The sequence below is a fragment of the Siniperca chuatsi genome, linkage group LG8 (assembly GCF_020085105.1).
Source record: "Siniperca chuatsi isolate FFG_IHB_CAS linkage group LG8, ASM2008510v1, whole genome shotgun sequence".
Taxonomy (NCBI): domain Eukaryota; kingdom Metazoa; phylum Chordata; class Actinopteri; order Centrarchiformes; family Sinipercidae; genus Siniperca; species Siniperca chuatsi.
Window position 1 is genome coordinate 29991930 of NC_058049.1, and position 72089 is coordinate 30064018.

The following is a 72089-nucleotide window of genomic DNA, read 5'->3' on the forward strand; positions in this document are numbered from 1 at the left end:
ACCTACATGCTCTTACTCATTTTTATAGTATCTAGTACTGACCCCAAATCTGAACATTTCTTTTTTTGTTTGTTTGTTAGTTTTGTTGCTGTTGTTAGCCACAAGACTAAGTGGCTCTTAAATTATTGTTAAATAAAAAATGTATCCTATGATTTAATGAACAATGGGCAATAACAGGACAATCATGCACAAACCACTTATATGAAGAGATATATGAAGTGGTACATACCAGTGATTTAAGAGAACTAGTATTCAGAATTTTCTTTTATTTAGAATTTTCTCTAGTTACGAATGAAAATGATGAGTGGTGCAGGTTGCTGATCAGTGGAATAATGTGAAACTGGCAGGAATGTAAACAGTAAAATTCCTTTAATTTGTGTTTTTAGCCTGAAACTGTCAATTTTAAACATTTTGATTGTAAAAATATCAGAATCTCACCATGTGTAATTTGTGTGTAATTGTAGAATGTAAACTCCTTCTGAGATCATTCAATCCTTCAAATTCTCAGAAACAACACTGAGGACCATGCCGATCCTCGGTGCATGTGGTAAGGTATTCAGATTATCACAGATTACAAAAGCTCCAAAACCTGTTCCACTGCCTCCCTCCTGGACATACTAAATATTTTCTATGCCTGGACAATATTGACCCAGCCACCAATACCCCCACCTATTCAGGAGACCAGGTGCTCACCCTGACCATCGCTGAGGTCAGAGGATCACTACGCAGAGTGAGCACACACAAAGCTGCTGGTCCGGACGGCATACCAGGACGGGTCTTCCTGGAATGCTGGCTGAGGCCTTCACTACTATGTTTAATCTCTCACTGCCCCTCTCACTGTCCATAGTCCCCACATGCTTCAAGACCACCTAAGAAATTGTCACCCATGTTTCTAAATGACTCATAGCACTCACCCCCATTGCCAAAGTTGTTCAAAGTGTAGTGTCCCCAGTTTTAAGTTTCTTGAAGTCCTGAGGAGCTGGACTCTGAAGAGCGCCCGCCTATCTCCCAAAACCCTATCCCCTTCATGAGGAGACGAACAGCCTTAGAAGCATCTTCAGTAACCATCTCATCCTACTGAGGTGTTCGAAGGAGCGCTTCAAGTGCTCCTTTGTACCAACAGCCATTCAACTACACAATGACACCTGCCTTACTGACTTCAGTCTCAGCCAACCCTGTGGTTTCTGAGGCCTTGCACGATGGTCATCCCTCATGGACTGTACTATACCGTACTGACTATACATGTGGACTCTTTTTGCACTGTTTTATACATGTTTACATATACATATTTGTATTCTTTTCTATTGTATTGTATTCCTTACCTTTTCATTATTTATTATTTATTTTCTATTCCCTACATATCTCTACTGTTGTGAGACTCAAATTTCTCCTTGGGGATAAATAAAGCGTTACCCTACCTTAAATTTTCTCCACGTTCTACTGCTGCTTAATTGAGAGCATCCTGACCAGCTGCATCTCAGTGTGGTACGGTAATAGCACATCTGCAGACCATAAAGTGCTGCAGCGGGTCATCAAGGCGGCCCAGCATATAACCGGTACCCAGCTCCAAGCCATAAACTTGCACAGCTCTTTATATACTACCTCATTCAATACAAGTTTTTACATATGATGATATTTTTGTTTTTATTTGTATTTATTTTATACCATTTATGTCCCTATGTGCCCCCCTGCATCGTCTTGGTGAAGCCACAGCCCTCCTTTCGTTTACATATGTGTATCTCTTTCTGCCGTTCTCTCTCTCTTGTCACTGTTATCATCTTTGAATTAAAAAGAATCCATCTAAAAAAAAAACCTCAATAATATCTCTTCTTGGTGTGTTTGTGTATTCTTTGTGGAGTTTGAGGTGGTGATTATGATTGTTTAGTATTGTTCTGTGCTTTAAAATGGAAATGTCCAGCAGTGTTATAAAGCGCTGCAGCACCCCCATGTGCCTGCCCAGGGAACTGCAACTCAACATGTGTTTTCTCAGGCAAATGGGAGAAACAGTGTATATATGTGTGTGTGTGTGTGTGTGTGTGTGTTTGTGGGGACAAATGTAAGGGGACATGTATTTCTTATGTTGTGGGGACATAAATCTGTTTATATAATAATAATAAAATAATAAAACTTTATTTATAGAGCACTTATCAAAACAAAGTTCAAAGTGCACAACAAGAGAAATAAAATACCACAGTGAATGACGAAATATAAAGAAATAAAATACATAAAATACACAAAAGCAATAAAATAAACAGTAAAATAAACAACCAGTTCAGGTAAAATCAGGATATGCTTTCAGATAAAAATGTGTTTTGAGAAGAAGAATTTCTTCAGGCAGGTTGTTCCAGAGCCTCGGGGCCCTGATAGCAAAAGCTCTGTCCCTCTTAGTTTTCATCCTGGACTCAGGAACAGACAGGAGACCCCTGCCCGAGGATCTCAAACTACGTGAAGGTTCATAAGGGATTACAAGGTCTAAAATATTATCTGGAAGAGCCTTAAAAGTAATCAACAAGATCATAAAATCAATCCTAAAACCAACAGGGAGCCAATGTAAAGAGGATAAAACAGGAGTGATGTGGTCGTACTTCTTGGTCCTGGTTAACAGCCTAGCAGCTGAGTTTTGTACAGTCTGCAGTCGTGTCAAAGTTTTTTGATTAAGACAAGTGAACAGGCTGTTACAATAATCAAGGTGTGAGGAGATTAAAGCATGTACAACAGTTTCTGCATCACTAAGATATAAAATAGATTGGATTTTTGCAATATTTCTGAGGTGATAAAAACATGATTGGACAAGCTTAGTGATATGTTGCTCAAAACATAAACTGCTATCAAACAGGACACCAAGATTTCTTGCAACAGGCTTGATATGTTGTGACAGGTTACCAGTAGATGGCAGTATTTCTTTAGTGATGTGTTGGGGCCCAATTGCAAGGATTTCAGTTTTATTTGAGTTGAGCTGAAGAAAATTTATCGACATCCAATTTTTTATGTCAGAGAGGCAAGTCCTGCAGAGAACTCAGTGTACTAAGGTCAGTGGGATTGACAGGGAGGTACAACTGTGTCATCCGCATAACAATGAAAAGAAATACCATGTCTGTGGATGACATCACCCAGGGAAGCATGTATAAGGAGAACAGTATTGGTCCCAGAATTGAACCTTGAGGCACACCGTACTTGATATGGTAAAAGGATGACATGAAGTTATTAATGCTGACACAGAATTTCCTATTGGACAGATAAGACCAGTCTAGTGCAGTGCCAGATATGCCCACCCAGTGCCTCAGTCTATCTAAAAGAATGCCATGATCAATTGTATCAAAGGCAGCACTTAAGTCCAACAGCATAAGAATTGAACACATGCCTGCGTGTGCATTCATTAAAAGGTCATTGGTGACTTTGAGAAGGGCTGTCTCAGTGCTGTGGTGTTGACGAAAGCCAGATTGGAACTTTTCAAAGGTATTATTGTTTTCCACAGCAGCAAGAAGCTGCTTAGATACAAGTTTTTCAAGAATCTTCTAAATAAAAGGCAATTTGGAGATTGGGCGATAGTTATCCAGGAGGGTGGGATCAAGCCCAGGTTTTTTTAGGACTGGCTGGACACAAGCTGTTTTAAAGAAATCAGGGACGCAGCCAGTACACAGCGAGCTGTTAAAAATAATTTGTAAAAGGGGTGCAATACAATCCATAACTTCCAATAAAAACCTAGTTGGGATTTTGTCCAGAGGGCTGGAGGACACTCTCATAAGAGACATGATGTCTCAAAGAATCCCTGAGCGGGTGATCCACATCTAAAAAGGCAGGATTGGGGGTGATATCAGATCTTATTAACTCCACCTTTCCAGCAAAGTGCAAAAGAAACTTTTCACAATCAGCATCACACTCAGCAGGGGCACAAGGAGAGGCAGGGTTAACTAACTGATCCACAGTCTTAAATAGGAATCTGGGGTTGTGCTGATGGGCAGAAATAAGTGCAGAGAAATGACATGTTCTTGCATCTTTCACCATCCTATTATAAAGGCGTAATAATTCTTTCATTGCCACAAAGTGGACCTGGAGACCTGATTTCTTCCATCTGCGTTCTGCTCTTCTGCATTTCTTTTTACAGCTTTGAATACTGTCATTTAACCATGGCTGTTTTCTAGTCTTTGAGTTTGGTCTATTTTTCAGAGGAGCTATGAGATCTAAGGTTGATGAACACAGGTAGTTAAAATAATCAACCAAATCGTTGGTGTTGGAGGAATCGGGAAACACATTGCCAGGAGAATTGAACAGTGTACAGAATTTTGAGGCACTATGCTCATTAAGGACGCGTGTGTACTTAGAGCGGGATAAGACAGTACTAGCAGCCTCTAATTCAGTTAAAAACAATGCATAGGTGATCAGATACAAACATGTCCCTGGTTTCCACAGATGGGGTTATCAGGCCCAAAGTAAAGACTAGGTCTAAGGTGTGGCCACGGGAATGAGTTTGACACATGTTGTTGAAAGTTAAAAGAGTTAGTGATATTTAAAAAATCAGCAGCAAGGGCATTAGAGGAGTCATCAACATGAATATTAAAATCACCACAAAGAAGAACTCTATCATAATTTAACACAAGACTGGATAAAAACTCAGGGAGTTCCAACAAGAAGGAGTGAGTTGGTTTAGGGGGGCGATAAATAATAGCAAATATGACCAGGAGGGGGCCGCTAAGTTTAAACATGAGCACTTCAAAGGAGGAAAAATCATTGCAAGCTATGAGGTTACACTATAAATGCTCCCTATAGACAAGTAACAAGGCCCCTACCTTGACTACAGACCCTAGGGCGACTAAAGCAGTCATAATCAGGAGGGCACAATTCAGCCAGCTGACTGTGATCACAAGGACATAACCAGGATTCAGTTAAAAACAAAGTCTAAATCCGTAGAATAGATTAAATCATTTAAAATAAACATTTTATTAGAGAGGGATCTTACATTGAGAAGAGCCATCTTAAAAAGTCTGTGCTGCTTCAGATCTGAGGTTGAGACTGGAGGTAGTGTTCTGGCCCGGATCTTTATTAAGTTATTATTATTGCTGTGTCGGCTCTGTCTGTTTCGCACTAAGGACCTATCCGAAATTACCACAGGAATGTTAAAAGTGGTACTAGAGGGATCCAGGAAAGCAGTGTGTGACCGCATTAACAAAGCGGATATTCCTTACTATGGAATCTCCAACGATCAGCGTGGTTGGGGGGATGAGAGGAGGTAGAGTCGGTGATCGTGGAGACTGCCAAGTTCCATCAGCTGTCCCTGGGATAGCTGTGGCCGGGGACTGCTGCGGTGAGGGGACGGCGTCCTCCTTAGCAGAGGACTTTTCTGCTGTCTCAGGACGAATGAGACCTCCAGAGCTTCTCCTGATCACGGCCTCTTTCAGTAACTTGCGGCGAGAGGAGGAGGAAGACTTGACCGCTGGAAAAAGGGAGCGTCCCTCCAGTGGAGGAAAGTCCAGCGTGTCCAGGATGTCAAACCTGTTGGCCAGCGGGAGGTCCCAATGTGAAGGTGGAGGAGGCAGGCGCTTTGCACCATGTCCTTACAGGCTACAGTCCAGTGCTCCGGTTGACGTGGAGTCGAACTCACCGGAGCCATCTCACCTCCCCCGCCGGCGAGTGACTGTGCATCCACTGGGGCTCGGCATGGAGTAGAAATGGCAATTGCTTTGGGCTTCGCACCCATGAGGAGCCATGGATCCTCAGGCTTAGCTGAAATGGCTTCATGCTCCGGGCCGCCAGTGATGATGGAGCCAAGCCACAGAAGAGTGGGATCATTGCCCAGTGCTGGAGTGGAGCAGTCAGGGGAGTGACATGGGATGGTCGCATTCTGGTTGCCGCAGCCAGAGGAGCTGAGGACTGCCGGGTGTTTTGCCTGGGCTGAGGCGACAGTGGAGAACTCCAGGATGAGCTTGTCTTTTTCCTTGAGCTCGGCTTCTAGACAGACGATAATTTTCCTCAGCTTTGAGACGGTAAGGTGACAAGATCCACACTCAGCCATCAGGCTATCATTTAGTCCGTGAGAGTGCTTCGAAGCTTAAAGTCCACAGTTAAGTCCATAAAAGTGCTACAAGCTGAAAATCCTTGGTAAAAGGCTAGCCTAGCCGCTGGGCTAAAAACAAACCTAGCTAAGCTAGCAGCAATGGAGGCAGTCCGGTAAACCACGTGGAGTTGCAGCCAGCTTAAAATCAGTTAAGATCCACAAGTCTGATGAATGAAAACTTTTTCCAAGTTAAAACATATAGATAAAGCAGGGGCCAGGAAAGCAGTGTAGCGTAGAAAACTTGCCCTAAAAACTCGATAAAATATCAATTTATGATGGTTTAAGATGAAGTTTCTAGCAACGCTTCTGCTGGGTATACAAAAACGCAGACACATGCGCAGTAACCACACACAGTCACATTGCGGGGACTCCATTATATTGTCCCCATAACCTTTAGCATTAAATTTTTGGGGGAAGACTTGGTTTAAGGTTAGGTTTAGGGTTAGGGTTAGGAAAATAGTGGTTACGGTTTGGGTGAGTCTCCAGGAAATTAATGTAAGTCAATGCAATGTCGTCTGAAGTGATGGAAGCCTGACTTTGTGTGTGTGCGTGTGTGTGTGTTGTTGGATAATACAATGAAAGGTCAGGCAGTCCTGGGGGTGGATGCGCATCCTGAGCAAGAAGAAAAGAAAACAATGCAGGAGGAGAGGAAAAGAGGAGAGGAGAGGAGAAGAGAGGAAGAGAGGAGAGAAAATGAGAGGGAAGAAGAGAGGAAGAGAAGAGAAGAGGAGGAAACAGTATGGCAGATTCCTGAGTGAATGAATGCAATAAAAAAAGACAATGCAAATACACAAATACAGTATGTTACATGAAGCAAATAGTATACTATAAATCATATGTGAAAGTGAAATTTGCTGCAAAATCCAGAGATTTTGGAGGTAACTCATGGATGGGACAGTTTTGGTGATCACTTATACATTTCCTTGACATTTCCCACAATCAGCAGATGGATTTAACATTAGTTTAGCTTTTGAAATCATATTACAATCACATATCTATTACCACAAAATCCTATGGTTGGTCTGCTTTGCCTTCACACTACCAATGATCACTTGGAACCTGACCGAGACCCACCTTTTCAAGCTTTTTCGATATGGTTGTCTAGTCCGAGACGACACGAGACGTTAATTGACAGTTTTCACACCAACCTAAACAAACTGAACCAAATAGGTAAATGGACATGGACGCAAGACATTTTCAAGCAGTAGCATAGCCAGAAAAAATGTGATGGGTGGGCCTTGCACATAATTGGGTGGCACATGTATAACTTTAAACTAAAAGTCTAAAATAAGCCACAAAGAGTCAAAGCATCAGTTCTATCCGATTTAACCCTATTAAGATACTATATTATTGTATAATAAAACTGTTGCAGGTTTTATTGTTTGCAAATGTTTTATACCAGACAGACAGTATAGCAAAGGTAGTTTTTTATGTGTGCTCTTTATATGTGTGTCTAGTAGTGCTTCATAAACATAAACACCAGAACAGTGCTGGCAAAAACTGAGAGTGCCAAGCCTTGGGCAGATACATTCTCAAACAGGAGCTTACGAAACAAATGATGGCCAGCCAATGGCTATTGACCTACTGTATATGTACTATACAGTAAGAGCTTTGATTGCAAAATATAGAAACATAGATATCTTTCCTTTTCAAAGACTCATTCTGCAGTGGGGAATTACTTCAGTTTGGGCTGACAGGCTGGTTTATTTACCGCCGAGAGGGCCATTTCTCAAATAGACCTCAGAGGCAACAGAATCGGGGGCTTGGGAAGCAGGTGAGCCACGCTCAATGTACTAAGAGTGGGGCTGGGGAGGGGCTTCTACTTCTGCATAGTCTGATCAGTTTGGAGATTGGGGGCACAACAAATGTATCCAACAAATTTACACATTTAGATTAAATGACTTTTTTTTTTTCAATTTTTGCGATTTGGGAACATGGCGGCATCACTACATCAAAGTCAGACGTGGCAAGAAACACGAGCAGTCAGACAATCAGGTTTTATCAAGATGATCTAAACCATTTTTTTTGGAGTGAAGTTTCGCTAATAATGTCTCTCAATTTGTCACAGGCAAATTGGAGACTTTCCTCCCGAGCAAAATGTTTGTTCAGTTGTTTGTTCAAATGCCTACAAATAACAAATGTTTACTTTTAACTGACACAGACCTCTAGCCGTTTAGTGAATTATAATTCTTATCTGTCGAACAAAGGCATCAAACATTGTTTTTTGTCTTCTAAAAACAAACACTGGTTTCTTTTAACCATAATAGAAAAGTACCCATACAACATGATGTTTTGGTATCCAGCACCTATCTGGCCGAAGTTTTGTGGATGTGTGCATGACTATTCTTTTAGCCATGATGATGAGGGTTCCCGAACCTTAACAAAGTAGTTATTTAAACCCAAACCACCAAACCAAACCCTCTAACCTTAGTCATTATTGTGCCTAAACCTAACCAAACCTTAACCATAGACATGGCAGACTTTTAACTAACCTGGGGTTTTGTTTACAACCTGTTTAATTGTGTGACTGCTTGTGTTTCCAGACCCACCTGATTTTTAGTGATGTTATCATGTTCACAGATTTCTTCAGTTTGAGTGCAATGTTACATCACAGATAAGAATGAGGGCCAAAATTATGAAAATAAGCTCCAAGTTATATGAAAGCAGAATTTTCCTTTAAACAGTTTATTGAAATGGTGATCAAATGCTTTTTTGTCCTGCTCTTTTGAGTTGTCTCAGTTGGATACCTCAGTCACACTACACACTGTATACTGGCTCATTTTCACTGTGAATGCTGCTTGGTGTGCTTCCTCAGATGCCTCCTCAGAATGCAATCCAGCTCTTTCTTTCCTCTCTCGGCCTGCAGCCAGGACTCTGGCACACTATTCACGTGTGTGTGTGTGTGTGAGAGAGAGAGAGAGAGAGAGAGAGCCTTAGCCTTTGGTACTGCGCCATGTCCTGCCATATTCTCTGTATTAATGCTGGTGTGTATGTGTGTTATCTCTTAGCTAGCAGCATGAATGTTTGTCGAGCTGACACAGTGTGGTAATGCAGCTATTTCATCACACACACATACACACATTTACATGAGAGGACACATGGGTAACACCTTATATAGTCAAATCCTTGGGTAGATTGACTTTTTTTATCTTGCACCTGGAACCTAAATTCTTTGGTGTGTTAAAGGGGGGTATGCGATTCTGGAGAAATCCAATACCATGACAAATACCGTGATATAGAGCGAACAACGACACAGCAAGTAATGTAACTAACGTTAGCTAGGTTGTGGGTTAGCAAACTGTTGCTACAGTTGCTGCTGCGACAACAACAGCTTCCCAGAGCCAGCAAACCAGCTCCAGACAGTGATACAACTCTCCTAACATCATAACAACAGCATATGTTGGCAAATTAGAAAGTAAGCTGAGTGTCCGTGGGCAAGTCATTTAACGTTACCTGACACACAAATCATGGCTGGAATAGTGTTGTGTGGCTCAGTCCTAGCCACTTTGTTTATTTCCCATTTATAGAGCCAGGGCTGTATACAAACACAGGAGTTTTTTTCAGTGCTTGAAGCTTGACATGAGTACAATGACAATCTGACAAAGGGACAAGGGAAGCACACAGACTAAATACACTGAAGGGAGATAACGAGACACAGGTGAAACTAATAAGGGCGGAGCAAACAATCAAAACTGGTGGGAAAAGCAAACAAAGACACATGAGGGGAAAAGAGCATTTCAAAATAAAACAGGAAATACTATACATAAACCCTCAAACCATGACAATCATGACATTAAAATGTCTCGTGGGACACGGAAGCACGCGTGAAAGAATTAGGACTGAGGAGACGGGGCAGCTAGCCTACTCTTTAACATCAGAGCGTGGACCTGCCGCAATTCAATTCACTAAGCCTCGCCTCCAAAGCTACAAATAAACTACATTTATTACATGTACCATTATCACTAAAGGAGGCAAAGCAATAGCTAAACATTTGACACACTGAGCAAGAGAGAGCAGGAGAGTGAGAGGGAGAGAGATAAGCCATTGCTAGCTGCTAAAGCTAAAGAACGCTAGCTAGCTAAACTTAATAGTGTGTAAACTGTGGGATTAGCGAAAAAGTCGTTAAAAGGAGAGCTATGAGTGCTTGAGCAGAACTAGAGTACGTTTAAATGTAAATGTTAAATTAACTGTGATGAGCTAGAGCAGCAAAAATATGCTACTAGTAACACACAAACACCGGTGACCGGAAATGAGACAATACGCTTACAGCAGCACATCAGCACGTCGCAGATATCACAATGGAAACGCAAAAATAACCGTTCTAACGTGTAATGATCTGAACTGAACTGGACTGGACTGCTTGGTGGAAACAAGGCTTAAGTGGCCTAGTGTAGCTATCACTTTGATTGGAGTTTGATGCCTGTTTCTCAAACTATTAAAGCTTTAAAAGGCTGATAGTAGTATTAATGCTTTGGGTTGTAGTTCCAATAGACAATATTTAATGCATAAATTGGTTTTGAGGTTATGATTGTATTCAATGGATAAAACTTTCAACATTCCTGTAAAAACATACTTTTTGGTCTCATATTTGAACTGTATGCATAAGGTCACCCTAATATCTGCATGCACCACAATCACTGTAATCTTTAGATTAGTATTAGATTTTTAGTATTATTATTTTTATACAATATAAATCCTACAGGATGTGCCAGTGTCAAAATTTCAGGCAACAATTACCACGGCCAAAAATGGCACATTAAACTCTCCTGAAATACTACTTTTTAAAGCCGAAATTAAATCAAATTACCTCACACCACCTTTGCCTTGGATTTGATCAAACCTAACAAACACTTAAGTGAACTGTATATGTCTCCTTTGATGGCCCGTGTAAAAGCATTAATATAAGACACACTTAAAAACATCATAAACACAAGCAAGTTGCTTGTTAAAAGTTTAGGATCGCAGACTGGGAATTACTTTGAATGCAGCGTCTGTGTGTCTTAAATATAATGACTCAATTCTGGTTGTTTCACATGACCTAATTTCTTTTGGGTGTTAATGATTAAAATCATTTTTAAAAGAGCACTCCACTGATTTATCATTGCTGTCCTATAACATTGTCTGACTCACAATGGACAGTTTAACAAAAAGGATCAAAATTGATGCAGCACAACCAGAGATATCATCTTTTTTATTCCACACATTCTTCTTCCTTGTCAAAACCTGGTGCCACAATGCAATCACAGTTTTATTTGGTTCAATATTAGCTTGGGTCATTTTTGTCCAGGATGGTAGAAGAGTCGCTATCTTCGGGCTTTTTGGTTTTGTTTTTCTCGACATTATTTTATTTATCGCAACACTTTACTTTAACCCCCCTATTTAGTATTTATAAGTTGTATATTCAATTCAATTCAATTTTATTTATATAGCGCCAATTCATAACAGATGTTATCTCATATACAGTGGTTTACACTATAATATTGTTGTAAGCAGCTAAAAGGACAATTTCAAGTGTTAATGTACAGTTAATATATATATATATATATATATATATATATATATATATATATATATATATATATATATATATATATATATATATATATATATATATATATATATATATATATAACATAATATATTTCCTTTAAAGTTTAAGTTTTGATGTGATGTTTTTATTGACACACACTCACACCCCTCGAAGTAACACTATAACCACACCAGGCCACATAGGGCCAAGCCACTTCATGAGGGAAGAGGGTGGTGCTGATGCAGTCTGACTGGCTAATGCGAAATGTGAGTGGACTACCAGGGGAGCAGCAGAGAATCCACATAAGGTCAGAGAGGTGATGGAAAGTCATAATGATTGAATCATTTGGCCCTAATGCTAACATTAGGCTGGACCATCTGCATGCTAAAACCTGGTTGGAAGAGGGACACAACAATCTGATTTAAAACCTGGGTTTTTCTAACTGAACTAAGAAAGAACTCTGAAATATTTTTCATGCCAGGGTAATTATTACTCTAATGTTCAAGTTACATCACAAAACATGTTAAAGGTGCACTGATCAATATATTAAAATGGATCAAATGACTATGTGTAATGTGAAAGATGTTGCTAGTGACAAACCCACAGAGCATTATCACCATCTTTGCAGTTTCTCCCAGTTTAATGAAGTATTTTAGCATCTTTCAGCTCATTTTTGTGGTTTTATGGCTTGCAACCCAATTAAAAACAGCTTTAACTTTACTCACAGTGTTAACATTACCTTTAGCTGATATACTATATAGTGCCAGCAACAGCATTTGTTCAGGGAAGTAATTGTTCAGCTACATCTAAAAATTAGAAGCCTGTTAACATTACCTGAATAAGACAGTGTAGTCCCTCATTTACCTGAATGTTTTGCACATTGCTAATAAAAAAAAGTAAGGAGACAAAGGTTTAGATTTTTTAACCAACATTTAAGGTGTGCTCACTTTCAGTTTTACCTGAAAACAAAGTGCTTTCGATCAACTGCTGGTTTGTTTCCACTTGCCTGATCGTATTTCTTGTGCCATCGGACTTATTTTTAGTGATCTTCAGCATCCATTTCAGCCCCTCTTGTTCAGATCGTCCTCTTACACAAGCATCATAAGTTTCTTGTTCACTGTTTCCCCTGTATTTCTGTGTTCCCAGATCTCAGTAATTAATTTGGTAAACACAATGTTATCATAACTGATACAACTGATGGCCAAATCTATGTAACTAAAACCCATGTTAAATGTGTTAAAACTGGACTGAAGGTAAATGTCTCAACACATACATCACCCTGACCTCCACATCCTCCACCCATCCTTCTAGGCATGTGTCCTATAGTTAAGCCTTTCATTGCAGAGAAACCCTTTTGGCTTTCAGTTATTGATCACAATGGATGTTGTTTGAATTTTAAGACATGATGCTCCTTTCGTAATGTTTGATATTTGAACCACCAAAAAAATAAGTAAGCTACATAAGTAAGTATCATGTGCAGTGACTTGCTCTGTACGGACAGTTAGTGTGGGTTGTTGAGAAGAAAATGCTGATCAGGGCATTTACTGTTACATAAATCACATTTTCACAAAAACAATGATATGTAGATATCAAATGATTTTCACTTCTTTCCACATTTTTATCCTTTAATAAAAACACATTATATAAGCTCACATTCAGCAGAGACATTTATAACGGTCAATCTTTGTACTAAATGGGAGAGTTCAACTCAGTGTATATGTGCGATTTGAAGGCACCAAAGAGGTGATGTAGTGTTTGTGTGCTGTTATTGCTCAGCAGGGACGACCTGAAGGATGATCTGCAAGGTTCTGTTGAAGGAATCTGAGGACACAAAGAAAACCATACAATGACGTCAGATAGATAGATAAGAAAAGATAGATAAGATAGATAGAAATGTTTGACACATATTAACTTAATGAGGGGTGTTTTAAATTCACAAAGAACATTTGCAAGGTTGTAACAACCTGGGAATGTGCACATTTTTCAGCTTATACAACAGAAATGAGGTACTATTAGCAAAAATGTGCAATTAGCACTTTAGCAAGAGCTTATTAGCATTGCAAAATGGACATGCTTTGTTAGGGATATTGCTGCTACCTGAGGGTTGGCCTCACTTCCTTTCCATGATTGTCTTTGACTTCTAGGGCAAATGGAACTATTTAACAAGTCCATCAAATAGGACAACATTCAGTATAATCTGGTTTGTAAGTGACTTCACACAGACTGAGGAACTGGGTGGGCATATCTGGCACTGCACTAGACTGGTTCTCATCTTATCTGTCCAATAGGAAATTCTGTGTCAGCATTAATAACTTCATGTCATCCTTTTCCCATATCAAGTACAGTGTGCCTCAAGGTTCAATTCTGGGACCAATACTGTTCTCCTTATACATGCTTCCCTTGGGTGATGTCATCCGCAGACATGGTATTTCTTTTCATTGTTATGCGGATGACACAGTTGTACCTCCCTGTCAATCCCACTGACCTTAGTACGCTGAGTTCTCTGCCGGACTTGCCTCTCTGACATAAAAAATTGGATGTTGATAAATTTTCTTCAGCTCAACTCAAATAAAACTGAAATCCTTGTTATTGGGCCCCAACACATCACTAAACAAATACTGTCATCTTACTGGTAACCTGTCACAACATATCAAGCCTGTTGCAAGAAATCTTGGTGTCCTGTTTGATAGCAGTTTATGTTTTGAGCAACATATCACTAAGCTTGTCCAATCATGTTTTTATCACCTCAGAAATATTGCAAAAATCCAATCTATTTTATATCTTAGTGATGCAGAAACTGTACATGCTTTTATCTCCTCACACCTTGATTATTGTAACAGCCTGTTCACTTGTCTTAAAAAACTTTGACACGACTGCAGACTGTACAAAACTCAGCTGCTAGGCTTCTAACCAGGACCAAGAAGTACGACCACATCACACCTGTTTTAGCCTCTTTACAGTGGCTCCCTGTTTGTTTTAGGATTGATCTTGTTGATTACTTTTAAGGCTCTTCATGGCCTGGCCCCAGACTATATTTTAGACCTTGTAATCCCTTATGAACCTTCACGTAGTTTGAGATCCTCGGGCAGGGGTCTCCTGTCTGTTCCTGAGTCCAGGATGAAAACTAAGGGGGACAGAGCTTTTGCTATCAGGGCCCAGAGGCTCTGGAACAACCTGCCTGAAGAAATTAGGTTTTCTGAGTCGTTTTCGTTTAAGTCTCTTCTCAAAACACATTAACATTTTATCTGAAAGCATATGCTGATTTTACCTGAACTGGCTGTTTATTTTATTGCTTTTGTGTATTTAATGTATTTTATTTCTTTATATTTCACCATTCACTGTGGTATTTTGTTTCTCTTGTTGTGAAGCACTTTGTACTTTGTTTTGATAAGTGCTCTATAAATAAAGTTTTTTTTAACAACAACAATAACAACAACAACTACTACTACTACAAAAGGGTTCTCCATGGGTAGAGTGCTACCTAAAAGCCAACCAGCTTTTGGAAATGTTTTAAAAGCAAACATCAGGACCCTGTAAAGAACCTGTTTTGTGAGAAAACACTCCAGTCATTGGAACCTTAAGAAGGTGAGAACATAGGATTTCTACAAATATTTTTGTGGAATTTTTTAAGTTTTAATTTTGGCTCTTGGCTAATGTGGGTAGCTAACTGGATCTGACCCTTACCCTTCTACAATGACAGCCTCTAGCAAATCGAGGGGATATCACCCTGAAGGGACCCACGTTGACCACCTGAATAATGGTTCTTTGTAACTCAGTAACCCTTTATACCCGATATTCTACATAGAACCCGTTTAGTAAGAGCTCTAGGTAGAAGCCTTTGATTTAAAAAAAAAAAAAGTCAAAATTGATGCAGCAGAGGTCAAGATATCCTGACTTTTAGTCCCTAGTATCAATCAAATTTCAAAAACACTAGATCCTATAATTCCCATAATGCAACACACTAGCATCATGCATTAGACTTTCCTTGCCTGTTAAATGCCTTCACTTTTTAAAGTATATGCCCCCAGTTTAGAACACAGGTTTTCTATCAAATATTTAAAGTCTCAACCCTAATTCAAGATAACTGATGGAATCATCAGGGTTATCTTGTTATCTGTTTTACTCTCTATGACAGTAAACTGTCATATGTATCCCAAAAATTATCCATCTATGCTCATGTCATATGTGCAGTTGAATGTGAAGATCCACTGTCAGTTATGATTTACCTAAAGCCATCTGAAGCCACTTTGGTCTGCGGTTGAAGTAAATGAAGATATAGTAGGCGGGGATGCCAGTGAGGGAAATGGCAAATCCAATCCCTGTGTTGACTGGGTCCGAGTACAAAGACAAGAAGACCATGAAGAAACATGTGATGCAGAACACCACTGGAATGAAGAGCGGGACCTGCAGACAAGTCAGGAGTGATGTCTGTTATTACTTTCTTAATATTGTATAAAAAGGTGATATGCATGCATGTTTAAGGAGTAGTCAACATTTTGTGCAATTAACTTAATTCACGATCCTTTTAAACATTACTAAAGATTTTCTCAGAAAAATGAAACATGGCTATAAGAACAAGGTGAGATACTGTGGAATACAATGAAGGTGAGTGACATGTATTTTGGCACAGATCCAGGTAGGATTCAGTACAGCTGTGTACAGGTACGGAAACACTAACCTTAAATGGGCGGGGGAGGTCAGGTTTTGTATATCGGAGGTAGATTAAACCCAGCACCACCACACCGATGAACAGCCACCGCAAGAAGCTCATGAAGTTCAACAGGCTGTAGATGTCTCCCACAAACAGCTGGAGTATGGTCATTGGGTACTGTACACACACACACACATTTAAGAAGTAAAAAAAAAAAAAAAAAAAAAGAAGCTTTGTAGCAATATGATTTTGTTGTTGCAAGTTGTTGTGGTTTGTACCATAGCCACAGAAAATATTCAATTGTTAACCATATGTCAGCGTGCAAGATATATGCAGGTAACCATAGCAACAATATTATGCTTCACAACATATTACCAGTGAAATATCTTGGCTTTCAGAGCAAACAATTATTAACATGTAATATGGTGAGTATTATTTGTTTCAGCATTAGTATTAGTGTTATAGATTTTTGTTAATTGCTATTGTCAATTGTTATTTCAAATGAGGGAATTAGTGATATTTAGTGTTGTCAGTATTGTCTAATTACAGAATCAACAATTATTGATTGTTGCACTAAACTGACCAGTATGAGAACAGCAGCCAGTGGAGTGTGTCTGCGGACATGGATCATAGACAAAACTTCAGGGAGCTGTCCTTCACGTGATGCCACGAAGAACATTCTGGTGAACACACACAGAAATTTGAACAAGAATGACAATAAAAACTGTTAATATTGAATTCATTGATTGTATGACAAACAAGTTCATTTTAATCTTGGATCACATTTACTCTGCTGTATAAATAGAGAATGAATTTTGTTTTCCAGTAATGTCATGTGATGCAAAGAGCATCATCCACACTGGGAACTTTGATATCAAATAAAGGTGTCAGGAGGTCTGCGCTTTGTTTTCTAATTTTCAAAAAGAGTTTCAGGGACATGCACACTATAAGCGTACAAACTCCAAATAGAGGCAGTGAACTAGTGCACACTGCAAATTGTCAAGTAGTGGCTTTATTTGCCTCAACTGCAGGGAAACAAGCCTATATTAGATATATATTTTATTAAGAAGCTTCCTTGTTTCACTTCCAATTTGCTGTTTTTGGATCGCTGTCAGACTACTGTCAATGAAGCTCAACACCTCCTGCACAGATATTTCACATTAACAGCCTTCCTGTGGCTCAAAAGGCTTAATCCCTGTCGTATGTGCCGTGTAGTGGTATGTGGACCCAAAAGCAGATAAACAGGAAGCGGTATCAGGGTGAAGTAGTCGGATGACTACAGTGTTTATTGTGTGGTGGTATGCAGGCAAGTACAGGCAGATCAGTAGACAGGTAATGAACAGACAAAAGGCAGATAGGTTACCGACTGGCAGTGGTGAAAGCAGAGGAGTGAGTCCAAGGTGGCAAACAGTTCACAAGGGAGCAGGCAAAATACAAAAACTCCAGGATCCAGCCAAGGTCCGAGCGAGACAAATAATCCAACAAACAGAACTCACAGTAAAACTGCCAGGGAATTGGGCACAGGAACCAGGTACCACAAAAGGTGCACCAAAATGGTGACACACACACACACACACACACACACACACACACACACACACACACACACACACACACACACACACACACACACACACACACACACACACACACACACACACACACACAGGACAGGAGCAAAACTCAAGACAGGTATCACACCATGTGTAACAACAATGATCCAACACTGAACAAAGAAGAGACCCAGACTAAATACCCTAGGGGAGGTGAGACAACGAGACACAGGTGCAAATAATCAAGGACCAACAATCAAAACTGAAGGGAAAACAAAGACAGGAAGTATAAACCACAAGATACACCAGGGAAGGAACACACTAGAAAATAAAACAGGAAGTGACAACACCTAAACTACCACAATCCCTCCATTTCATGGAAGGTTTTTTAAATGAAAAAGCTGCAGGAAGTGTTAATTTTCATTGACAGTTGCTTAACAGCATTCGGAAAAAGTGGCACGTAAAAGTGACTTCAGGCCCGGCTCTAGACAACAGCGGGCCCTAGGCAAGATTTTCTTTGGGGGCCCTCCTAACTTTTCCTGGAGCCGAGAACTATGAAATAAAACTTGGGAGCTTGAGGGTTCTGCGCAGTATCTTTGCTGTTTCTAGTACTGCACTTCTGGACCGAGATGTCTGGTGTTCTTCCAGGGATCTGCTGTAGCCACTCCTCCAGTTTGGGGGTCACTGCCCCGAGTGCTCCGATGACCACAGGCACCACTATCGCCTTCACCTTCCAAGCCTTCTCCAGCTCTTCTCTGAACCCTTGGTATTTCTCTAGTTTCTCATGTTCCTTTTTCCTGATGTTGCCATCACTTGGTATTGCCACATCAACCACAACGGCTTTCCTCTGCTGTTTGTCCACCACCACAATGTCTGGTTGGTTCGCCGTTATCATTCAGTCAGTCTGAATCTGGAAGTCCCACAGGATCTTGGCTCGGTCATTCTCTACCACCTTTGGAGGTGTTTCCCACTTTAACCTTTAACCTTTCAAGTCCATACTCAGTGCAGATGTTCCTGTACACTATGCCAGCCACTTGGTTATGGTGCCCCATGTATGCTTTTCCTGCCAGCATCTTACACCCTGCAGTTATGTGCTGGATTGTCTCAGGGGCCTCTTTGCACAGCCTACACCGTGGGTTATGTCTGGTGTGGTAGATCTGGACCTCTATTGCTCTGGTGCTCAGGGCCTGCTCCTGTGCAGCCATGATGAGTGCCTCTGTCTTGTCCTTCAGCCCGGCCCGCTCTAGCCATTGGTAGGACTTCTTGATATCAGCCACTTCAGTTATGTTCCGGTGGTACATCCCATGTAGGGGTTTGTCCTCCCATGATGGTCCCTCCTCTAGCACCCCTTCATTTGTTCCCCTTTGCCTGAGACATTCCCTGAGCACGTCATCTGTTGGGGCCTTATCTTTGATGTTCTTGTGGATTTTGGATGTTTCATCCTGGATAGTGGCCCTCACACTCACTAGTCCACGGCCACCTTCCTTACGGCTAGCGTACAGTCTCAGGGTGATGGATTTGGGATGGAACCCTCCACGCATGGTGAGTGGCCACCTTATTATTCCCACAGGGTATCTGATCACTGGCAGGGCGTAGCTGTTTATTGCCTGGGCCTTGTTCTTGCCACTGAGTTGACTTCTTAGGACTTGCCTTACTCGTTGGAGGTATTTGGCAGTTGCTGTTTTCCTTGTTACCTCTTCGAGGTTGCCATTTTCTTGTGGTATTCCAAGGTACTTGTAACCATCGTCAATGTCTGCTATTGTTCCTTCTGGGAGTGAGACCCCTTCTGTGTGGACTACCTTCCCTCTCTTCGTCACCATTCAACTGCACTTCTCAAGCCCGAATGACATCCCAATGTCAGAGCTGTAGATCCTGGTGGTGTGGATCAGTGAGTCGATGTCCCGCTCGCTCTTAGCGTATAGCTTGATGTCATCCATGTAGAGGAGGTGACTGATGGTGGCCCCGTTCCGAGTCGGTATCCATAACCAGTCTTGTTGATTATTTGGCTGAGGGGGTTCAGACCTATGCAGAACAGCAGTGGGGACAGAGCATCTCCTTGGTATATGCCACATTTGATGGATACTTGTGCAAGTGGCTTGCCATTGGCCTCAAGGGTGGTTTTCCACAGCCTCATCGAGTTTGCAATGAAGTCTCTTAGAGTTCTGTTGATGTTGTACATCTCTAAGCATTCAGTGATCCATGTGTGCGGCATTGAGTCATATGCTTTCTTGTAATCAACCCGGCCCCCCCCATGTGAAAGTCCTGTGACTTACCAATTGAGCTATCCAGCCGCTATATATCCATATGTATATATATATATATATATATATATATATATATATATATATATATATATATATATATACTGTATATATAAACTATATATATAAAACTATTATTTGTTTAATGAGGACAACATGACAATCCTTGATGTTGTACTGGCAAGAACATTCCTGCAATCTATAAAGTGGGCATAATCCTTGCATGACATTAATACACAAAACACACATTTGTAGTAAACATGCCCTCATTCAATAAATGTTCATTAAGAATTATGCCCTCAGATACTAAATCAGAGGTCTCAGCAACATCCTCAAGGCGCAAAGTCTTACTAAACTGTCAATTAAACATGAGGGTGATACAACTCTTGATAACAGGCATGTTGGCAGAATAACAATAAACCCAGCCAACACTAAACAGCAGTCATACAGTTATTGTAGAAAAGGTTTCAGTCGTAGTCATCTGGACACTGTTTTCAGAATCATTCAGTCATTTCAGTCATACAATTCAAAATAATCTCGAAAAAATATGAGATCATTCTTGCACTAATGTAAGTGTTTCAAATATATTTAATTCAGTACTCTCTCTCTCTCTCTCTCTCTCTCTCTCTCTCTCTCTCTCTCTCTCTCTCTGCCATCCTTGATAGTTCTCCTGTGCGTAAGCTGTTATGCTGGCACTCTATGCAGACACTTGCACGCTTCTCTGTCCTCGCTTTGGGTGATGCAGTCAGAGATTCCAGCACTCACACTGTCACCAACAAAGATGTTGATCGGCTTGACATGATCTATCCATTGAGGAGGGGGCCCCCTGCTCTTGGTCAGAGCCATTGATTGGTTTTATTTCTCCCAGCAACTTTTTATATATATAAAAAAAAAGATTTGTGGGGCCCTACACAATTGCGTATTCAACGTATAGGGTGGGCCTGTGCTGAGCGACTTGAAATAATTAGTCAATGAAAACAGTATTTTCTCAGTGCAGTAGGTTGATAAATATAACATGTTATTAGATAAAACTCTGGTGTTGTACTAATGGAATTAGTGTTGTGGAAATGTACATTATACTTAATTTACCATGTGAGCTATCAGAATGCAGGTAATTTTTCCCCCCTTCAAGGATTTTTACCTGGCCTTTATTAGTGACTCGCCTTTTTTTGTTCCTTCAGGCCACAGGCACAACTATTATTTGAGACTCAGCAATTATTTGAATGCCAACTTTTATTTGAGAATTTATAGTATACTAAATACCATAAACTGTCATTACTCTTTCTATAGCTCTATACAACTGGACAAATCATCATTGCTATTTGGTCTTTTGCCATTGTTATTTGAATGATGAAGGCCAGCAAAGAGGAAAAATCTGTACCTTGACAAGGCAAAGAGACCGCCATTCATGGAGCCATAGCAGGACAAGGCCACAAACACCGGCACCACTCTTGAGAAGTTCCCCATCAGCTTCTCTGCAAAAGTCTGTGACAGGTAGAAACAGAGGGAGACACAGTGGGAGCAAAGTGAGCAAGAGTATTTGTTGCTTCAAGGATGTAATAAGTGACCAGCATATATCAGCAGTGTATCTGCTCACAAACTACAAAACACAAACTAATGACAAGGTTTATTATTCAATTATTTCACCTGAGGGTTTCTAACATTATTCACTAGTTCTTTCCTTTGGGTATCAAGATAGCTAGCATATCAATTGAGAAACTCTGACTTTATTGTTTTTGTCACTTAGAGGCCTCCATAGAATTAGAGTGAAGAATGTAACACAGACAATTTTTTTAATTAGTGGTAGTTCAACACTTATTATACGCTTTTTGCTTTCTTTGCAGATATAAAGTAACTAGCTTGCTAGTTCGTCAAGAAATACTGTAGCTCCAACATGATACTCCCACTAAAACCACAAATTGTCATTTTCACATTTGTGGATCAAACAAACAAGATACGACATATTAGATAAGTTTATTAGTGAGCTTTAGACGAGTTGGTAGGAGTATTTTTATCTGTTTCTCTCTTTATGTTAAGCTAGGCTTTATCGTGTCCTGACTCCAGATGTGTACTTAATGCACAGACACTTTTGGAAAGAAAGCAAACAAATGCATTTCCCATTCCTGCTGTGAATGTATCAAAGTCTCCAGCTATCATTATATTGAATGTGGTTTGTCTTATTTTATTAACTGTAGATGGAATTAGAGCAGTTGACAGGGCTGCTGGCAGTAATTGTCATAAATGGGTCATGCAGAAGTGGGAGCAAAAGCTGCTTATTATTCATGAAGCCATTCAGTGCTGATTAGTCACAGTCCACGCTTGTATGGACAAGCACAGATATAATGGAAAAATAGGAATTTATCTTGTACATTGTATGCATGTGAATTTGTTGTTTTATACAAATGGACACTGAAATGATGTTGTCACTTAAGATAATTTCTAGGCAACCACTCTAATGATGCAATACTAATAAGTATGCTTAACTTCTATTTAAAATGTTTCTTAACTGAGCAATGAAGTATTGAAATCATTAAAGGAAATGGTCAGAAGACATTTGTCATTAACCTAAGTTTCATGCATTCTACTTACTTACTTAAAACGGGATTACTACTGAAGAATATGTATTTTACTATGTACAGAAAACAAATATCACAATGTGTGCAGTTATGATTATGGATTTATTCACTTAAAGAGGTCTCCACCATGAGATTGAGGAAGGCTATTGTTTTTGTGCTGTTGTCTTGGTGAGGTTAGTTTTCTTTTATAATGTGCCTTTTACCATGACCTGCATATGAAATCGTGAAAATGTCTAAATGATCTGGATCAGTGATGTAAAAGGCTAAAGTGGTTATTATTTTTTTATTAAACATACAGGCAGTATGTAATCCCCCCTGATATCAACAGAGGTCAACAGGCTCAGGTCAATAGGCTCCTTTAGGGTCCCCAGAATTCAAGTACATCACTTCCTTTGTAGCCACAAAAGTATAAAAGCAAATAGGTTTACTTTCACAGTGTTTTTGTCTCCTTTTTGCTCAGGTTGAAAAGATAACAGTAGCCTACTGTTTGTCAGTTTGCGAGGATGCACTTTAGAATCTGTGACACCAATCGCACTCTGCCCTGTGATTGGTGGTTGAACTTGAATCTGCTGTTTAATGAGTCTTGCGTGCTAAAATGGTAGATATGTTGGCTGTAGCTGAACCAAGGGTATAATTTGTCACCTGCCGAGGCAACAATTGTAGCCTGCTGAGGCAACAAGTGTAGCCTCGCCCATGTGACGATTGTAGCCTGCCTAGGTGACAATTGTAGCCTGCTGAGGCAACAAGTGTAGCCTCGCCCATGTGACGATTGTAGCCTGCTGAGGCGACAATTGCGTTCAATTCCCAATAGCAGTGCTTCAAGTTTGGCCCTATCAAACACAACTGGCAGTGTTGGTGGAAGCTAGTGAGAGATCACGTCCTTGATGCAGCACAGCTCCTACTGGTTAGCCAACCAGTCTTACAAATTTTATATTAACTTTGAAGCAATTTTTAAAATGTAACTATTGTAGCATTGTAGCAGTCAACTAAAAGGTTGCAACAGCACCAACATTTATAAAAACACTGGAGCAGAACCTGCTACTCTCAAAGTAAATGAGTGTAATACACAGACTAGCACAAAAGAACTAGCTTTAAGTAAATATTGTTGTCTGAAGCTGTCAAATATTGTTGAGCTCAGTAATGTGTCAACATTGTATTAGAACAGGTCTATAATTTTAATTCTAATTAATGGAGAAACACAAACTACTCATTTTACATTCATATGTCAAAGGCTTCAATATACCTGAAACTTATGTGATGACTACCTTATGATGACTTGAGATACACACAAAATGAATTATCTGTATGCAATTCTTCAAATTCTTCAACTCTTTCCATCTATTACCCTTTACACTCTTACATTATGTGAACGCACATCTAATTTATGTGGTCTAAAATTACTAATTGTGCCTTGAGGCCAGCCTCCTCGAGACAAGATCTCTGTAATTAAGTTTGAGGTATAAACTTTTGCCAGCTGTCTGTGTGAAAGGAAGAACAGAGTGTAATTCTTTTATCCCCTCACAGACTTCTAAGAACAGATAAATGCTCTTAACACCTTTCTTAAGGCGCTCCTATCACTCATCGTACACAGGGCCATAAAACTAAATGCATTAGGAAAGATCAGAGACCTCTTGGTGAATGAGTCTTCCCCAGCTATAAGCTTACAGTAGAACTGATAGCAGTCCTCAGTCTAATAACCAATGGTGACTGTTATTAGGGGATGTCCATGATGTGATTAACATTAACAGGGCTGGGCTGGAACAATCACATTAACAGCTGCTGGGAAGCCGAGCTGTCAGAGACACTTCGCTAATAATGACATGTAAAGTGCAGGAAGGCAACCGTGGTGCTCACATTAGGAGTAAACATAACTAACAGCAGAAAGGTGAGACCTCAACTAAATGCTTTCAAATGGCACACACTGTAAGGCTGGCTCAAAATGTGAACAACTCAACATAAAAAAATTGACAGCTAGTTGGTGGTTAGTTTTATTAGTGGGAAACAGGTGAAAACCACACTTACTGTTTTTCCTGTGAGACATTTAGTTTACATGTACATGAAGCATTTTTGGATTTTATTCAGGAAAATTCCACTTACCTAAGATCTGTGACTTACTGTAATAGTTTTGGCCAATATATGTAATAGACCAGGGGTCTGTTGCCATGGTGTCAGTCAGTTAGCTGTGGGCTACAACTTGAGCCCTGTTTTTTTAGTCTATATAAATTTAGTCTATATACATTTTGGCAAATTGGCACCATCAAAGGTATGCTGAATTAGCTATTAGCAGTTCCTATTTGCAGTGTACCCATGGATGTACAGACAACTATTACTGGATTACTTTGATACTGAAGAAAACTTAACTTCTCAGGCAAGTTCTGGAGTTATAAGAAGCATGCGTCTTTTTCTCTATAATTTCTCATTTATGGATGTTTATTTGCGATGGACATCAGACATCATGATATCCTCGGTAAGTGTAAGTCACACAGAACTTAAAAATATGTGTATCATGTCATGGCCATTAAAGGTTTTTGCCACAGTAATCTGTGTCTATTATGACTCTCTATTGCATTGTAGAGCTACTTTCAACCTGCAGGTCTGCCAGGGGCGTGGCTAGAGAAATATGCATGGGGCGGCAAGAGGGTGGAACTTTAAGGGGTGGCAGAAATATATATATATATATATATATATATATATATATATATATATATATATATATATGCTGATTTAATCGGAAACAATCACATATATCAACATTTGCTTGGGAAAGCCCCCAAATGAAGATATTTTACCTCAAAAACATTACATTATTGTGGCAGTTCAAAGAACTGAACAGAAATATCTAACAGGTGGCATTAGAAATCAAAAAATTGTTTCATTTTCAAATCTTCAGACATTTTTCCAAATACATTTCTTTTTTCATTTCATTCACATAGCGTAAATTGTTAAATTATATGCGTTAAATTTGACAGCCTTAATATATACAATTACAATATATTTCAACCTCCGGCATGCCCCTCAATGTTTCCCAGCAGATGTCAGAAATACAATTCAGAGATAAGTAATTATGTCAATTGGCTCCTAGGTAGAGACCTACATATAAAGACGATATTAACCAATTGTGTCACTTATACTCTGTGAAGCCACACATTTAGTGTTGGCAACGATCCAAGATATCCAGTAATGCTGATTAATCGGCCAAAGTCCTTTTCACTGAGCTTCAATTTGAAAATGTGGTGAAAGTGCAAACTCTTTAGTCTGGCACACTCAGTTAATTTTCAATTTCCAAGGGGCATTATCAAATGGGCGCAGACCAAAATGCCTCTGGAAGCAATTGGAAAGACCTACAACCAGTCAGAGCAACGAAATGTGTGACATAGTGCTGACAAAAAATGCAAGCTGGGGCTGAGTATTTGGTCCATTTTTAAGCAGGAAAAAAATGGCGCCCTGGCATTCCCTGCTTCCTGGCTTGACTAATCTTAACAGTATGATCTGACCATAATGGACCCAGCAGACACAATGTCTGACGAACTGTTAGAGCTAATTAGTGACCTGGAGTGCCTTGGGGATATGTGGAGAAAGGCGGTTGGCGATTATCATAGAGAAGCAATCTGTGCCCTGGCCCATGGGAAATTGTCCTCTCAGCCTTGGCTGAGGGACTCTGTTGTCCTTGCCGCCGGCCTCCGGCACATGTTCACATACTGTTGTCAAAACTGTTAAATTTACATTCCAAACCTAACATAACTAAAAGAATAAAACATATTTAAAATGCATAAACTCCTAATTGGGACACTGAGCGCCTATTTTTATTCCTTGATGACCTCTATGAAAGACTTGTGCCAGGTGAGGAAAGTCATGGTTTTGGGTTTGTGTTATTTCCTGTTTCAGTTTTGTATTGTTCTACCTCATGTGTCTTGTTTAGTTTTACTTCCTGTCTTTTGATTGCCTTTCCCACCAGTTCTGATTGTTTGCCCTGCCCTAATTAGTTTCACCTATGTCTAGTTATCCTGCCCTCACATGTGTATATAGTCTCTGTGATTCCTTTATTCTTTGTCAGTTCGTCTTGGTTTCGTTGCCTTGCATACTAGGCCTTTTTCCCCAGTATTTCTCGTGTTTGGACTTCCTACCTCGGTTTTTGGACAATCTGCCTGTTATTTGGACTTTCGATTTTTGCCTGCTCCCTGTTGGATTTATTTGCCTGTTTCTGACTGTTTTCTGGCTTTGACCTGTAATTGAATCAATGGTTAATGCTACATAAATAAACAAAATATATTTTTACAAAGACAACAGTGACACTAATTGTAATGCTACCTGTTGTTGGTGATTTTTATGATCAATATATAATGAGTGACAAAGTGTTACTATTGGCAGACAAATGTTGTCAGCGTTTGGGTACACATTAGTGCATTTTGGATGTGAGATGAACTGTTGTGCTGAGCTGCATGTTGGTAAAGAGAACTGTGTGAAGAGTTTTGAAAAAGTTAACTCGTATAGAGAAATGTGACTTAGTAATTGTATAAAACTGTAAAAGACAAGGTTTAAAGCTTATATTTGATGGTAACATTGGACTGTGTTTTAAACTGTTCATTCTATCAACTTTACACTTGGCGGGTGTATTTCAGGAGACCCAATGGAGTGCAGTGTTGAAATTGGTACAATTTGGTCAAATGGTACGGGACATTATTAGTATTGCGTTACAACCACCAGAAGTACACATTGTGTAGTGCATTGAGAGGGGACCCCTATTAACTGCTACACCCAAACGGCATGCTGGGTACAGCTTGCTCTCGCTTGCTTCAGTTCATTCAACAACAGATGAAGAAAGAGGGACCAGAGCTGTTACATTGTATCACCATCTTGTAAGTATGCCATTTTGTTTCGCTAAACTCAAACATTTCAAGCATCAGCAATATAACTTTCAGAATGAATGTTTTTGCCCCGTAAAAAAAAGCCTGGTGCCAAATAGCTAGCTGTTAGCAATGACAGCAGCCAGTTGATAATCTCATGTGCACTATTAAGTTAAATGCTATTTTTGTTTGAAATGCCCATCCCTAATTGTGTTCTGGGCATCACCATTCACTAGCCCTGACTCTGCTGAATCTGGGAATGACACAAAAAAACAGCCAAAAAAGGCTAGACTTTCGTAATGAACACTTTTGTGCACGGAAATAGCCTGGTCCCAAATAACTAGCTGTTAGCCATAGATATATACAGTAGATGCTGCATTCCGGCTTGTGAGATGCATCTCTGCCACCGCATTCTTGCAGTGGTGTTTTGACCCGTTCAAACAGTACAAAATGTCAGACTTTTGTGCTGCTTTTGGATGTTCTAACGAAAGAAATGCCAAAACCAAGCAGCAGGGAATAACATTTCACAGATGAAGTTGTTTTACAATGTTTTACTGTTACAAACGTGTAGAATTTACTAATGTCAGGTAAAGGGAAAAAAAGATTAACATTTTTATTAAAGTAATATAAAGTGATCATCATCAATTTTTTTATACATTTATATGAGATTAGAGCTAAATTTGTATTGGTCATCTCTCGTCTAACTATAAGGGAAGGAGTCTGTCTGTATCTATGTATGTCTGTCCTTAGATCTTCTCAACAACCATTCATCCAATCGACTTTACACTTGGTGGGTGTATTGCTGAGGATTCAAGGAAGTGCAGTGTCGAGTGTGAAGTAGTTTGGATGAGCGGTTCTCAAGAAAGCTGAGAAACATCGCCCTGCAGAGTCAGAGAGCCCTTGCAGTTATAGACACAGCAGTTTGTTCTAGACGTACGCATATGTGAGTTTAAACGACAGTTGGTGACTACGTTATTCCCAGAGCCATCTCTCAACTGCTGGTTTTATGAGGCGTCAATTGATTTGAGTTTCAATGTTAACGTTTTGATAACCCTAGACAGTGGTTAACTTAATGTTATTCAGCTAAAGTTAACTAGCTAACTTAAAGCCTATCATTTGTAACGCCCTGGAAACCAGCTATAACTTGGGGTAGCTGGCTAGATTCAGCATGAATTCAGGAATTGTATCAATAGTAATGATAAAGCGTAAGATTTAATTCATTCACTGTTATGTCTGGATGAAAAACTTCTTAGAGTTAGATTTCAATGGTGGGGCATTTCTTTCAGCATCTCCCACAAATGCTGATAAGTCTATAATCCATTTTTTGTATTGTATTTTGACATTTTTAATACATAAAATTATTGTACTTTTTTTTCATGTGTGTAGTGTGTCTTTGGCCTACATTCAGTCAATTAAATTTAATTTAACAAAGAAACAGAAATAACAATAATGATTATTATTATTATTATTATTATTATTATTATTATTATTATTAATAATAATTTAGATGTGGCTCATGTTTTGGGAACACCTCAATAAACTGGTCTGGTCTAAAACTGGTGGCATATTGTAATATTACTGTGTTTTAATCATTTTAAAAAGGAAAAAAAAACTAGATCTGGAACTGCTGCGTCTAGAACCTCTGGAGCTCTCCAGCTCTGCAGGTCAATGATATTGAGAAAGCTGCAAGCAGCAATACTGGGGACCAGTATCAGCCCGTTCCGAACAGGCATGTTTTGAACGGACACGGCACTAGTAAAAACTACTGATAGTGCTGTACATTTAGTATTGGGAGGTCTATGCTGCTCTCTGCTCGACAATACTGAAATGCAGTTTTTTTCTGTGTTGTGATTTGATTTTAATGTGGCATGGAAAATTTAGGGCCTTTCCATTTTGGTTAAAAAGTATTAGGATTACGTACCACAGCGACAGCCTCCGAGGCTAGGAGCTCCTCTGCTGACATCACAGTGTAGTACGCCACGTTGGTCAGCACATAGCAGAAAGTCACAATCGCCATGGAGATACAGATAGCTAATGGCACAGTCCTGAGGGCAGGAGGGATAATAACAGAAACAGTACAGTGTCATTCACTTGTGTGTCTCACTTAACTTCATTTCACCTTTATTATCACCTCTCCTTTACTTTACTTTACTTTACTTTGGAAATAAAAACAGTGGGAAGGGAGTTAACAGATTTCAGGAGGATATACCGTACATTGTCAAATAAAAGCTGCTATTGAAATAACAGCGGCCAGCACAAACAAGTAAAGGCTGGGAATTACGTGTACTATAATGTCTCACGTGGTAAATTCAGTATACTGTACATTTCCACAGCACTAATTCCATCAGTACAACAAAGTCTTGTCATATTCACCACTCTGAGCGCTCACTTTATTTTTTTAACACAAATACATTTTTCATTCACTAATTATTTTGCTGTTTTTGGATCACTGTTAAGCCACCATCAATGAAACTCAACACTTCCAGTATATTTTTAATTTTTCACAATAAAATCCTACTAGGAAAGGGAGAAATTACACCCACTGAGCTGCTGCAAAACGTTTAACGTGAAATATATGTGTAGGACGTACTGAATTTCATTAGAGCTAGATCCAAAGATCCAACAAGGGCAAAATGGAGGCGAATGGAAATAGTGAATAAAAACAGTATTTCTGATAGAGAACAGAAACTAAGAGCAGCAGCATGGTGAATATGACATGTCTTTGTTGCTGTACTGATGGAATTAATGCTTACATTATACTGAATTTATCAAGTCAACAGGTAAACATGGAGGAAATGTTGAGGTTGTATTAAATAGCTATAGAATAATGACACCATCCGCATTTAGATTCCCTATAAGGATAGCTTTCACCGTGCTATTTTGTCTGCTACCGGGCAGGATTTTTCCTGGAAAAATTTATGCTCGATTTATGGCATAAAGTGCGCCGTCAACCATTGTGCAACCAAAAGAGGAAACGGATAGGTTTTCCCCAAGAATGTATAATAAATACTGGATACAGCACCACCACTCAGCTTTGCTTCCAATTTTTTGCAGTGGCCACTGACTTCTGGAAGCTCGGAGTAAGCAGGGAAGTCTTTGTGTTTGTTTAAAATGCTAGCACATGAACTTTGGAACACCGGGAGGAGGAAGTTTCCTGGCCAGGGGCGGGGGACCCAGCGAGGGATGCTGTTGGGGAGAGGGGCTGGAATGAGCACCAGAACAGGAGCCGGGCAGGCAGGCAACGGAACACATTCAGAATCATTACCACAGCTCGCTTTGTGCTCCTTGTAAAATTTGTATATTTTAAAGGCTCATTATTATGGTTTTGTTTTTCTCTATAATGTAGCACAGTGTTAACAATGTTACTTATAACATTCTTTCTCAGCCCTGGAACTCAAACAATTTTCTGATGCCCCAAAATATTAAATAATTAATATAATGTTATAAACATTTGACGACTAGTCGACAAATGGCTTGAACTAACAACTACTAGTTGACTAGGAAAATCATGGACACACATGATGTAGACTAAAGGAAGGCACATGGAGCAGGAGTTTTAAAGTCCCTCTCCACCGTGTGTGGTTATGTTTAAGGCCAAATTAAGGTGTATGTGTGTGATCTGTCTAGGATAATAATGCCAAGTTAAAAGAGTTAGCACCATTTTGTAAATATCAATTGATGTCTCACACATGATATAATTTGAGATTTGTTTTAAAATGTCAACTGTGCACATAGCAAAAAAACACCACAATGGGGCTGAACATTAACAAATGTACACTACCAGTCAAAGACGGTGTAGTCCCTCATTCGTCCAGGAGTGTTCCATCATAGCAAAGGTTTCAGTCGTAGTCATCTGGACACTGTTTTCAGAATCAAGACGTTTTAGCTCTTAGACCATTTTCACAATTAAGAATGACTTCCGGATGGGAGCCGAAACGTCTTGATTCTGAAAACAGTGTCCAGATGACTACGACTGAAACCTTTGTTACGATGAAACTACCAGTCAAAGTTTGGGTACATCTGCTTGATACCTGGTTATTCATTGGAGCTTAGCCTCTCCAGAAGCGCTGTAGCGATGGTGTCGACGGTTGTGTTCTGGATGGTAATGAACTCGAAAAACCACTGTTGTGGATGTTGGATGTTACTGTTGGCGTCGATGTAGCATAGCACAAGCACCAGCTGGCAGTGGGTGGAAATGTTAGTCATCACATCTGCTTGAATGGCGATAAAATCAGCACTCTTTACGTCCTCCAGAATGTAATCTTTTAGCACTGGCAGCACGCAGTCCAACAGCTCGTTTTGTACAGTCTTTGACGTGCCTTTAAAAATGGTACATTAGCTGTTTTAGATGCTCCTCCAGCACACTGTTTAAGGAGGCAACAAAATCCACCAATCCCCTGAAAATTCGAGGGTTGTCCGAGGAGTCAGTCTCGTCATGCACTCGCAAGTGCAAGAACTCAAAAGCCCCACAAAACTAAACACAATCAATAATTTTGGATCAAATGTTCCTGTTTTTATCCACCTCCTCACTGTGTTTCCTCACCGTAATCCTCCGTCTAGCTGCGTAGCGATGTTTACTCTGCCTAATATTACAAATGACCTTCTAATTGCATTGACCATCACATCCTATTACAGAGACTGCAGCATTTAATTGCCATTAAATTAACCACACTAAGCTGGTTTAAATCCTATCTGTCAGATCCATCTCAGTTTGGATGCTCCATGCAATGAAGATGAATCCTCCAAGCACGCCAAAGTTAGTAATGGAGTTCTGCAAGGTTTTGTGCTTGGACCAATTCTATTCACCTCATATATGGTTCCTTTAGGCAATATTATTAGGAAACACTCCATGAACTTTCATTGTTATGCAGATGAAACCCAATTATATCTACGGATCAAGCCAGATGAAACAAAGTTAGCTAAACTTCAAGCATGCCTTAAAACGTGGATGACCTGCAGATTTCTGACAAAACTGAAGTTACTGTACTTGGTCCCAAACACCTCCAAGACACGTTATTTAAAGATATAGTTACTCTAGATGACATAGTTCTGGGCTCCAGCACTACCGTAAGTAAACTTGGAGTTATCTTTGTTCAGGATTTGTCCTTTAACTCCCACATAAAACAAACTTCAAGGACTGCCTTTTTTCACCTATGTAACATTGCAAAAATCCGGCACATCCTGTCTCAAAATGATGCCAATAAACTAGTGCATGCATTTGTTACTTCTAGGCTGGACTATTGCAATTCCTTATTATCAGGCTTCCCGAATAAGTCCCTTAAGACTCTCCAGTTGATCCAGAATGCTGTGGCACGTGTACTGACAAGAACTAGGAAAAGAGATCATATTTCTCCAATATTAGCTTCTCTGCACTGGCTCCCTATAAAATCCAGAATAGAATTTAAAATGTTTCTCCTCACCTACAAAGCTCTTAATGGTCTGACACCATCGTATCTTAAAGATCTTATAATACCTTATTATCCAACTAGACCACTGCGCTCTCAGAATACAGGGTTACTTGTGGTTCCTAGAGTCTCCAAAAGTAGAATGGGAGCCAGAGCCTTCAGTTATCAAGCTCCTCTCCTGTGGAATCAGATCCCAGTTTGGGTTCGGGAAGCAGACACCATCTCCACATTTAAGAGTAGGCTTAAGACTTTCCTCTTTGATAAAGTTTATAGTTAGGGCTGGCTTGGGTGAGTCCTGAACCATCCCTTAGTTATGCTGCTATAGGCCTAGACTGCCGGGAGACTTCACATGATGCACCTCTTTCCTCTCTCCTTCTCTCCCTCTCCATCTGTATGCATTTTTATCCCATTACTGCATGATACTAACTCAACATCTTCTCTCTCCCGTAGTTTTGTGCTTTCTCGTTTCTCTCCTCTCTCCTTCTGTCGCTTTCAGCAGATATTTCTGCTTCCAGAGCTGCAGAGACTGCATCTGTGGTTGTGGGCCGCCCACCATTGAGTCTGGTTCTGTCCAAGGTTTCTGCCTCTTAAAGGAAGTTTTTTCTTGCCACTGTCACCAAATGCTTGCTCATGGTGGGATTTGTTGGGTCTCTGTAATTAATATTATAAAGAGTACGATCTAGTCCTGCTCTATAGGAAAAGAGCAATGAGATAACTTCTGTTATGAATTGGAACTATATAAATAAAATTGAATTGAATTGAATATATTACTGGGTGCGTTTCATATTTCAAACACACAAATATTGACAATTTGTTTTATAATAATAATAATAATAATAATAATAATAATAATTATTATTATTATTATTATTATAATGGGGATTTTGTGGCTCAAGGGCTCAGGGAAGGGCGTCGTCCTAGTGCCCTCTATTGGCCAGCCGCCACTGCCAAGTACACTGTTAAGCTATGTGTGCTCCCTGTTAGCAGGCGATTTTGTTGTGGATGGGCCAAGCTGGAAAGAATTGTGGTACTGATTTGGAAAAATCTTTGCTGTGCAGTGTCTACTTGTAGAGATCGGAGGAAGCCGGTCGCGGCATCTTTTGTTCTCCTTACAGAGTTAACAGTTCGGTGTTAACTTCCTTCATGCTCCTGTTAGCATGTGAAGTTAGCTGACAGGCTTTGTGTGGTAGCTGCTGGCGCAAACTAAACTTGGTTGCAGGAATCTCACACCAGCGCTTGCTGCAGTAGGAGAAAGAGATTGGTTCTTTGTTTCTGCTCCGAGCAGATTACACTACGGAGGCAGCTGCTGCAGTGAAAGAGAGGAGAAAGAGAGCGCTAACAAAGGGCAGCTGACCCTTTTATTGACCTGATGACATCACGGCTCATAGCTGAAAGCTGGGTCCATGGGCTGAGTCCATAGTTAGGTGTGAATACCAGGAGGATTGTGGGAGACTGAGTTCAATGGCTCAGTTTCATAACAAAAGTTCAGTTTAAGTCACACAAATGAACAAATTCATCTGTGGAGTCCCAGTGGTCCCACAGGTTCCTACTGAAGACTTAATCTTTAAAAACAGCTCACAAATATATAGTTTCGTTTTTTTATTTTTGAAGGCTCAGCACTTTACTAAAACAGCTGGTAGCAAATGCTTCTTAAACATGAGGAAATATTGCATTTATTGGGGACTATTTTCAGCGGTGGATTAATACACATTTGGTGCTCTAATGAGTATTTGGGGCAGCAGGACAGTGTATGTGGGACTGAGTCAGAATAAACTACAGTGTGTGTGTTCACGGTAATGAAGGAACATGTCACCCAGTGCAACAGGGTGGCTAAATAATGTGTTTTTAATCATCTTTGGACAACAATGGAGCTCTATGGCACAGAGGAATGAGGGAAAACAGGCTTTGGATATACACACAATACTTATTAGTATATTCAGTGTTGGTTTGTCTCTGCACATGGGATTTGTTGACAGTAGGAAACTCTCCTTTTAGCTCTGGTTTGGTCTCCACCAACTCCTGAGAAAACTATCTAGCTCTAGGTTCTAAATGCTCCACTATGTTTACCAGCTAGTCACTAATCGTGTCTGTCTGCTGTTTCTGAGCAGTGTACAATGGGTTTATCAGAGATGTTTCACTAAAAATAGCTGCCTACTGCTGCTGAAAACCAAGTTAATGAGAGCAGTGAGAGTGAACCAAACTGAAGAAAATATTTTAAAAGGTTTTAAATTCAGCAAATAGAGATTGTACAATACACATGGATTAAACTTACCGTTCAGGGTTATCTACCTCCTCTGTCACAAAGTTCAAATAGAACCTGCAAAAGGACACAGTTATTGTATTAATGGATGGTAAATCATCTGCAATGCATATGGAACTGAAGTGAAGACATACAAAATGATATGTAACAAAGTGAGACAATTTAAGATTATGTTTGATGACTGGCAATGTATGCATGTACTACACATACAGTATGTGTGTGTGTGTGTGTGTGTGTGTTTGTTTGTGTGTTTGAAGCCATACCTACCACCCAGCATATGCATACATCCCAGAGTAGAAGGCCAGTGGCATACCAGACAGCTTCACATTGTTTAGTTCAAAGGCATTCTCAAAGTTCCTGGTCTCTCCTGCAAACACACACACACACACACAAACAAGGACACACATTTCTTCTTGTTGATAGTTTGAAGCACTATAATTGCTCCTAAATGAAGAGGGATTGTTGCAGGAATGGAATGATCTGTGCAAATAGGTTGTATACAAGACCAGGAGCAGTCCTAGCCATAATAATAACAATAATAATAATAAGAGTAGGTTTAACAATAAAACAAAGGAGCAGTACTCTGCCTTATTAGCTTGGAGAAATTGATCCTTCTGTACAACACAGGTACTTGAGAGATTAAATCAGTCTCAAATGTAATCAGTGTTCTGTTTTATGCAGGAGCTCACATTTATGAACAAAAACTGTTCATATTAACATATCTAATAGGATAATAATGTTGTACTGAGTTGTTGAGAGCTATGAAATGTTTGTAAGGCTCACTGTGTGAAGACATGCAGAGGTGAACATAGATATTACCAGGGTCAGATTATTCAAATAGGGGGACCCTGGGGCAAAAATTAGACAAGGGGCCTCTGTTGGTATCCCATTTGTGGTAATTTAGTTAAACACAAATTTATTTAGGAATATGCACCATGTACATTTTCACAAGACAGGTAATAACCCAAGTCTCCTTAAACCCCTTATCATTTGAGTTCCTACTGTTTTTTTGTGGTACAAATTTATAATCAATCAAATGATCACAAACCAGCACAGTTGCTTTGCCCAGTTGGTAAGACAATAACATACAACACATATAAGTACAGTTATTAACATTATTCCTATTAAGTGTTATAAATGTAGTTTTATTAAGTTATGTTAGACAGAGCTTGCTGTTTTCATACTAAAATGAAATTGTGCAATTTGTGGTTTCTTCAGAACTCAGCAGGTATCAGAAGTACAGTTTTCGATAACCCGTACTTTCAATGTCAGAATTCATGCACACATTTATATTTTTTATACACGATACATGATAATGTATATAGGCATAATATAATGACATAATGTCAAAATGATTTAAAAATGGGACAGAAAAAGAAAATGTGCAAAAAATTTGCCTTTGTCTCACCACATTGTCTCCAGCAGTCTGATTTCATTGATGTGTTAATTTTAGAATGTACATTTGGAGTAATAAAAAATCTTGTATATAATTTCCATGCAAATTCCCTCCAATATTAAGAATTTGCTGTTTTATGAATTTCTCTGCAAACTTGCTTTCATTCTTCTTTGTTCAGCTGATCTCCTATTTCATGAATCCATTTTTGCAGAATGCTATTATTGGTGTCTCAGTGGCAGCTGGCCAATAGAGGGCGCTAGGGCACCATCCTCCTTAAGCCCTTGAGCCACAAAAAAAAAAAACATTAATAATAATAATAATAATATATTAAATAAATTCCCCTCCAAGGTTGAAGAACACAGGTAGTTAAAATAATCAACCAAATCATTGGTGTTGGAGGAATCAGGAAACACATTGCCAGGAGAATAAGAACAGTGTACAGAATTTTGAGGCACTATGCTCATTAAGGATGCGTATGTACTTAGAGCGGGATAAGACAGTACTAGCAGCCTGTAATTCACAGTTAAAAACAATGCATAGGTGATCAGATACAAACACGTCCCTGATTTCCACAGATGGAGTTTTCAGGCCCAGACTAAAGACTACGTCTAAAGTGTGGCCACAGGAATGAGTTTCAATGTTGAGTCGATGTGTACATATGCAAAGACAATGTCGGACTCCGTAGTTTTCTCTGGGCCCCTGCCAAACCTGACTAGTGATGACAGTTTATTCACGTCTTCATTCTACCGCTGGCTGTTGAGATGGTGTCCAGCAAACGATGTGAGTTTTGTAGATCATTGGCTGACTTTTTAGGGAAGACCTGGTCTGATTAGGAGAGATGCCATTCATCCCACTTTGGATGGAGCAGCTTTCATATCCAGAAATCTAGCCCAGTTTATTAGTGGACCTAAACCATGACATGAGTTGAGACCAGGAGGCAGAGTTGCAGTCTTACACGCTTCTCTGCATGTCCAGAGCAGTTACCCACCCAAAATTCTGTCTGTCCCCCAACCACTTAACTTAATAAAACCAAAAGTTAACAGAAGAGGAGTTATACATACACAACAAAATAGGAGAATTATCTGTGGACTCTTTAACATCAGATCTCTGTCATCTAAAGCTGTACTAGTGAACGAGTATCATATTGACTTATTTTGTCTTACTGAAACCTGGCTGGGTCACGAAGAATATGTTAGCCTAAATGAATCCGCTCTGCCCAGTCATATTAACACTCACATTCCTCGAGGCACCGGCCGAGGAGGTGGAGTTGCAGCCATCTTCGACTCAAGCCTATTAATCAACCCTAAACCTAAATTAAATTATAACTCATTCTAAAGCCTTGTTCTTAGTCTTTCACACCCAACCTGGAAAACACTGCCAATTCTATTTGTTATTGTGTACCACGCTCCTGGTCCTTATTCTGAATTTGTATCTGAATTCTCAGAGTTTTTATCAAGTTTAGTCCTTAAAACAGATAAAGTAATTATTGTAGGTGATTTAAATATTCATATGGACGTTGAAAATGATAGTACTGCATTTATTAGATTCAATTGGCTTTTGTCAGAGTGTACATGAAGTCACTCACTGTTTTAACCAAACCCTCGACCTTGTTCTGGTATATGGCATTGAAATTGAACATTTAATAGTCTTTCCAAAGAGTCCTTCATTATCGGAACATTATTTAATAAATTTTGAACTGCTATTACTGGACTACATGCCATTAGGCAAAAACTTTTACTCTAGATGTTTGTCTGATATTGCTTTGGCTAGATTCAAGGAAGCGATCCCATCTGCATTTAATTCAATGTTATGTCTTAATTTAACAGAGGATTCATCTGCAAATCGCAGCCCCTTCCAAATTGACAATCTTGTTGATACTGCTGCAGGCTCACTGTAAACGACACTCAATTCTGTCACTCCTCTAAAAAAGAACATAATAAAACAAAGAAGGTTAGCTCCATGGTATAACCCCAAACCTGCAAATTAAAGCAAACATCACGAAAACTTGAAAGGAAATGGCGTTCTAACAACCTGGAAGAATCTCGTTTAGTCTGGCAAGATAGACTTAAAACATATAGGAAAGCCCTCCATAATGCCGGAGCAGCTTACTACTCATCATTAATAGAGGAAAACAATAACAATCCCAGGTTTCTTTTCAGCACTGTAGCCAGGCTGACTTTTTGACTGCTTTGCTCCTATCGACCTTCTTCAACTAACTTCAACGATTAATTCTTCTAAGCCATCAACCTGTCTCTTAGACCCCATTCCAAATAGGCTGCATAAAGACGTTTCACCCTTAGTTAGCACTTCTTTACTGGATATGATCAATCTGTCTTTATTGACAAGCTATGTGCCACAATCCTTTAAAGTAGCTGTAATTAAACCGCTTCTTAAAAAGCCAATTCTTGATCCAGGGGTTTTAGCCAATTATAGACCTATATCTAACCATCCCTTTCTCTCAAGATCCTTGAGAAAGCAGTCGCCAATCAGTTGTGTGACTTTCTAAATAGCAATAGTTTATTTGAGGATTTTCAGTCAGGATTTAGAGTGCATCATAGCACAGAGACAGTACTGGTGAAAATTACAAATGACCTTTTAATTGCATCAGCAATGGACTTATCTCTGTACTTGTCTTGTTAGCTCTTAGTCCTTTGACACCATTGACCATCACATCCTATTACAGAGACTGGAACATGTAATTGGCATTAAAGGAGCTGCACTAAGCTGGTTTAAATCCTATCTGTTAGATCATTCTCAGTTTGTACATGTTAACGGTGAGTCCTCCGTGCACGCCAAAGTTAGTCATGGAGTTCCACAAGGTTCTGTGCTTGGACCGATTCTATTCACCTTATATATGCTTCCTCTAGGCAATATTATTAGGAAACACTCCATAAACTTTCATTGTTATGCAGATGAAACCGAATTATATCTACGGATCAAGCCAGATGAAACAAAGATAGCTAAACTTCAAGCATGCCTTAAAATGTGGATGACCTGCAGATTTCTGACAAAACTGAAGTTACTGTACTTGGTCCCAAACACCTCCGTGAAACATTATATAAAGATATAGTTGCTCTAGATGGCATTGGCATGGCCTCCAGCACCCCCGTAAGGAATCTCAGAGTTATCTTTGTTCAGGATTCATCCTTTAACTCTCACATGAAACAAACTTCAAGGACTGCCTTTTTCACCTCGTAACATTGCAAAAATCCGGCAATTCTGTCTCAAAATGATGCCGAAAAACTAGCGCATGCATTTGTTACTTCTAGGTTGGACTATTGCAATTCCTTATTATCAGGCTGCCCGAATAAGTCCCTTAAGACTCTCCAGTTGATTCAGAATGCTGCAGGCAGGTGTACTGATAAGAACCAGGAAAAGAGATCATATTTCTCCAATATTAGCTTCTCTGCACTAGCTCCCTGTAAAATCCAGAATAGAATTTAAAATCCTTCTCCTCACCTACAAAGCTCTTAATGGTCTGGCACCAATATATCATAAATACTGTATCTCATAATACCTTATTACCTGACTAGAACACTGTGCTCCCAGAATGCAGGATTACTTGTGGTTCCTAGAGTCTCCAAAAGTAGAATGGGAGCCAGAGCCTTCAGTTATCAAGCTCCTCTCCTGTGTCCCAGTTTGGGTTCAGGAGGCAGACACTATCTCCATATTAAGAGTAGGCTAAAGACTTTCCTCTATGATAGTTAGTGCTGGCTCACCTGAGCCAACTATACTCCCTTAGTTATGCAGCTATAGGCCTAGACTGCTGGGAGACTTCCCATGATGCACCTCTTTCCTATCCTCTCTCCTTCTCTCCCTCTCCATCTGTATGCATTTTTATCCCATTGCTGCATGTTACTAACTCAACATCTTCTCTCTCCCATATTTCTGTGCTTTCTCGTTTCTCTCCTCTCTCCTTCTGTCACTTTCAGCAGGTATTTCTGCCTCCGCAGCTGCAGAGACTGGATCTGTGGTTGTGGGCCACCTGCTGCCCCCGTGTTCCTGCTCGACAACTGCTACTACAGTTGTTGTTATTGGCTCTGTTACTAATACTGACATTATTTTTCCTATAGCTGTCTGTCCTATTATTATTAATTTATTAAAATTAATACTACAATTACATTTCTACTATTTTAAAAATTCTAGGTGGTATTTGCATTGTGCCTACCAATTCATCGACATGAATATTAAAATCACCACAAAGAACAATTCTATCATAATTTAAAACAAGACTGGATACAAATTCAGGCAGTTCCAACAAGAAGGAGCCAGCTGGTTTAGGGGGTGATAAATAATAGCAAATATAACCGGGAGTGTGCCACCGAGTTTAAACATGAGCACTTCAAAGGAAGACAAATAATTGCAAGCTATGATTTTACATTTTATATACTTCCTCTAGACAGGAACAAGGCCACCACCAAGACCACAATCCCTAGGGCGGCTAAAGCAGTCATAATCTCGAGGGCACAATTCAGCAAGCTGACTGTGATCACCAGGACGTTACCAGGATTCTGTTAAAAACCTGAAATCAAAATCAGAAGAGATAAAAACATTTAAAATTATAGCCAACACAGACTGTTGGAAGTTTAAAGCTTTTGATCGGGAACTGATCAAATGTGGCCGAGGTGTGACAAAAGCAGTGAAATCTCTTTTGCATTGCTTTTTTTTTGCATTTTCACAAATAGAATGAAGAAAACAAACAATTTCTGATTCATGTTATGCCACGCCCATTTTTTGCATTTGTAGTGCCCCCTAGTGGTCCATTTGAATGAAACTTTCAGGGTACGTTTCAGGTACATGTGGACATATGCTGTAAGTTTTGTGATTATTTACCCGACAGTTGTTGACTTTGGTCTATTTATGTGCTGAGCCAAGCACCTGTTGAAGTTCATTGGTCAATATCTTGAAAACTAAATAAGATATCAACAAGCTTTATACAACTTTTGATAAGCTTCATCCAATGATGATCCACCAACCATTTGGTAGCATTTGGACCTACAGTTTACAAGGTGATGTCAAAAATGTGTTTTTCAAACAATTCTAAATGGCGTAAAATCTAGTTAGGTGAACTTTAGTGGCCCAAGAGGCTTTTTTGTAGAACACATTGAGCTGGACTTGTGTAAGAAATTTCAAGTCATTAGCCTTTGGGGCTTGAACCCCTAATAAATGTTTTGTTAGGGAGGGCTTTTACATTGAGAAGAACAATCTTAAACAGTCTTAAAGTTGAAGCTGGAGATAGGGTTCTGGAGCAGATCTTTATTAAATTATTGATATTGCTGTATAAGCTGTGTCTGTTTCATTTGAGAGACCTATGCGAAATAACCACAGGAATTTTTAATGTAGTGCTGGAAGGATCCGGGCTCCAAAGACAGCATGAATGTTTTTAGTGGGCAGAGAAGAGAAAGAAAAAGAGGAGAGGAGACAGGTAATATAAATAATCAATTACAATATGACCTCCTTCTGTCAGCTGCTGTGTGTCTGCAGTGTATTTACATATTTAGGATCTTTCATTTTCAGATACATTTTCAACATACATGAATAACCATAATTATAACCATATAACATAAAACACTACTTTGATTTGTGATTAATCCTTTTTGTCTATATACGGTAGTGTTTTTATTTGCTTCTGCTCTGTCCTTCAGCCATATCGTTATTGTATTTATTTGTGTTGCATTAAAATAGCTCTGCATGTTAGAAACGTCATGCTTTGATTAATTTATTCAATTTAATTATTTTCCTTTTATTATTCCAGATAAAATTAGTCATTAATCCAGTCCATTGTTTAAAAGATACTTTCAGACATCCAAGAAAGAGTCTCAGGTATGATGAACTGGACAGCACTGGGCCCTGACAGGATCCACACCTACTGGCTAAAGAAGCTCACTGCGCTCCACGAGCGCCTAGCAGCACAAATGAACCAGCTGCTAAGAGATGGGACACACCCTGAATGGCTTACTGAAGGGCACACAATCCTGATCCTGAAAGATCCTGCAAAGGGTACAGTCCCATCCAACTATCGGCCAATAACCTGTCTCTCCACAACATGGAAGCTCATGTCAGGCATCATCGCGGTAAGATAAGTGGACACATGGATCAATACATGAGCAAAGCACAGAAGAGCATTGGCAAAGGAACCAGATGGGTCAAACACCAACTCCTGGTTGACAGAACAGTCACCCAAGACTGCAGAACCTGACACACCAACCTGTGCACTGCCTGGATTGATTACAAGAAAGCATATGACTCAATGCCGCACACATGGATCACTGAATGCTTAGAGATGTACAACATCAACAGGACTCTAAGAGACTTCATTGCAAACTCGATGAGGCTGTGGAAAACCACCCTTGAGGCCAATGGCAAGCCACTTGCACAAGTATCCATCAAATGTGGCATATGCCAAGGAGATGCTCTGTCCCCACTGCTGTTCTGCATAGGACTGAACCCCCTCAGCCAAATAATCAACAAGACTGGCTATGGAGACCGACTCAGGAACGGGGCCACCATCAGTCACCTCCTTTACATGGATGACATCAAGCTATACGCTAAGAGCGAGCGGGACATCGACTCACTGATCCACACCACCAGGATCTACAGCTCTGACATTGGGATGTCATTCGGGCTTGAGAAGTGCAGTTGAATGGTGACGAAGAGAGGGAAGGTAGTCCACACAGAAGGGGTCTCACTCCCAGAAGGAACAATAGCAGACATTGACGATGGTACCTTGGAATACCACAAGAAAATGGCAACCTCGAAGAGGCAACAAGGAAAACAGCAACGGCCAAATACCTCCGAGTAAGGCAAGTCCTAAGAAGTCAACTCAGTGGCAAGAACAAGGCCCAGGCAATAAACAGCTACACCCTGCCAGTGATCAGATACCCTGTGGGAATAATAAGGTGGCCAAAGGAAGAGATACAGACCACAAACGTTAAGACACGAAAGCTCCTCACCATGCATGGAGGGTTCCATCCCAAATCCAGCACCCTGAGACTGTACTAGTGAGTGTGAGAGCCACTATCCAGGATGATGACAAATGAAGAGGTGCTAGAGGAGGGACCATCATGGGAGGACAAACCCCTACATGGGATGTACCACTGGAACATAACTGAAGTGGCTGATATCAAGAAATCCTACCAATGGCTAGAGCGGGCCGGACTGAAGGACAAGACAGAGGCACTCATCATGGCTGCACAGGAGCAGGCCCTGAGCACCAGAGCAATAGAGGCCCAGATCTACCACACCAGACAAGGGGCTGGCTGTGCAAAGAGGCTCCTGAGACAATCCAGCACATAACTGCAGGGTGTAAGATGCTGGCAGGGAAAGCATACATGGAGCGCCATAACCAAGTGGCTGGCATAGTGTACAGGAACATCTGCACGGAGTATGGACTGGAAACCCCGAGGTCAAAGTGGGAAACACCTCCAAAGGTGGTAGAGAATGACCAAGCCAAGATCCTGTGGGACTTCCAGATTCAGACTGACTGAATGGTAATGGCAAACCAACCAGACATCGTGGTGGTGGACAAACAGCAGAGGAAAGCAGTTGTGGTTGACGTGGCAATACCAAGTGATGGCAACATCAGGAAAAGGGAACATGAGAAACTAGAGAAATACCAAGGGCTCAGAGAAGAGCTGGAGAAGGCTTGGAAGGTGAAGGCAACAGTGGTGCCTGTGGTCATCGGAGCACTCGGGGCAATGACCCCCAAACTGGAGGAGTGGCTACAGCAGATCCCTGGAAGAACACCTCGGTCCAGAAAAGTGCAGTACTAGGAACAGCAAAGATACTGCGCAGAACCCTCAAGCTCCCAGGCCTCTGGTAGAGGACCCAAGCTTGAAGGATGAGACCACCCGAGGAGGGTGAAGGACAAAGTTTTATATATATATATGTATATATATATATATATGGTTAAAGCTTTAACCAGCCCTAGGATGAGCTGCTCTCGGTACTCATCCAGGCTCAGAAAACATTGGTGAGATAGCCTACATATGAACTCTTTCTTAAATTGAATGATGAACTGTTGTGGTTTGCTTCTAAACTCGGTAAGCCCTTTTATGCCAAGGACCCATGTTCCCGAAAAGGGCCTGACCCATGTCAAATCCTGTATGGCCATAAAATCAAACTTCATGCCAAGAAACCTCCAAAAACTCCCTGGCTTGTGCTCTGTCCTGAGGCATTTGTTAACTTTGAGCTGAAAAAAACATAATAAACCATTTTGCACTATTATCCTTTGTATACTGGGGGGTCGGAGGATGAATAGCTGTAATCATCAGCATCTGGCAGTGTAACTGGCTTTAGCTGGTGTCCAAGTCAAGAAATATGAGAGGTAATTTTGAGTAACATTATATATGATATGTAATAACAATTCCAGTTAATTTTGTAGCTTAAATGAACATTGACCAATATTGCATGTATAGTAATGCTGTATACACAAATAACCAGATCTTAAAGTGAGGTCCATCACTGAGGGGAAGACAGTGTCTCCATACGCTGTGATTCAGGGCCTCTTATAACACCTGCTGTGAGGACATTGTGAAATGCCTGAGTTGTTGCTTGCTGTGAGCACCTGTGTATTACGGCCTGCAAGGCTTCAAGGTTATATTGACAGTGCATGTTGTTGTGTGAGACATAGGAAGCCATGTTAATTGTTACAGCTGAGCGCTCTGTGTGAAGCCTGAGAATGTTCCTGAACAACATTAACAACGATGAAACACTAAACATCCTACGGACTCTTGGGGGTGGTTAGGGCTCTGTTGTAGTACCAGTAGAGGTACTGATCATGGTGATTATGATGATGATGAAGGTGTCTTACCTTTTAAGAGCTGGTACATTCCAGGCACTATGATGATGGCGATGGCCAGCAACTTGCTGAAGGTGAGGAGGATTTGAATCCTGGCTGTCCACGTCACACTCATACTGTTCAGGTACATAACAGAAGCTACAGGGACAGAGAAAGAGAGAGAGTCATGTAATGTAGTTACATAATATACTATATTGAAAGTCCATATGTCTACAGTGGCTGTTGCTCATTGTGTTTCCAAACATTGGCCATGAAGTTGGCCATATTATATCATTACATTCAGTACATATGGTTGATTTCTGTGCAGTTTTTGAAGTCTAATCCCATTTAGTCTATGGAAAAGTTATCTTAATTTAATATTAGACTATTAGATATTTTTGTAAACACATCAAACTTAGACATGAACCATAGTATATCCAGTGGATGCAAGTGTTGCATCCACTGGATATCCAAGTGTGCAGTTTTATATCAGTCCTCCAGTCATGGTAGCTCAATATCCCCTAGGAATTAGCAGTGGTGGAAGAAGTATTCAGATATTTTACTTAAGTAAAATTAGCAATACCCCAGGGTAGAAATGCTCTGTTACAAGTAAAAGTCTTGCATTCAAAATCAAGTAAGTAAATCAAATTAAGTAAAAGTACAAAAGTATTAGCATCAAAAATACTTAAAGTACAAAAAGTACTCATTATGCAGAATGGCCCATTTCAGAATAATAATATATCACCAGATTGTAATTAGAGATGCATTAATGTGTAAGTATCACCAATGTTGCAGCTGGTAAAGGTGAGGCTAATTTCAATTACTTTATTTACTGCCAGGTAGCTTAATCCATAATCTGAATCTGAATATGCAAAGTAACTAGTAACTAATGTTGTCAAATAAATGTAGGGGAGTAAAAAGTACAATATAGGCTTCCAAAATGTACTGGAGTAGAAGTGTAAAGTAGCATAAAATGGAAATACTCAAGTATACCTCAAGAAATGTACTTAAGTACAGTACTTGAGTAAATGTACTTAGTTACATTCCACCACTGGGAATTAGGTTCCTAAGTAGATAATGTATGTCAAGTGACAACACTTAGTGCCAATGCAGAATGGTGATGTGTAGCAAAAAACAAAGTTAGGACGTGGAGGTCGGGATGATGGATGGACATGGGACTAGACTGGATTTTGTGTCTCATCACAGTTCGACAGTTAATGATCACTTCTTTTTAACTGTAACCATGATCTTTGCCTAAATTTAACCAAGTGCTTTAATTGCCTAACCTTTCCCAAAACTTAACCTACTGTATCTGCCATAACCATGATCTTTCCATAAAGAAAAAATGTATTTTAAGAAACAGTGGCACTGACATCATCAACAAAATGTAATCTTGTATTGATTTCTTGTTTAGTGATAGGGTTGAGCAGTTGAGATCTTTGAGCAAATATAAACATCAAAAACCTAAAGACCTGACCAAATCACAACCAGTAGTTGGCTCTCTTGTGTTGGGTCTGACTTGAACAGCTTGTCTACACTGGCCACTTTGCAAAGGCATCACAGCAGCAGCTGCAGTCCTCCTTCACTGTCTACAATGGACCCGATCAGCTACAGTACTGCTGTGCACTCAGACACATTTAACAGAACTCACAGTCCAATCAGTGTAGTTAAGAAAATGGTATTTAAAATAAAATACACTATAGGTCGCAGTTATGTGCATAAAGTTGCAATGAAACGTGGCCTGTGTAGACAGCTGTACTGATTAAAATAGAAGCATATCTGCTCTGTCAGACATACATAAGACGGACAACTGAAAACCTCTGCTGAAATGGTGTGGACAGGGTGTCTGTGCTGCAGGTGTCAGGTCTGTTCAAAATTTGGACTGCTGGATCCAAGAGGAGCTGAGAAAATGTGACATTGAAGAAAGAAATGGATCCACACACTGGATTAAAGCTCCCAAAACCAGGGGGTGTGTGATTTTATTATGTGCCATGTGTCTTTTTAAAATACCTGTATACGTTAAAATATTTTGTATGTATGATTTTCATGAATTCTGTAACTTTTTTGCTACTTCAGTTTTTCATAATGTGTCTGGAGGGTCGTATTGTTGTTTTGTTGTATTTTTTTATCTCATCACTTGACCATGACGTCAGTAGGATGTAATCAGTTTTGTGAATTATAATTTGCCCTTGTCGTATTGGCCATTTGCCTGATGAAGTTCTGGTAAAGTCAGAACATTGCCTCTTTTAAGCCCCATAACGTTTTGGGAGCTTTAATCCAGTGTGAGAATACTCTCCATATTTTCTTTCATTGAGGTTGTTATCTTGCCCCTGGCCTAAATATGGGACAGAATGTACACATAACTACCTCTCTGCAGCATGTGACACTGACACATTATTTAACTAATTAACACCATTATTTAACTAATTAAAACCTTGTAAATTACTTAGCAAACTTCACTGTAGGCTGTATTATACAGTATATCTTGGCACAGTTGCTGTACTTTCTGTTCATGCTGTGATCTGTGTTTTTCTGTCTCTAACTGCACAGTTTAATTCCTGTTGTCATGTAAGCATACATCTTCTGTCATCCAGGCTACAACAGGTCAAAAAGATAATATCATCCTGACATATTGTCACATCGATGTATTAATTTAATGGTAGTCTAGGTATACGTACTTATACCAATGGCGGTGGCCAGTTTGACAGCCATAGGGGGGATATCACAAGGCATGAAGAGAGGCTCCAGGATGTACTGACCAAAGGCCAGAGAGATGACTGCCAATGCTGCAGGCCTGGAGAACACACACATACACAAAAAGATAGACAAACATATCAGTACTAGCATACTACAAGTTTAGTGCAAACATATAAATTACTACATTAAATGTAATGTTAGAGCCCCAAGTCCCCAGTAGTTCCCCAATATTTCAACATTGAAAGTAATGACTACATGTAAAATCAAAGGAGTGACTCCTAGTGATGGTACACAAAGAATCATCAGCTTAGCGCCAAGCAACATATTTCCCTCAGGAGTTGGTTGAGACCAAAACAGAACTAAAAGGAGAGTGAATATTGGACTTACATTAATCAGGTGGACACAAACACGACTCCAAATGAATGATTAAGTTGCTGTCAGCTGGATTTGTAAATAGACAACTGTTTGCTAACATGTCTGTCAGCATGATTTGCAGTTCTATTGCCCCCTAATGGCCAATAATTGATTAATGCAGCTTTCTGTATTGTTGATGATATAACATTTTACATTTTCAAATTAGTCTAACAAAAAAATCCTAGCTCAATGTCTGCTTTACACAGAGTAATATAGTATATATGGAAAGTACTATATAGAATGGTCAAATATGGACTATAGTATACAATATTTCATATGTGAATACTTGTTATCACATGACCAAAGTTCACTACTTAGGTCATGTCCGCCTAACATAACCCCACTCTGATTGGCCATTTCAGCTCTCATATCTCCATGTAACTTCTGTTGTAGCAGGTATTATGTAGTGTGTGTGTGTGTGTGTGTGTGTGTGTGTGTGTGTGTGTGTGATATCTGATGGGCATCATCCTAAACAAACTGTTCCCAAAATCCCACCCTCATGTGGAGGACAGTGTGCTGCTGTTTGTAGGCTTGGCTTCAATAAGAATCAAATAAGGTTGGCCGGTCCCACAGGCTCATCTTATGGCTCATCAGCATTTCCCTCTTCATTTCCCACAACAGCCACTGAGCTGCTGCAGCCGGGAAAATCTCTCTTTGTCTCCCTCATTCTTGTTTTTATTCTCTGCCTCTGTCTCTGTTCATTTCCCATGGTTTCCATTGAGTCCCGCTAGCCTGAGGCCATCATTAAAATTGGGCAGCTCAGGATAGCCACTAGACTGTTTATACTGCTTTGCCTTGGCTATGTACACAGACAGCGGCACATGGATCATTTTCTCACCTCATTGGTCTAAACTAAACTCAGTATCCCACTTCACAAGGTCACAGCCAGACGGTGCCTTTATTTGCCTGGTGTGGTGGGCTCCTTCATGGAGGACAGCAGCTGTAGTCAACTTGGATTCACAGTGCTTACAATGGGTTTCAATGAAGACCCAGAATAATGGCACAAGAACATGTCGAAAGATATATTGAAATGATAAACCATTCCTGCATCATAATCCACTCCTCTGTTGTTGAACTGTACATTCCTAACAATCTCCAATAAAAAAACTACATGCCCTATTTACGGCAGTGCTTTGGAGCTATGAGGAGGCAAGAGCTTGACACATAAGTAGTGTATTCAGCTCTGGTGTAGAGAAACTGTGTGTTTGGAACAGATTTAGAAATTAATTATGTTCACGTTTCTGTGGACATTTTGACATGTTTCTGTTCTGTCTGTGGGTTGTCATTGGAATCCATCGTAACTGTTGTGAATCCAAACTGAGTACAGCTGCTGTTCTTCCTGAAGCTACAAGCTTTCAGAGCTACACCACATCAGAAAGTGGCACAGTGAAATTCATTTGCACCTCCTCATGAAATAGGTGGTGTTGGAAGCTTGGTGACGTAGTTGCTACGAGCTTGAGCTCAGTTGCCAACTGGACAGTAAGTTAACACACTTAATTCAAAGGAATGAAGGTGTACCATCAGCTCCACAGCATGCCTCTTTTGTGGAGCAAGGTCATGCATGGTATGACACTGTTAATAGAATAGCCTCCTCCATTTTTGACTCTGTTCAGGTCAGCACTGTCAAGATGGTTTGCAATTTGGTAAACAGCACAAATTCTGTGATTCATGTCAGTTTACCAAAGTTGAACCGTATGCGAAAGTCTCAGATTTACTTCACTGTGAGGCATCCACTGTTTGTGGCAAAAGTTGTTACTGTGAATGTATTAGAACAGTTGCCTATTAATGCATGCAGCAGACATAGAGCAACATAATCATTAATTTTGAGTCAGTTTGTGTCCACCTGATGAATGTAAGTCCAATATTCACTCTCCTTTTAGCTCTGCTTTTGGTCTCCACCGAGATAAATATCTGGCTCTTTAGCTGTTAAATGCTCCACTATGTTCACCAGCTGGTCTCTGACTGTGTGTCCATGGTTTGGTGCTTGGCAGGTAGTGTACACTGGATGTATTGGAGCTTTTTTGGTGAAAACAGCTGCCTGCTGCTGCTGGAAACCAGGTTGATGAGAGTGCTGAGCGTGAACCAAAACAGTAAAGTTGTAGGCTGTAAAACTAAAACAATGAACTTAAAAATGTTAAAACGCTCCATAGAACTGAGGGCAAGTAAAGAATTGGGTGATAATTCTGTGTGGAGTCATCACTACAAGGGTACCCTTTCACATGACACACAGTTATTTGACACATTATTAATATAAAAGTGTTGATTACTGCAGCTTTATGTTTAAGGTTCACTAAATTTGAGTTAAGGAAGCAGGCATTACCTTATAGCAATGAGATCAGCCCATAGCCTTATGAAAGCCATTTGAGGTCCAAAGGCTTCCATTATATATGTATAATGTCCACCAGACTTCTTAATACAAGTCCCCAGCTCAGCATAGGACAGGGCTCCTGCAGTGACAGATGTGACAGATTAGCTCTGGCTCTGAAACAAGAAGGTAGGCACGAACAGTCCCAAGGCTGTTAAACATCTATGGAAATGTACAGTCCCTCCCTGGGCCCCATGATCACCTAAATATATCACTGTGGGAGCCTTTCAAGGTCTCAACCCATAATTTTAAGAAAGAAAGATTTAGGTGGACAAATTTTAATTAGAAGTTTAGGGAATACGAATTAAGATAAGCAGGAAAGGGGTTAAGGAAGGGTATTCAAGGATAATGTGCTTGGACCTTTCATTACAGCGCAAAAACTGAGGGATTTAAGGATACTGCAACAATATATGCTACTACACAGATGTGCACAACAATACTTCAGCACTGCCTCCCGCAGCATCGTTGTTTCAACTCTCACTACTAGACAAAGTTGTTTTGAATTAATGAAAGCGCTACATTTATGTACCACACTGGAGTCACAGGGAGGCGGCCAGGGTGGATGAAGGACATACAAAAACTAGGACTGGTGTCTTTATATTCTGGATACTCCCCTTTCCCCTCACCCTACCCCACCAATGAAGCTGCTTGATTGAATTTTAACCCTGAAATCAATTTTGCATGAAGAAACAATCTGCCACTCAACAAGTTGGGGAATAACTGTGTCTTCCTACTTCACAGTGCAGAGAGACTTTATTATTTATTCAGTATAGAAGCATGAGCATGAGCAAGGACATGGCTGTGTATTTCTCTACTTATAGTACATGTATGTAAGTCTGAAAGCCTGTGCTTTCCACACCTTTTTTAATGGATCAGGCATATTTTCCCTTTTTCGTGCCTCTGGTGGATCAGGACTGGATTCAGTTCCCTGATTACAATAGCTGGATTAACCTGTTTGGGAGCCCTGGGGCAAACATTTGCTGTTGGGCCCATGTTGCATCCAAGTTCCCATCAAGTACACTCCCAGGTTTTCTGATTGTCAATTAGTTTGTGGTAATTTTTTTAAAACACAATATAAACTAAAGTAATAAAGGTGTTAGAACTAGCTTTTGACACAGAGCCCCTTTTTACAAGACAGGGTTACAAGATACAAGATTGTAATCATGAAGTAATCAAATTACCAAAAACCAACTGATAGTGAACCTGGGACTTTTGGGGGCCACAGTTGCCCACTTTGCCTGGTTGGTAATCCGGCCTTGCTGATCACCTTTCACATGTGATGCAGAGGCCTTCACTCATGGCCTAAGCAAAGAGATAAATCGGGGAACTGACATGCATTGCCTTTATTACACTATAACCAACACTGACTTGAGAAACTAATATAATTGTTTTGTTTAAAAGTGCAGGGTAATAAAACACCCAAAGACAATCTTTGCACATTGATGGTGTACCGTTTTTCTAAAAATATATAAGGCATATATAAGGCACAGTGATTCACTTTTCTTATGAGGTATTTTGCCAAGTAATTTTTCTTAAGAACAAATAAATCAGCTCTACCAAGCAGGATATAATGTTTTTAACTCATGACTGACTTAATACTAAAGCTGAGAATCTCATCTCACTATATACTTTGCCAACACATTCTTGTTTAAAATATAGAACAAATCTAATAAAAAGGAAAAAATAGCAACTCCCCAGAACGAACTACAATAACTTATTTACAATACCCTTTTATACTAAAAACCAACTAGATCTTTAGAAATACTTAATTTGATATTAGTATGTGTTGCACATAAATTAGACATAAATACTTAACCTTGGTTACTGCTCATAAAAGAACATGTTTGCACTCAAGATGGATCTAAAAAACAAGCTTAATCTTTGCTTATAGTGTCAAAAGAGTTTCTTCTGCATTGGTTGCGCAATTAGTTGTTTTTACAATTAGTTGTTTTTACAAAAATAAATATTTTTCATCATATGTTGCACATAAAACCATGCTTAATCATAGTTTTGTAACAATAAAAGAGCATTTTTTAAAACATATGTTATTCATATAAAGCAAGCATAACCTTGGTTTTTAGTAATAAAAGAGTATTTTTTGCCCATTTTTGCCCATATGTTGCACATAAAAACCATGCTTAACCTCTGCTTCTAGTAATAAAAAGCATTTTAGGTTGCACGTAAAAGCCAAGCACGACCTTCGTTTTGAGGAAAATGAAGAGGAATGAGGAATGTGTTTTTATGCGTAAGTTGCACACAAAACAAACAACCTTAGTTTTTCAAAATAAAACAATGGTGTTTGACAAATTATAGACTATTTTTTTAGCATACGTTGTACAACCAATTATGTTAATAAATGGCACATAAAAAACAAGCTTAACCTATATCTTTAGTAATTATACAGTATTTTGTTATTAGGTTGTCACAGTTCTTTCTGTGTAGTTGCTGGGTAGTTTCCCTATTTATGTCACTTGTTTACATTTAAAGTTTTTTTGGAACGAAGATATTTGGTGTGTCACATTGCTATACTTATGGACTCCTCTTTATTATATTCTTAATTTATTATCAGGAGGTATTTAATCTGTGTATAGACAGTAAACGTATTCTGTAACTTCCATCAGCATCTTTCCCATTAAATAAAGTCGGAAAGACATCTTTTCCATCTACGGATACACCTGTGAACCAACTCACCAAAGAGTGACAGCACACCGCAGGCGATCCACACTATCAGTGACATTCCTACACTGCCTGAGTGCTTCAGGATGCCCTTTGGAGCGATGAAGATCCCAGCTCCGATGATGGTGCCGATGATGATGGAGACCCCTCGGAGCAGGGTCACTTTCTTCCCTAGTCCCACCTTCCTGTCATCTTTGTCCAGCAGTTTCCCACTGGGATCTGACTGAGTCCCATTTTGGGAAACTTTGTGTCCATTTGCTGCGACTCCTCCATCTTTTTGAGTAGATGCAGACCTTCTAGTCATTTTTTTAAACACTGCGCAACACTTACACACACACAGTTTCTCTTTTTTTGGAATGGATTCAAAGTGTATTTCACCTGAGATCTGTCCCTCTGGTCAAGCCTGGACCCACTCACCCTGTGTCACTGGTGCAGGAAAAAGTTACAAAACTGGTAGTAAAACTAAATTCAAGGGAGGAAAGACCTCCTCACACACACTCTCTTGCGCTCTTCTTGTCATTCATGCCCCGCTCACCAATCTCTCACTGTACAGCTCCGTACGCCTGCTCTTCACCTCTCTGTCCTAACCAAACTTTTTTTCTCTTGTTCCTCTTTCTCTGTTACTCTCGTCTGTATTACTGTCTCATCCTGTGTTTGGTTTTCTGTAGTCCCTCCCTCCCTCTGTTTCTGTCAAGCCTTTTATTTATCCCTGGAGTTGTGCCTCCCCTCTAAAACAAGTGATGACTCACTGGAGTGAGGTGTTGTGCTCCTTTGGTGCAAGGTAATCATGACACAGCAAAGAGGGTTGATAACTGTTTTCAAAGTCACTTCGCCTACTTTCGGGTCTCTGCTCCCTTTGCAGTTTCTCTTTTATCTCTTTTCCTGTTTCAAATCAATACCTGGCTCTGTTTGCAACCCACTTTTAGTCCTAGCTCAGATTTGGTGCTTTAACATAACAACAAAAGCTGTATAACTTGTGTCCTGGGATAGTTTCATCCATGGCAACCAGTAGAAACAAGCTGGGATAGGACAGCAGCCACTTTAGAAAGGTTTCTCACAGAGTACTTTGCATTGTGGTGGGGTGTGGTACAATATGTTAAAAGGAACAGAAACTGGGAAAGCGTTGGCAAACCCTCCATGGTTGATTTACTTGGAACAGATCCACTCCAGTCACACACACATATTTACACACACTTATTATCTTATTACACACTTCCTTTTATGTGATAATGTTCAAGTTAATTTGTATAGCAACATTTACAGCAAATGAAGCTCAAAGTGCTTCTCAGGTAATAAAGTATTGAAACACTGAAGAAAAAGAAACAGAAAAAAGTTAAGAAAGAAAGAAAGTCAGAAAGTATTGAGAGACAGACTAACACATTGTTAGTTTTGGTCTTTTGTGGGATTTGTTGAAAACAAGGAAACACCAGCCTTATTCTTTAAAAGTGAGTCACAAATATATAGTTTTAGTTTATAAACAGGCTCAGTAATTTCCTAAAACAGCTGGTCACTGTAGTTTTTAAACAAACAGGTAGAAATAATGCATTTGTTGGGGACTATTTTCAGCGGTGGATTAATCCACATTTGGTGCTCTAGTGAGTATTTGGGGCAGCAGGACAGTGTATGTGGGATTGAGTCAAAATAAACTACAGTGTGTGTTCATGGTAATGAAGGAACATGTCACCCAGTGCAAGAGTGTGGCTCAATGATGTGTTTTTAATCGTCTTTGGACAACAATGGAGCTCTATGGCACAGAGGAAGAAGATATATCAGGCTTTGGATACACACACAATACTTATTAGTAGATACATTCATTATAGTTTTGGCTCCGCAAATGGAATTTGTTTACAAGAAGAAAAATACAGAATATCATCAGACTTCTCCTTCAAATGATTAGTTCAACCAAATCACAGAATTTAAATTTTGTTCTCTTTTACCCGTGTGGATAGTTGCGGTTTTGAGATTCCGCTTGTGAAACCTCCGTCACCACTCCAATACAATGGAAAAGAGAAGCTTTTTTTTTTTTTTTAATGATTACTGTAAGCAATTTGATACAGTCTGGGATGACGCACTCTGGTAAAAACTGCTGATGTAATTTGATGTAATAATGAATGTTAAAGATATTTTGTAAGCTTAACTGGAGTTCGACAGGGTCAGTTGTTTTTATTACACCAGAAAAGGGCTAACAATTTCTTTCAATGTCTGGAGTGTTGTGCTCCTTCAGCTCAGAACACGGTCCGCCCGTTGAGTGCTTGATTCAGGATGTTGGTGGAGCAGGTCTCTGCAAAGATGTGGGCACAACAGTCTCTGTTGTAGTGGATGTCACACAAGAGAGCAGGGGACACAAGGAATAGGACCCAAATGCAGACTAGAGGCAGAGCAGGTGTAGTTCATAAATTTACTGCGCGAAAGGCTTACATGAGCAGTCAGGCAAGCAGAGGTCCAAATCATGAAGGCAGTTCAAGACAAGCAAACAAATCAGTCCACGCAAATGCAGAAATAAATCCAAGAGACTTAAGAGAAGCACAGGAAACAAGGCTGGGACACCTGATGTGTAGACCACATAGCACTGCTGATGCAAACACAAGATCCACGAGGAGAGGAGAACACTACAAAATAAAACAGGAAACAGGACAAAACCCCAAAACTATGACAGTATCCCCCCCCAAGGGATGGCTGTGGAGGGGTTCCGGAGGAAGGATCGTGGGTGGGTGGAGGGGGTCTGGGATTCGAGGGCCAAGCGAACGGAGCAACACGAGGTCCACGATGTAGGCAAAACCCCTCCGGAGGCCGGACTAAAGACTAGTGACGAAGACCAAAACCATCTGGAGGTCTGGCGGAATGCCAGTGGTGCATGCCGAAGGTCACTGGAGCGGGCATGGTCGGAGAACAAAATCAGGGCCCAGTGACAGGGCAGCAGGACATGAAGGCAACAACGGGGAGACTGGAAGAGGAGCCGGCTGAACCAGTGATGCCAGGGAACCCAGATCCTGCCAGATCAGGAGGGTGTGGCTGCGGCCCAACAGGATCAGGAGGTGGCTGCAGCTGTGGCCCAACTGGAGCAGGAGGTGGCTGTGGCTGTGGCCCAACTGTAGCAGTAGGTGGCTGCGGCCCAACCAGAGCAGGAGGCAGTTGCGATCCAGCAGAGAGTTCAGGGGTGTGCTGCGATCCAACCGGAGCAAAGGGCGGTTGCGATCCAGCTGAGGCAGAAGTGGGCTGCTGCGATCCAGCAGAGGAAGGACTGTGGTGCTGCGATCCAACGGGGATGCTGCAGCCCAACGGGGAGTTCAGGGGGCTACTGCTTCCCAACGGGGAGTCCGGGGGCTGCCGCGGCTCGGGAACTGGAGACCGCCATGGCGCAGGAACTGATGTCGACCAGGCTACCGACTGGGGACCAGGCAGGATTGCTCACGGCTCTGGGCAGCTGAGTCTCTGAGGCGCTGGGCAGCGGTGAGGAACCACATCTGCGGGAGCCATGCTTCCTCCTGGGGGGTTTCCCAGAAGGCATCAAGAGAGATGCCAGCTGGTTAGTAGGCTGAGATGCAGACTGGAGACAAGCACGCAGGAGGTAGGCATGCAGGGATATCTGCTGGGAACTAGCTGGCCGGGGTGCAGGCTGATGACTGCGAGGACCACCAAAAGCCAAGCGGGTGCCCAGGTACAGGTTCGGAGCTGGGACTAGTTCAGGACAGGAAGATTGCAGGCTGACATATCCGAGCCTGACTGACAGAGGGCTAGTAGGCTGGCTGCTAGCATGTTGGTTGCTAGCAAACTGGGGTGAAGGCTGGAGGCTTTGCTTGAGGGTGGAAATCACTGATGAATTTGTAGCCACAGCCGACATGACCAATAGCTTGGGCCTTGACAAAATCGCTTTTTCCATTAAGGAATAAGCAACCAGCCTGCTTTCACTGTCTGTAGAGCCTGCTATGGACAAGTGCAATCTCTCAGAATTTACCTCCTGGAGCTCCTCGGAGAGGGAACCAAACTCCGCTGGGTCCATGTTATGGTCAGTTTGTTCTGTCATAGTGGATGTCATACAAGGGAGCAGGGAACAAAAGGAATAGGACCCAAGTGCAGACTAGAGGCAGAGCAGGTGCAGTTCATAAATTTAACGGACACACAGGGTAGTATTCCATTACAGGACCACTGGTTGGTTTCTGAAGCTGCTATAGGGAATATATTCATTATATATTCCCTATAGCAGCTTCATTATATGTAATGAATGTGTGTATAGTGGCTTTTCTTGTAACTGAAAACGTATATATGAAAAAGTATATACTACTATATATGTAAAATGCTACTATATATGTAAAAATGCTTATGCTTGTCTTACCATATTCTAATATTTACGCCGCTCCAGTAAGGTCACTATTTAAAACAGGTGAGAGTGCATAGGTTAAAATAAGCAAAGATCCTTATGCAATTCCAGGTGATGTGTTTAATAAGTTAAAACAATAGAATTATGCAGCTGTGTGTTGGTTGTAACCCAATGAGTCTAATCTCCGCGGGTCTTTAGACTGTGGTGGAAAGCACACAACAATGGGCCTAAGGAACTTTTTAGTTCCTTGAAAAGTAGTTCCTGGGCATAAAAGTTCTGGGTACTTTGGGTGGAAACGCAACTTATGACGACCACTAAAGGACTGCCAGTTAGCCTTCCGCAGTTCATGTTTCTGTCTCTGGACATGTGGACATCGTGTTACAGCATGAATGATTAGTCGCTTTACAGAAGGGCTCCTTCTGGGGATTGATAATATCTTGTCTGTTTGCACATGGGAAACAGTATGTTTTCTCCCTGTTGGGATTACACTAATCTGTCTGATCATAAAATCACTATAAATCAGGATATATCCTCTGAGGGGGTGTTGTAGGACCCAGATGACTTGGAAGCCTCTTCTCTAGAAATCCAAAGTCTGGGGTTTAGATTTCTTTATTTTGACAGTTGAAAAGTTAGTTCAGTTAGTTATCCAACCTGCTCCTGGAAAATATGTTTTTCAGGACATTCTCTTCCAGAACATACAGTAGTATTAATCTTTTTTTTAACAGAGCTAAAAGAGATTGAATATTGAACTTACATTCATCATGTGGACACAAACACAATGCACAATGAATGCTAATGTTGCTCTGTGTCAGTCGATATGCATTTAGTGCAAGCCCTCGTTTCCCTGAGTCTCGACAATAGAGGTGGCGAGTGCAAAGTTATTACGACCCACAGAGCCACAATGGCCACATTTATTGGAAATACGGTAGGTTGAAATATACTGGAATTGTCCTTTAACGCAGCTCTAATTACCATTTGAACGTTAGCTGGTCATTACCACCACCCTTTCAGCTGCTGGCAACAAACCTGGAAATAATTTCCCAGGAGATTTTAGTTTTTCTGTCAATAACCAAGTGTTTTTTGGAACTGAAAAACTATTCTTCAATTTTCCAGGGATGCCAGGGACCTTGGGAACCTCTGTTATGTTCCTTTTGTTACAGTTATTTAATTGGAAGTCAGGTCATACTGCATACTGCTGAGGGGCGAGTACATACAGGATCAACTTCTGCACATTCCTCTCCTCCCATCAGACAGCAGTGGCAGAGGTGTAACAGAAATGCAACAGTCTGCTGCTCAGGTGAAAACAGGCCATATACATAGTTTGCCAAACCAAGTCTGAGATAAAGATACTGGAGGGAATTCATACATCTCTGTATACAGACACACTGGAGATTCCAGGACACCCTCACAGTGATAAATATGAGTTAATTACACAACAGTGATCAGCAATTTTCAGGAAAATGGTGCTACATTGGAGAGTTTTGCAGTGAAGCAAAATGCTGTGGTGTAATTATTTGTCATACATTTTGTCAAAGTTTGTCTCATGCAAAAAAGGTGCAACAATAATGGGGATGAATGTTCCTGCAAACAGTTTCCGAGACTTCCGGTTAGAGGATGTAAAAATGACAAAAGTGGAGAGGCTCCCGACTAATTTGGATATTTTACTTTTAAGACCTCTTTCATTTTATACTTTTTACCTCACACATTGTCAAACATGCTACAAACACATCTGGGTGAAGAAATTACATCAAAACATACCAAGCAACAAGGAACACAAACTCACACAACTCGGGCTACTTCGCTATCTGGAAAGCTAGCTAAAATGGCTGCAGGCTCAGGCTCAACCCCTGGGCGAGACAACCCAACCCGCTCTCGAAGATATAAGCAAGCAATGCAACAACTGTCCTCCCTGCTGGAATACCACCAGACCAGTGTGAAGGGTGTTATAACATCACTGATACAGGCTTCATCTCAATTATTACAAGCCTCTATGGATGTGCTATGAGGGGATGTTAATTTGTGTAACAATCGTGTTACCAAAACAATAGTGGGAGAAAACTTTGAATGGCTCACTTTGGCTGAAGCGACCATTAAATCCATGCAGGCTCAGAACAAACTTCTCCAAGACCATGTAGAGGACCTGGAAAAACCTCCACATTGTGAACATACCGGAGGGCAGCGAAACTGGCATGGAGAATCCGTTTACTTCGACTCCCCTGAAGAAGCAAAAGCCTTCTACGACTGGTGGATAGCCAGTTAAAGAAGTCATGGCATCAAAATAAAACTGGTTCACATAAGCAGGCATGCATAGGCATACACATACATCATAATACATCTATGGTATATGTACATTGATCATTTCCTGATATGCAAACTTTTCAGTGATATGGTTACTGCCATCCTCCATACTATTATTGTTAAGGTGATAGTACACTTTTTGTTTATACATATCATCATATGCAGGACAAGTTTAAGGTCTGATAAGTTTCAACATATTATTAAAACCTGGAAAGGGTGCAAATGAATGTGGATCTTACTGATCAATTTCTCTTCTTAATGCAGATTATAATATACTGGCCAAGGTCATAGCTATACATCTGGAAACAGTTTGGGGACTTTGATTCTAGTTATTTGTACTACTAGACTCTAGCATTCACTCCAATTTATTCTACTAAACACACAGTGGTGTGCAGTTTTGACAAGCCAGATTGACCAGTTATCATTTAATGATCAATCATGCGTCATTTATTCATGAAATCTTGGAACCTTTCTGCCCATGTTCTTTCATTTTTCTTTTGGCTAAATTACATATCCCCAAATTGCACTGTAAAAAGATGTCACCTCTGCTCTGTACCACCTTCAGAATCCTTCCAAGCAGTTATTAGACATTCAGTGGGTTGGATAAATGGTAATTATAGCTCAGAAATGAGAGCTCTGACAACATTCACAGTTGCTGTCTGTATCGATGTATGAAATCAAGACCTGAATATCTCCCTGGTATCACTTAAAAAACAGATTCCAAAGTAGTGTTTCTGCTCATTTGAGTTGGTATTGGACTTGGCAACTTCCACTTTGCCTGTATTACATATATATATATATATATATATATATATATATATATATATATATATATATATATATATATATATATACATATATATATATACACATATATACACATATATATATATACATATACATATATATACACATATACATATAAATGTGGCATATACCAAGGAGATGCTCTGTCCCCACTGCTGATCTGCATAGGACTGAACCCCCTCAGCCAAATAATCAACAAGACTGGCTATGGATACCAACTCAGGAATGGGGCCACCATCAGTCACCTCCTCTACATGGATGACATCAAGCTATACGCTAAGAGCGAGCGGGACATCGACTCACTGATCCACACCACCAGGATCTACAGCTCTGACATTGGGATGTCATTCGGGCTTGAGAAGTGCAGTCGAATGGTGACAAATAGAGGGAAGGTAGTCCGCACAGAAGGAACAATAGCAGACATTGAGGATGGTTACAAGTACCTTGGAATACCACAGGCAAATGGCAACCTCGAAGTGGCAACAAGGAAGACGGCAACGGCCAAATACCTCCAACGAGTAAGGCAAGTCCTAAGAAGTCAGCTCAATGGCAAGAACAAGGCCCAGGCAATAAACAGCTACGCCCTGCCAGTGATCAGATACCCTGCGGGAATAATAAGGTGGCCAAAGGAAGAGATACAGACCACAGACGTTAAGACGCGAAAGCTCCTCACCATGCATGGAGGGTTCCATCCCAAATCCAGCACCCTGAGACTGTACGCTAGCCGTAAGGAAGGCGGCCGTGGACTAGTGAGTGTGAGAGCCACTATCCAGGATGAAACATCCACAAGTACATCCAAGATAAGGCCCCAACAGATGACGTGCTCAGGGAATGTCTCAGGCAATGGGGAACAGAGGAAGACGTGCTGGAGGAAGGACCATCATGGGAGGACAAACCCCTACATGGGATGTACCACCGGAACATAACTGAAGTGGCTGATATCAAGAAGTCCTACCAATGGCTAGAGCGAGCTGGATTGAAGGACAGCACAGAGGCACTCATCATGGCTGCACAGGAGCAGGCCCTGAGCACCAGAGCAATAGAGGCCCAGATCTACCACACCAGACAAGACCCAAGGTGTAGGCTGTGCAAAGAGGCCCCTGAGACAATCCAGCACATAACTGCAGGGTGTAAGATGCTGGCAGGAAAAACATACATGGAGCGCCATAACCAAGTAGCTGGCATGGTGTACAGGAACATCTGCACTGAGTATGGACTGGAAACCCCGAGGTCAAAGTGGGAAACACCTCCAAAGGTGGTAGAGAATGACCGAGCCAAGATCCTGTGGGACTTCCAGATCCAGACTGACAGAATGGTAATGGCGAACCAGCCTGACATCGTGGTGGTTGACAAACAGCAGAGGAAAGCCGTTGTGGTTGATGTGGCAATACCAAGCGATGGCAACATCAGGAAAAAGGAACATGAAAAACTAGAGAAGTACCAAGGGCTCAGAGAAGAGCTGGAGAAGGTGACCCCCAAACTGGAGGAGTGGCTACAGCAGATCCCTGGAAGAACACCAGACATCTCGGTCCAGAAGAGTGCAGTACTAGGAACAGCAAAGATACAGCGCAGAACCCTCAAGCTCCCAGGCCTCAAGCTCGAAGGATGAGACCACCCGCATACATATGTATGTATATATGTATGTATATATATATATATATATATATATATATATATATATATATATATATATATATATATATATACACATATATATATATATATATATATATATATATATATATATATATATATATATATATATATATATATATATATATATATATACATATATATACATATATATATATATATATATATATATATATATATATATATATATATATATATATATACATATATATATATATATATATATATATATATATATATATATATATATATATATATATATATATATATATATATATATATATACAAAAACTTTGTCCTTCACCCTCCACGGGTGGTCTCAGAGAAGCGCCACCCGGGTATCTCTCCAGACCTTACGGCAACATCGGAGGTGGTGTTGGACAGAAGGTGCTAGCTCACTCTCTTGAGATGGAAACAGAGGTGGCTGGTAACTTAAGGAAGATTCGAAAGGAGAAAACCCAGTGGCAGAACTGGTTAAGGAGTTGTGCGCATACTCGACCCAGGGAAGTTGAGAGCTCTAGGAGGAAGGGTTGGCAGCCGCCACGCACTGGAGGGCTGCCTCGAGGTCCTGATGGGCCCTTTCCGTCTGGCCATTGGTCTGAGGGTGAAACTCGGAAGAGAGACTTACACTCACCCCCAAGGCTTGGCAAAATGCCTTCCAGACCTGCGAGATGAACTGGGGACCGCAGTCGGAAACCATGTCCAGTGGAATCCCATGGAGGCGGAAAACATGTTGGACCAGGAGATCCGCCGTCTCTTGTGCTGAAGGAAGTTTGGTTAATGCCACGAAATGAACAGCCTTGGAAAAGCGATCCACGATGGTGAGAATGGTGGTGTTACCTTGTGAGGGGGGTAACGCGGTGACAAAGTCCAATGCGATGTGTGACCAAGGACGGCCAGGAACTGGGAGCCGACGTAGAAGGCCAGCCGGGGGTTGATGGGAGGACTTCCCCCGAGTGCAGACGGAACATGCTGCCACGAAAGTCTGGGTATCTGCTTCCATCGTTGCCCACCAAAAGTGCCATTTGAGCAAGGAGAGGGTATGGGTCATCCCAGCGTGACAGGAAAAACGGGAATTGTGTGCCCACTGGAGAACCTGGGAACAAACAGAGTTAGGGACAAACAGACGATTTGGTGGTCCATTCCCAGGGTCCGGCTGGTTCCGCTGGGCCTCTCTAACTGCTGACTCAATCTCCCATGTGATGGCGGCCACCACACAGATGGGTGGGAGGATGGTATCAAGTCCGGAGGTGCCGTCCTGGGAGAGGTACTGACGGAATAATGCGTTGGGCTTAATGTTCTTGGAACTAGGCCTGTAAGTGAGTGGGAAGTTGAACCAACCAAAACCGGCTTTTGGCGGTCTGGATTTGACCGGCAGGAGTTCCCTGTTCCCGACGTCGTAGTTGTGCTCCGCTGCGGAGAGGCGGTAGGAGAAGAATGCGCAAGGGTGGAGTTTCTGATCTGCCGCTGAGCGTTGGGAGAGCAACGCCCCTACCCCTAAATCCAAGGCATCCACTCCAACGTGAACTCACGTGAAGGGTCTGCTGGATCAGGATGAGAGCTGAGGTAAAGAGGTGCTTGAGTTTGGCTTGGGCCAAGTCTGCTTCAGAGTTCCAGATAAAGGGGAATGGTAGAAGAGGTAAGTCTCGTGAGGAGTGCTGCAACTCGACTGAAATCTGTGACGAATCACCAATGGAAGTTGCCGAAGCCCAGAAAACGTTGCAGTTGCTTACGTCGGCCACTCCATCATTGCTTTGATCTTCTCTGGGTCCATCTTAATGCACCCGCTCTCAATGATGTAACCGAGGAAGCCCACCGAGCTAGCGCGAAATTCCCATTTCTCCACCTTGACAAACAGTTTGTCCTCTAGAAGTCTCGGGAGGACCTGGTGGACGAGAATCACATGACTGGACCTGTCCCTGGAAAAGATGAGAATATCATCGAGGTATACAAAGACAAAGCGGTATAAAAAAACTCATTGTTGATTAGTGCCTGTAATACCGTTGAGAGTGGGTTCTTGAGTCTGTTTAGAGAATGTCATGATCAATTGTGTCAAAGGCAGCACTTAAGTCCAGCAGCACAAGAATTGAAAACCTGCCTGTGTCGGCATTCATAAAAAGGTCATTACTTTTGGTCGTGACTTTGAGAAGGGCTGTCTCAGTGCTGTGGTGCTGATGAAAACCAAACTTTTCAAAGGTATTATTGTTTTCCACGGCAGCAAGAAGCTTCTTAGATACAAGTTTTTCGAGAATCTTCTAAATAAAAGGCAGTTTGGAGATTGGACGATAGTTGTCCAGGACTTTTAGGACTTGCTGAACACAAGCAGATAAATATGGCTCTTTAGCTGCTAAATGCTCCACTGTGTTAACCAGCTGTCTCAAACTTTGTCTGTCCGCTGCTTGGTGCTGGGCAGGTGTACAGTGGGTTTAGAGCTTTTTCAGTGAAAACAGCTGCCTGCTGAGGCTGGAAACCAGGTTGATTAGAGTAGTGAGACTGAACCAAAACAGTAAAGTTGTGGGCTGTAAAACCAAAACAATGAGTGATGATGGTGATAATTCACAGTAAGTTCATTACTACAAGTGACCTCTTTCACATTACATGTAGTCATTTGATTCATTGTTAATATAAAATATTGATTAGTGCAGCTTTAAATACAGTATTTCAGTAAATGTAGTTTTTTTTTACCTTTGGCTAGTCCAGTGAGCAGTTCATGTTAGAGAAGCAGAAGAAAAACAATGGTCACTGACAGTAGCCATCAAAGTGCAACCGCCACTGGTGACAAAAAAAAAAACAACAAAAAAAGAGAATGATATCAGGAAAAAAAGGGTGAGGATTTTCTGTCTTTTGTTCTCTCTGTGTAGGATGAAAAAAATATCTTTGCAGATTTCATACAGTCCCCCACCAGCTAAATACTCTTGTCAGGACCTTTGTTTAATGGCAGGAGAAAGATAAACAAAAGAGAGAAAAAAAGAGAGGCAGACACACAGAAAGACTTGGTTCCCTTTTGAATTTGCTAGCCTCCCCACCATCCATTATGAATGAGGGGGCAGACCAAGCCAAGGACACACAGTCACATCTCACAGTCTTTTATGTCTTGTAAGTAGCCCCCTTCCCCACAAACTGCCCAACACAAACATGCATTATCCTTCTCATACTCACCTCTCCATCCCCAGTTCAAGAATCCATGAAGACGTCTCAGCATAAGGGCCTCAGCCACCCAGACTCTACAGAATTCATGCAGAGTGGGAACACACAGCTAGATCACCTGCAAGCACTGAAGAAAGCCTCAGATAAAATTGGTGCACCCACAGTTATAAAGTCAGTTTTCCCCTTCTGATAGTTGCTTGAAGCCCATGAAAACAGTTTAATACTTTAATTAATTTCATATTGCCTGGATAGGTATTTTATTACCCTGTACACCCAGGTGTTCCAACTGAATAAAGCTCTTCTTAGGTCAGTCTGTGTAATGCCAAGATCAGACTATATGATGTTTTTGTCTTCTGAGATGGTTTGGCTGTTCTTGGGTCTAAAACAGAGGATGTTAAACTGTAACACAGAGGAGAGGTAAGAAACTCAAACACAATGAATAATACCGAGGAGCACACTGAATATTTCACTCCACACAGCGGTTGAGTTGCATTATGGGTAATGCAGGCGCCTTGGAACAAAAAGACGATATCTCTGGTCTGCATTGATTTTTATCCTTTTTTTTCTCCTTTAACTGTCCATCATGAGTCCGACAATGTTATAGGCAGTGGTGGGCTGCTCTGATGGCCCTGTCAAAATCAAAATCAGAATTTGTTTTTCAAGCGTGCCTGAAATGTGTCTGAATTCAATTACTTGTTCAGTATGCTACTATGAATATGTTTATTTCTTCTGGGGTTAAGTAGGGATTTCCTATATTGGAATGTAATTTAAACACATCACAGCATTAGTGGTATTGCTAGCCTTTCGTTGAAGCCCGAAGCTGCAAACCAATTACAACTTTGAGTGACCGTATCATCAACCATTAAAATTTTTATATGTAGTGAGAGAACGCCCTAGGGGCCCTGCGATGTATCGGTGCTAGCCCCCAGTGTTGTCATAAACTTTGAGCTTGAACCTTTGGCTGATTGTGAGCGAACTAAGCTGTGTACTGATGGAAAACACGATGGCCGCCACATTCACAGCTACTGCCGATCTTGTTGCCAATTGTGTGCTTTTTTCAAGGTGACCGTTTGGAGACAAGAAAGAAAAAATTACTAGAGGAAGATCTACACAAGATGGATGGGCTTACCAAGGCTAGCAAAGGTTTTGTGCAGCACTTCACCCAGAGCAACTACGACCGTTATGACTGGCTAACAGCTAGCACAGAGTGGAACAAGCTATTTTGCTGGCCATGTTTACTTTTTAATACCAATGAGGGTACGTGGACTAGCACTGGTTTTAGCAGCCTTAACAGTTTCACTAAGGCAGCTATCAAACATCATGCCTCTAAGCGTCACCTCACGGCGGTCGTACCTTTGAAGACGTTTGGTGAGTCCATGGTAGATTTGCAGCTTGATGAGCTGCTGAGAAGAGAGTTTTTACGCCCCAATTTTTACGGGGACATCGGGAAGAATTCAAAATGATCTCATAAATGCTGTTGCTGAGGTGGAAAATGATACCATCAAGAAAGATCAACCACACCAAGTTCGTAGCAGTTATGGTTGATGAGACTACCGATTTCAGCAATAGTGCATAGCTGTCATATGTACTCAGGTACGTTACTGAAATGGGTGTAAAAGTGAGTTGTTTTTTTTATTTGAGGATGTTAAAGAGAAAAAACAAGCCCATGATCTAGCTGCTTTACTACTTGAAGTGTTGGACAGATACGACTGCAAACAAAGTGAGTGGTTCAGTGCTATGATGGAGCTGCCGTAATGGCATCAGGATTTATGGAGTACAGGCTAAAATAATCGCGTAAAATAATCAATCCCCCAGGCTCTCTTTGTGCACTCTTTTGTACATACATTAAATCTTGTGATGTCCCAGGGAGCATCAAAAATTAAAGACTGCCAGATTTATTTTTTTTTGCGAATCTGGGAGGATTGTCTTTAAGGTGAGTGGGGAAAATTTGATGGCATCTTTGAGAAGAGAGTGGAGACCGTGGGACAGCCTAGCGCAGCCAGAGGAAGATCAGACCCTCACATACACTACAGAGAGCTACACACCGCTGTAATCGACAGCATCCTCACGCAATTAAGAATCGATTTGAATATCACAAAAGAATGCTGTTGGTTGCATTGCTGGATTTTCAAGAGTTTGCACAATTCAAGCAGACATTTCCCAAAGCAGAGCTCAGGAGCCTGGATGAGAGCTATGGAGCACAGTTTGACCTTTCCAGACTTAGAGCTGAACTCAAAGTAATGTATAACATGACTAACAGTTCGTTACTGAAGGCCCTAACTGAAACCCCACAGTATGCTACTGGTTATAGGAGTGCAATGCTAAATCAGTGGAGTACTCTTTTAAGTCAGGTTGGGATTCTCATCATTCATACATTCTGTGGTCTTTGTGCTTCGCCTTCATATGAACACAGCTGCTGTATAGAAACAGCAGCTTGCCATCCTTTTCCTGTTCACTTATGAACATTAAGTTGTTATTCTTTCATTGTAGTATTTAAAGCTTAAGACACTTGAACTTGTGTATGTATCAATGTCAGAATTCTGACATTTTGACAACACTACATAATGGTGGTAAAGATTCAAAGCTCTCCACCAACCCCTGCACTACCTGTACAGTAAAATAACATTTAATAATTGCCGTACTGATTCCAGTTGGTGATTTATGGGATTTTGCGGGAGGGGTTTTCTAATGTTGTAGTAGGCATGATGATGATTATACCAGTGATGCTGTTCTCACTTGCTTCTTAACTTATGTGTAATCGGACCTTCTGCACAAATTTAAAGATGTTTGTTCTGCCATGGCACAGGGGTGATAAGGAGCAGTATTTGGTTTGTCTGTTCTGGGCTACTGTAAAAACATGGCAGAGCAACATGGGAGGGGACCTTCTCCCTATGTATATAAAAACGGCTTATTCTAAAAAGGTAATGAAAACATGATTCTTATTTTAGGTGATTATACACTAATGAAAACATACCATTTCTGCCAATAGCTCCTCCTAAATGTTACACACTGTACCTTTAAGTGTGTGTATAGCTCAGCACTTAGCAGAGTTGATAGCAGATATTTGTATGGAATGTGGAGTAAAGAAGCAGCAATGAAAACAATGTCTTAACCAGTTAGCTATCGCCACAATACAAGTATGCACACACAGTTTTTACTCCTACATTCTCTCTCTCACTCTGTAATGCTGTGTTGATGTGAGACACAAATATACAAATATTACACACAGTAAAAGTCAGTATACTGGAAATACTGTATTACACATATTATTTACAGCAAGCATCAGGGATGCAAACAACTTTTTGGTGAATGCCGCTTTTTTCACGTCAATTTGGGTGACTTTTGTGAATCGTCCAGATCCGAAGAGTTTTTTTTGGAGGGGGGTGTATGGATGATGGACGAATCCCAGTGATTTTCTAAGATGACACGGTGGAGAACGTGAAAATGACAGCTCCTGACATTGTGTTTTGTGGTAAATGGATGGCTAGCTAACTGTATTGAAGCTGTCAGAGAGCTTGCGATTGCAAGTCGCATGTATTCCGCGCTCATTCTAGATTACATGCTTCGCAGGTTGTTTTTGAACATTCCCAGCATCAGTTTAACATCAAAACTTGCCATATCTGTAAAGTCACTTTCTCTAATAATATGTAATCTGTATCAGTAGCCTACTATATTACATTTCTGAAGTATACCCAGTGCAGTCAGTCATGGGTAGGCAGGACCCCTCATGTATTGTGATGCCTTAAATTTAATCTCCTCGATGTTATGGATTGCTGTTTTGGAAAATGGCCACAGCCCACAGGACCCTGAGTCTTCTGTTTTTAATAAATATTTGATTCAAAAACCTAAAACCCTGTCTCAGTATAGGCTAAGTGGAAATGCTAACAGTATAGGTAATGCTAGATGTTACAATGTTTTGTGTTGCTTCTTCTTGTATTATTTTCACAAATAAATAATTAGGGGAAAGTGAGTGCTTTTTTGCTTGCTGTGCCTGAACATTGATTACTTTTTTTAAAAATCTTTATTAAGTTTCAACAAGTTCAATACAAAATTACAAAAACAAAAGCACAACATTACCATCTCCTAAAATGCAGTGAAAGATGGTGATTTTCCAACATACATTTTGTTGTCTTGTTTCGGGCGTTAGGCATGAGGTGGCCTTTGCGTGCAATTTCTATATGCCTATTGTATTTAACCTGCTGATATAATGCATGGGTAAATAATTAATTTTAATTTTAAGTTAAACTTTCAATTTTCTCTTCAGATGACGCAATGTTCTCACTTTTGTTTTACCCCAAACATGTTTGCATCCCTGAAGCATGCACCATTCAATCTCTACATCCATGCTGGGTGGCATGGGTTGTTTTAACTTGAAAGTCACACTCCAGTCACATTTTACATTACATAATTTGTGAATTTGCTAAAAAGAAAAAGAAAAACTACAAATAAGGGTTAACTACAATTAACCTTAACCTACAGAATAAGATAGTATACCCGTCATGTACTTGTATGATCTCTGAGCCAAGCTACATTAAAGGAACACTATGATGGCATGAAAACAAGACCTCTCTGGGGCATAAAGTAATGTGAAACAATGAATGAAGAAACACTAGAACAAATAATGAAGAACTTTGTCAGAGCAACAGTGGGTAACTCAAGTGACTCAAATATTCATACATTTAGGCATCCTCTTCCAAAAACATTACTTTTTACTTCTTGTGGCTGTTTTCCTGATAGCCTCAGCTACTTGATAAATTTATAGTAACAATCCCCAAGTGCTAAATTTAATTAACAACATTTTTTAAAAATGATGGCCCAAACTGTGTGCAACAAGCAATTAAACACATCATTACAACATTACTGATTAAAGCAGTCAGCTTTTCCAATATAAGCTGTTCCACACATCCTGTGGTCTGATGTCTCCTCTGCAGCCTATACACACACATGCTGTCACTCTACATGAGGATTCAATATGAGATTTTGAATCCTTTATCAGGCCTGAAAACTCGGAAAAGCGGAATTAAAATGGTTACAGTTCCGAAACCGAATCCCTGTAGGTCGGGGTCATCCCAAATGGAAGAAAATCTTCCCAACTGTAACATGTAAATTAAGTATTCTGGTTTACTTTTGTTTCAAACATTTGTTCAAGTTAACCATAAATAAAAGCTGCTGTTGGTACATGATATAAGGGAAATGGATATGACAGTGGCACAACTCCAGACAACACATCCACCCTTACATAGACAGGACTGAGTCATTCAGTTCAACTGCATTATGTTTATGGTTTTTTAGTGTTCAGTTGATTAGGTACATCTTTTTTTTTCAGTGCTCAAATTGATTAGTTGAAGAAGTAAATCAGCAAATCTCAGTTATTTATCAAACAGAAGTGCAAAATATTTTGTGGTTCCACCTCCTCAATGTGAGAATTTGCTGTTTTTCTCAGTTAGGTATGACTAAAATGAATATATTTGGGTTTTGGCCCATTGGTCAGACAAAACAAGTTATTTACAACCTTGGGCTCTGGAAAATTGTGACAGGCATTTGTCACTATTATCTGACGTTTTGTGAACTAAACAAATTTAGGTTTTTTTCTATTGTTTTTGGCCTGTACAAAGATTTTAGGTGCTCATCACTGCTACTTAGCCACGTGCCTGTTTCTTGCAAAGTTTTCTTCCTTAATCACTTCTTAAGTTCTCTCTGCTGCACAGAAGAATGGTTGGCAGTGAACCTCCATCACTTTTAGTGCAACATACACTAACCACATCACATAGTGTCACTTTGGTTAGACAAACATAAGTAGTAAGATACAATAGCTGTGATGTGCCAGGGAGTGAGTGTGATAAAATTGCTGCTTTTCCCAAGAGTGGTGTGTGGGATTTTACATGGAACAGATACAATCCCCTGAGAATTACATACCATTCCATATAAAAGGATTAGAGCCAAATTTCACTTTGCAACACACTACAGAAAAGGTATGTTAATGTAACTTAGTTGAACAGCAACATTTAAAGTAGCAGCAACCAAACACAAAAGGGCTTACCTCAGTTTACATTGCTAGCTGAGAATCCAAACTTGAAGTCAAATAGGATCCTGCATGAGGTAATCAAGTACTGTACATGTGTGTCTTTGAATTGTCCTGAGAATCTTAATTGTAGTTTATTTGCTATGAACATGATCTTTCCTTAACCAAACCGTAGTTGTCATGTGCAGATATTGTAGAAAGCAGGACTCAAAAATGTTGCCATTAGACATTAATAAAAACTATTCAAGTGTCCATTGAACATCTTCCAGGGCTGTGAAGAATCATCCAATAGACATTTCCACCCCCTGCCCCTTGAGCAAAAACCTGTTCAGATCTACACGAGTCATACGTGTGCCATATGTTTCACGGAAAATGGCAAATTTTA

The 72089-nt window shown here is 40.5% G+C and overlaps 1 protein-coding gene across 1 annotated transcript; it reads right to left on the reverse strand.

Moving 5' to 3' along the window:
- Positions 1 to 13176: 13176 nt before the first annotated feature.
- Positions 13177 to 54173, reverse strand: slc7a11 (solute carrier family 7 member 11). The gene is made up of 12 exons (XM_044205657.1): positions 53475 to 54173; positions 50739 to 50865; positions 47986 to 48101; positions 45341 to 45466; positions 35400 to 35499; positions 35145 to 35189; positions 29389 to 29512; positions 21429 to 21532; positions 16817 to 16913; positions 16261 to 16410; positions 15809 to 15986; positions 13177 to 13403 (listed from the first exon to the last, which is right to left on the reverse strand). Exons 1-12 carry the CDS (start codon positions 53761 to 53763, stop codon positions 13348 to 13350), a joined length of 1512 nt encoding a protein of 503 aa, XP_044061592.1. The 5' UTR covers positions 53764 to 54173; the 3' UTR covers positions 13177 to 13347.
- Positions 54174 to 72089: the final 17916 nt, after the last annotated feature.

What these genes read in the sequence shown, in the direction of transcription:
- slc7a11 (XM_044205657.1), bottom strand. Translation starts at nt 53,763, where the DNA reads ATGACTAGAAGGTCTGCATCTACTCAAAAAGATGGAGGAGTCGCAGCA. An exon ending in CCTCGGAGGCTGTCGCTGTG is followed by an intron (nt 21,533 to 29,388) that starts GTACGTAATCCT and finishes TACCTGTCACAG; the next exon opens with ACTTTTGCAGAGAAGCTGAT. An exon ending in GTGGCTTCAGATGGCTTTAG is followed by an intron (nt 13,404 to 15,808) that starts GTAAATCATAAC and finishes TTGTGTCCTCAG; the next exon opens with ATTCCTTCAACAGAACCTTG.